The sequence below is a fragment of the Panicum virgatum genome, chromosome 5K, assembly GCF_016808335.1.
Source record: "Panicum virgatum strain AP13 chromosome 5K, P.virgatum_v5, whole genome shotgun sequence".
In the NCBI taxonomy this organism is placed as follows: Eukaryota; Viridiplantae; Streptophyta; class Magnoliopsida; order Poales; family Poaceae; genus Panicum; species Panicum virgatum.
The window spans coordinates 5,713,297-5,774,998 of record NC_053140.1 but is presented as its reverse complement, the minus strand read 5'-3'; the positions used below and the strand labels follow the sequence as shown (position 1 = coordinate 5,774,998).

At 45.8% G+C, this 61,702-nt stretch overlaps 5 protein-coding genes and 2 long non-coding RNA genes across 14 annotated transcripts in view; 1 reads left to right on the top strand and 6 right to left on the bottom strand.

The window, feature by feature from the left end:
* The first annotated feature begins 6,811 nt into the window (after positions 1–6,811).
* Positions 6,812–8,217, top strand: LOC120710453. The gene is made up of 3 exons (XR_005689900.1): positions 6,812–7,105; positions 7,198–7,416; positions 8,065–8,217. It is a non-coding gene; the product is annotated as an uncharacterized LOC120710453 (long non-coding RNA).
* A 4,365-nt stretch (positions 8,218–12,582) lies between these two features.
* Positions 12,583–17,437, bottom strand: LOC120705882. 3 transcript variants are annotated; one of them, XR_005688093.1, is made up of 6 exons: positions 17,286–17,437; positions 16,142–16,818; positions 14,993–16,050; positions 14,591–14,888; positions 13,299–14,476; positions 12,583–13,208 (listed from the first exon to the last, which is right to left on the bottom strand). XR_005688093.1 is itself a non-coding variant. In XM_039990420.1 (6 exons), exons 2-5 carry the CDS (start codon positions 16,808–16,810, stop codon positions 14,099–14,101), a joined length of 2,403 nt encoding a protein of 800 aa, XP_039846354.1. In that variant the 5' UTR covers positions 16,811–16,815; positions 17,286–17,434; the 3' UTR covers positions 12,583–13,208; positions 14,089–14,098. The 3 variants fall into 3 exon arrangements, 2 of the variants coding, with proteins under 2 accessions (XP_039846354.1, XP_039846353.1); XM_039990420.1 differs by having other exon boundaries at positions 14,089–14,476; positions 16,142–16,815; positions 17,286–17,434; XM_039990419.1 differs by having other exon boundaries at positions 14,089–14,476; positions 17,286–17,433.
* Positions 17,438–20,477: 3,040 nt separating this feature from the next.
* LOC120705881 (protein NETWORKED 4A-like) lies at positions 20,478–23,823 on the bottom strand. 2 transcript variants are annotated; one of them, XM_039990417.1, is made up of 4 exons: positions 23,805–23,823; positions 23,410–23,542; positions 22,487–22,651; positions 20,478–21,862 (listed from the first exon to the last, which is right to left on the bottom strand). In XM_039990417.1, the coding sequence occupies exons 3-4, from the start codon at positions 22,590–22,592 to the stop codon at positions 20,727–20,729; spliced, it is 1,242 nt and encodes a 413-aa protein (XP_039846351.1). In that variant the 5' UTR covers positions 22,593–22,651; positions 23,410–23,542; positions 23,805–23,823; the 3' UTR covers positions 20,478–20,726. The 2 variants fall into 2 exon arrangements, with proteins under 2 accessions (XP_039846351.1, XP_039846352.1); XM_039990418.1 differs by lacking the exon at positions 23,805–23,823 and adding an exon at positions 22,798–22,852 and having other exon boundaries at positions 23,410–23,798.
* A 4,234-nt stretch (positions 23,824–28,057) lies between these two features.
* Positions 28,058–32,868, bottom strand: LOC120705880 (protein NETWORKED 4B-like). Its single transcript, XM_039990416.1, has 3 exons — positions 32,718–32,868; positions 30,032–30,168; positions 28,058–29,866 (listed from the first exon to the last, which is right to left on the bottom strand). Exons 2-3 carry the CDS (start codon positions 30,132–30,134, stop codon positions 28,353–28,355), a joined length of 1,617 nt encoding a protein of 538 aa, XP_039846350.1. The 5' UTR covers positions 30,135–30,168; positions 32,718–32,868; the 3' UTR covers positions 28,058–28,352.
* Positions 32,869–49,784: 16,916 nt separating this feature from the next.
* LOC120705879 (thioredoxin H4-1-like) lies at positions 49,785–53,343 on the bottom strand. Of its 4 annotated transcripts, none has more exons than XM_039990412.1 (6): positions 53,167–53,343; positions 52,340–52,409; positions 52,084–52,194; positions 51,141–51,263; positions 50,582–50,755; positions 49,785–49,987 (listed from the first exon to the last, which is right to left on the bottom strand). In XM_039990412.1, the coding sequence occupies exons 2-5, from the start codon at positions 52,382–52,384 to the stop codon at positions 50,585–50,587; spliced, it is 450 nt and encodes a 149-aa protein (XP_039846346.1). In that variant the 5' UTR covers positions 52,385–52,409; positions 53,167–53,343; the 3' UTR covers positions 49,785–49,987; positions 50,582–50,584. The 4 variants fall into 4 exon arrangements, with proteins under 4 accessions (XP_039846346.1, XP_039846345.1, XP_039846347.1 ...); XM_039990411.1 differs by having other exon boundaries at positions 52,340–52,400; positions 53,167–53,341; XM_039990413.1 differs by lacking the exon at positions 53,167–53,343 and adding an exon at positions 52,473–53,112.
* Positions 53,344–55,672: 2,329 nt separating this feature from the next.
* Positions 55,673–58,302, bottom strand: LOC120705878. Of its 2 annotated transcripts, none has more exons than XR_005688091.1 (3): positions 57,584–58,302; positions 56,384–57,464; positions 55,673–55,929 (listed from the first exon to the last, which is right to left on the bottom strand). It is a non-coding gene; the product is annotated as an uncharacterized LOC120705878 (long non-coding RNA). The 2 variants fall into 2 exon arrangements; XR_005688092.1 differs by lacking the exon at positions 55,673–55,929 and having other exon boundaries at positions 55,968–56,899; positions 57,042–57,464.
* A 1,843-nt stretch (positions 58,303–60,145) lies between these two features.
* Positions 60,146–61,702, bottom strand: part of LOC120705876 — a 3,040-nt gene continuing 1,483 nt past the window's right edge. Inside the window, exons 2-3 of the mRNA XM_039990410.1 lie at positions 61,164–61,436; positions 60,146–60,714 (exon numbers count right to left, since the gene is read on the bottom strand). Coding sequence (XP_039846344.1) covers positions 60,382–60,714; positions 61,164–61,436 — 606 coding nt within the window. The 3' untranslated portion in view covers positions 60,146–60,381. The remainder of the gene's footprint in view (positions 60,715–61,163; positions 61,437–61,702) is intronic.

Below are 61,702 nucleotides of genomic sequence, written 5' to 3'. Positions count from 1 at the left end.
CTAAAAACCAGGCCCCCTCCGGTTGTTCGCGATCCCGCGCCCCTCCTCCGTCATTTCTTTTTGCACCGCGCGGTTGTCTACCCATCCCTGCGTACCCGCAAGCCGATTGGTCCTTCAGCCTGATTTTCTACCATACCGCCACGCTGCCTTCCGTGATTGCAGCGTCGAGTCCCCTCCGCGCCGCCCTCCTCGCTCCCCCTCACCCACCACGGCGCTGCCCTCTCGCTCCCCCTCCCTCACAGCGCCCCTGCAGGCCGCATCGCCTCCCCTCCTCTCCCACCGCCCTCCTCCCCGTGTGCAGGCCGCAGCGCCGCCCCTCGATTCCCTCCATCGCCTTCCCATCCGCAGGCCACAGCGCCGCCCCCATCCCCATCCATGGCGGCCGGAGGCTTGGAGAGCAGGGGTGTACGGCGGGCGGAGGCAGCTCCGGAGGGGGGGGCACACCGCGCTGCGCCGAGCCGAGGCCGTCTCGGCGGTCATTGACCTCCCGCGGGGCCGCCGGCCCGAGGAGATCCGGATGGAGGTGGACTCCATCGCCGAGGAGGCTCGTGCTTCGTCGTGCACCTCGGCGACGTCGCGGCACCCAAGATGCTCGTGGCGGCCCAGCCGTGGCAGCAGCAACAACAGGCGGCGGTGATTGGCCACTAGGGCTGATGTGGAGGCCAAAGAGAGGGCGGCCAGGGAGGCGAAGAGGGGAAGGCGGAGAAAGCCGAGTGGAAGGCAGCGGCCGGCGCAGAGAAGGCGACCAAGGTGGCGGCGTACAAGCCAGAGAGCTCGGCGGAGAAGGACAGCATGGAGGTGCTTAAGAAGGAGGGCAACATGAGACGTGAGAGCTCTGTTCTGGTGCCGTCCTCTTTTCAAATTGCTATTGCTGCCGAGTCCTAGGGCGTTTGATGCTAAATCTGAATGTGGTTACAGTAATCGCAATCTCGCATGTTCTGAATCGGAGGATCAGAGTTAGGAGTAGACACGATTTCTTATTAGAATAGTTATTGGTAATAACTATTCTGGTTAGCATTGATGCTCTGATGAGCATAAGCTGCTCATGGGATTTGTTACTTGCAACGGGGATGTTATCTAGAGTGAGCAGACGTACCTTGTTTCAATGATGAGTTGACCAATGGATTATTGTCTGAGTAACAATAAAAAAATCATGAGATCATTTGGGTACTCTCTGTAATACTATTACCCTAATTATTCCATGTTCCTCTGTTTCATCACCACTTGTCCTAAGATTCTTATAAATCGTAGGGGCACTGATGTATTAAACTCATACTGTGTTATGTTAACCTGCACCTTGACTTCATGCCTTCGTGTTGCATATGTTTTCTGATGTTTACTGTATCTTTTGCAGCTACGCAGAGAGAATAAGCTTACCAAGTCATCAGTTATGGTCACTGCTGGTGCAAATCAGGTAAAATGTTTGTTTCATCTACATTTCTATATGTTTTGCATGCCACTTATTTTGCTTTGTAAAGTTGTGAGGTTATGTTCCCCAATATGTTTCTGTTCATTAGTTCTATGGACACATTCTTTCTTTCCTGTCCAACCATGTCTTTTCTTACACCTATATTTTCAGGCTTTTGTGAACTTGGTCTTTACTCCTTGTGATGCTGGTGATTCTGTTGTCATGCTTGCACCATATTATTTCAATGCCTGCATGACATTCCAGAGGGCCGTTTTTTACTGACATATTAGCTGGGATTGTGACCCCAACACACTGTGGGGCTGCGCGCGCCCCTGCCCGGCCGCGCTGTTAATCTTGTTTTGAATCTTGTTACTGGCAGTTCGAAGGCCCGCCGGAAATGATGACACCTCGTCGGCTCCTCTGCGCACGCGCCGAGGCGGCAGTAGCTATGTGGTAACCATCCTCCCCCACGAGTTCCCTTCTCTTTTGAGCGATGGTGCCACCTTCTCCTTTGTAAGCCTTTTGCCTTCGATCCATCTCATGGTTTTCCCCTCCAATTCTGCAATCCCCCCGAATCAAAGGATTTTGCGATTGGTGTGTGCGCAGATCCTGAGCGCTTACTTCGTGGTGCTGCCACTCCGTGACGAGGGCGCCATCTCCCTAGGCCTGGACCACCCTCCCAGGCCTCTTTGCCGGCTCCCTACAGGTCACCATCCTCGCTTCCTCGCCTTTTCCCTCCCGTCCATCCCCTAGCCTGGAGCACTAAATCCATTCTGATGTGGGCTTTTCCTTAATTTAGATGTCTCCAGAAGCTGATCTCTTATATTGTTCATTGTAGTTGAAAATGTCTTGTTTCCAAGTTCAAGTGCAAGTGCATTACATATCCAATTCAGTATTTCACTCATTGTATTGCTTCTTGGTTTATTGTCCCCTGATGTCAGGCTAAAGATTGTTTGGTTTTATTGGGGCTGGTGCTACGCTTGGGCAATTTTTTGGTCCATTGTTTGCTGCAAGCATGGCTTGGCTGGGACCTTGTACGTACCATTTATCTATGAAGATTCTCTTAATAAAAAAAGGGCAGCCCGGTGCATGTAGCTCCCGCTTGCGCAGGGTCCGGGGAAGGGTCCGACCACTTGAGTCTTTTTGTAAACATAATAAATTCATGTATAGTATTTAATGAAATGCAATATCTTCTGAGCAGTTATGCTCCTATTTTCATCCTTCTTGGTGGAATTTGCTGCTGTATCATCTAAAGGAATTTGCATTGATGATATTCAGGGTTCAACTGAACTATCTCCAACTGGGTACATGATTTTTTAGGAAATTTTCAATTCTTTATAAACATTCTTGATTCTTCTTATTGCTTTGAGATGACAAATCTGCAATTCCGCATCTTCTGTAGAAAAAATTTGTAGCTCATTGCTGCCACAAAGATAATTTATTAATCCACATCTTTGTGATCAACTGTGAATTTTTAGTGTACCTTACCATTGGTTGATTATTCAACAAACCTCGGGTTTACGGTGTATTTTCCAGATAAATATTGGTTTACCACACATGTACTAACTCAAATTTTTTTTCAACACTGTAGAAATTTTGGAGCAAAATGATGCAAGCTGATGTATTCTTCCGCGTTTTTGGCGTCCACTAGGAGATGGAACATTCATCGAACTGGAGCAGGTGTGGATAGGCACACGGAGGATCTCGACACTGATGTAGGCACACTTAAGTACTTAACAGAGCATGCACAATATCTTTAGTTGGCTTATAAAGAAAACTTTATATTTCTGTCACAATGAAAAGTATAGATCATTAATTTGTCCATGGTCGAGAACAAAATAGATAATATATGTTATGACATGTTTTTTAGTGTAGAAAAACAATTGATGATTATAGTATAACATCATCCAGTATATTGCATTTCAGGTATCTGATAATTGTGTTTTGTGTCCTTAAATTTTTATTATTTTAACCAATTGTCTAACTATTTGCGTGAATGATTCAAATGAATTGATGTGTGAACTGTGAACAGGCCGTCCATTGCTTCTACACTATCTCTGAAAAAATTGTTTAAAACATGTTATACATGATCAATGTCGGTGAAAATAATTGTGATATAGGTCAAGGCTTTTGTTATTGAATATACCCTCACAGTATATGTCTTTTTGTATTCTATAAAATTATTATTTATTATTGTATTTTTAAAAACACATGCGTGCAGCACGTACAAGTAGTTCTATACCATTTAGCTCTCTGCTTCCTTTTTTAACTGCAGAATATTGTAAAAGAGAAGAAGAAAGATATCAAGAAGGATAATGGTGATCCAGCAAGGCAGCAACCACACTAAACAATTGAAGGTTTGTGTCTCTTACTTGATTATTGATGCTCATTGTAGTGAGTCATTTGGATTATTTCTGTTCTTTGAGTTTGAATTCACATAGTTTTGCCTTTTTTAGTTTCTAAATTCAGTAGAAGGATGAAATTTGGATGCTTGGTACTCGCTGCCGTGTTTTGCATGTTTCAGTGATTTGTTTAGTAGTTCGGTCAACTGATGTTTATATTGTACTTGATTATTGATGGTGTTTTGCTTTTTTATTTGTCATAGAGTCATGGCTTCATGACAGGAAGTGACCTCCTTCATTGGTTAGTTTAGTAGTTTAGAGTCCACAGAAAACTGAAACATCTAAGTTATTAAGTCTAATCACCTTTAAAGTCTAGGATCAATGAATTCCATGTCTTTATTCATGAAGGCTACTCTGTTACCTATGTTCAACAGCAGGCCACACGGTTATTTCTTATTTGAATATATGTGTTTTTTTTATGTATGGTTATGTTGCTTCTTTACAGGTTCGATGTTTCAGTGCTCCTCTCCAACCTACTGAAATTTCAGGCGTAAAGAGAGCTGTTCAGGAGAAAATGCCTGAAGGTGTAAATGACAACACACTTACTTTGACTGGGTTCCTTTTTCTGCATGCCCTATTTATTGAAAAAGGTCGTCTGGAAACTGCATGGACTGTATTGAGGAAATTTGATTATGACAATAACATCAAGCTTAGGGATGATCTCATTGCAATGCCAATTAAAAGAGCTCCTGATCAAGTAATGTTCTAAATTCTTTATGAAGCTCATAAAAATCTTTCAATGTCAATATAGCTTAATTTATCCGTGTCGTTATCCTCATGGACCGTTTGATATATCCATCATCTTGCACTTTCCTTGAACCAAAGGATTGGCAACACCGATATATTGTATATGTGTGTTAAGACTGAATTTTGATGTACTTTTGGTGCATCTTAAAGCATTCTATTTTGAGCTGATTTGCTGTAGTGCTATTATTTGTGTATTTAGTTCACATACTTTCATACTTCTGTTATGAGCATCGACTTTTATTATTGCTTCGGTTGTGTTTTGGGAACTTCCATTATTGGCTTCATGTAGGAATATTTCTTCGTTGATGGTAAAGTGAAAAACTCAGCTTTTTAAGCAGACACTGGAACTGACAAGTGAAGTGTTTGATTTCTTGAGAGGGATATTCAACATGTTTGACATCGATAATGTAAGCTGAATGCACACATTCTCTTTTTTATAATAGTTAATCTTCTCCGGATATGCAGTAGATATGCAGTTAGCATTCATGGACTCACTATACATGACAGTTGTTGCTAACGATAGGTTCAAGAAGGGAAATGGCATGAAGATCCTTGACAAGTTGGTTCTCCTTTGAATGACAACGTCATCTGAATGGTGTCACAGTTGATTATGAGTTGCAGACTCTCCTCAAGGTAATGAACAATAATTTGTTTGGTACTCAAAGATCATTGATGTCTGTAATCTTAAATCTTGAACTGGTCCTTTGTGAACACGTTGAGATCTAACAGTGGTGACATGCATCTATAAATTGCTACACCATTATATCAATTTGTACCACTTCCTTTCAGACCTTTGGTTCTACAACTGGATATAGTGTCATTGCAGTGTATAATCACTACATGCTAATGCAAAATCTTTCTGAACCCTCATGTCGATTAACTGATAAAAAGTGTTGTTTCGATTTTTTTCCCTTTTTCATTTAACACCTAAAGCTTGGTGGTAGCTATATCATTTGTTTAAATGATGTTACTTACGAAGCTGCAGGGGTGTTGCTTAATTTCATCATTGGATATTTATTCAACGAATCTTCAATTCATTTTTCTATCTAATAAATTTCGTCGTCTGACATTTCTTCAATTCATTCTTCTGTCTAATACTTACAAAGTTCTTATCTCCTTTTTGCTACTTTGTATGTTCGAAACTTGGAATGATATATCTTTTAATTAATGCTGCTGCATTGCTCGGTGCACCAGGGTGTTTTTTGTTAATAAACTACTAACATAATGGGCTTTGTGAAGGACCATCTCCGTAGTAACATTTTTTTTTGCTTGATATGCTACTGACATAATGGTCTTCATGAAGGAGCATTAGCATGTTCGATTTTTGCATATTGTCATTTACAAAATAAAATTGAATTCTGTAATTATCGCATGCAGTTTTAATCTTGAAATAATACTGTAACTCTGATAATGGTATTCTTTGAATACCTTTATGCTGGTACCAAGTTTTCTGATACAGGTAGCAAAGAGACTTGGCATCGAATATGCTGCTGCCATGGTTGGGTTTGATTGTTGATGCATTGATGCTGGTTATTACTGGTTGTTATAGCCTCTAGCCTGTATTGAATTATATTTTAGAGGAGTACATGTCCATATATACATCTATATGCTCTTAGTATTTATATATCTACATTGGTAAATTGCAGATGAAAAATGCTTAGCTCCTAACAATTTTAATGTGTCAAATTAATGCTTAGTCAAATTAGAATATGTTTCTCTTGTCTCGTGTAAGGCACTCAAGCAAAGTGCCAAGCCTACAACCTTCTATTCCATGAAAACAACATAATTTCTGTTCACTAAGAACTAATTGTTTTTTTTTGTAATAGGTCTATCGCTCTTCAGTTTTCCAGTTATTCTTTTTGAGAGCCAGTGTGATCTCCCAAGCATGAAAGCAAATGGCTAGGTATTATCTAATATTATATCTCAGAGCTAGGCAGATAAATCGTTGCCTAACATATTTATTTCTTGATTAGTATGTGCTTAGAATTTCAAATTATTGCAAATGTCTTAGTAGAATTTCTTTTTGCTCGGTACAGCTATCTGACTTCTCAATGTTGATTTGGTTTCCACTTTACTACAATGGCATCGAGTCCTTTTACCTAAAGAACATGAAAAGTCCTACCATTTCCATTTTCGTGTGGATAACATGGCGGTAGCTATATGAAGCTTTTAAGCGCAATCTACCCAAAGATGTATGTATGATTTATCATACATGCCTTTTTTTTGGCACTGCTTGGTCTGGCAGCTGTGAGGCCCGCGAGTGACATCATGACAATTGCTGTTTTCAGCCATGAGGTGGCACTTTTGTTTTGTGATACCCAAGCAATCTGGACAGATAATGCTGATTTGTACTTCTGTATACAAAACTTGGATGAATCTAAAAAAACTTCAGTTCGCAACTGTAAAGCTGACTGTGATGTTTATATTCCTGCAGTTTTCTCACCATGAACCTGGTGTTACCCACGTCATAGTAACAGGAGGAGCTGGTTATATTGGATCACATGCCTCTTTAAGGTTCTTCAAGGATAACTATCGAGTTACCATTGTGGTAATAAGTCTTTCTTTGTACTGACTGTGTGAATTTGTTTGTTCTTTTAATCTTTTCTGTTGATGCGCATTTTGGTTCATGTTACTCTCTAGAGGAAACATGGGAGCAGTAAAGGTTCTTCAGGAGTTATTTCCGCAGCCTGGGAGGCTACAATTTATCTTTGCTGTGATCTGGGAGGCTACAATCCAAAGTTTTGTTTTTCACTTAACTGGCTCCCAGGTCAACAAGATATTTGCTGAAAATGCATTTGATTCTGTGATGCACTTTGCTGCAGTTGCTTATGTGGGTGAAAGCACACTGGAACCCCTTAGGTAAGTCTGTAGTCGTTACCTTGGTGACAGTTTGACACTTATATCTCAGTATCGAAGATCAACTTATTTTATTCATCAATACCCTTTGGACAATGTCTAAAATCATCCCACCAACATTGGGAAATCGACGCCAACCATTTATTGTTCTATCAAGACCTTTTGCAGTAGAACTAATGAACAAATTGCCTACAGATTTGCTGATATTATTTTTCATATTGTTAACATATTATATATCTTCTTCAGAAGCTATTTTGATTGATGCTAAGCTATTTCTACATGGATTCTTTTTAAATTTTCTTTTCACATATCTATATGTAAAAATAATTCAGTGGAATCGAAGGCACCGTAATAATGCTAAGAATGATCATTGGTTTGTTTATTTCAATTGGTTGATGGTTTTATTAGGATGGTAATTTGGGAATTGGGGAGAGCTAGCTCTTTAAATTTGGGAATTTGGTTGATGGTTTTATCCTTCTTAGAATTAGACAAGTGTTGCATAACCTAATCATTCAAGTTTCAGTTGTTGCATAACCTAACCATTCAAGATCTTGTAGTTCTTATTTTTGTTCTATTCTTTCAAATGCTTAATTTTTTAATGCATTATTATTCTCTACATGACATATGTGCCATCCCGGTTTTGCACCCAAGCTGTTTGATATAACGAGGGGACAAGGCAGGCATGGCCAGTGACTGGTGGGAAAGCATGCGACATGTCAGACATTGCCTGTCGACGCAACTTCGACTCCTACTCGGCGAGAGCTATTTAGAGCGTTATTCGGTTCGTTTGCAGTGAATAAAATGCGATGCATTATTGGAAAAGCAACCGTGTCCGTAGAGATATCATATTTCGAAGGAATAAGTCCAATTCACCCCCCTGAACTTGTCAAGGAGTCCGGAATACCCCCCCCCCCCCCGAACTACAATACCGGGAATGGAACCCCCCTCAACTCGCAAAACCGGACAAATCATCCCCCTGGACTGTGTGGAGGCGGTTTTCCACGGTGGGCCCCACCTGTCAGCCTCTCATCTCTCTCTTTCAATCTCCCCCGAGCTCACCGCTGCCCCTGAGCTCCACGTCTGGAGCTCCGCCCCGCCGCTCGAGCTCCTTCGCCGGCCCTGCCGTTGGAGCTCCGTCCGCCAGCCGCCTCGCCCCGCGTCCGGAGCTCCGCTGTCGGCCGCCTCGCCCCGCCGCTCAAGCTTCGCCGCACTGGAGCCGGTCGCTGGCGGTGAGGCCTTGCGGGGATCCGGCCGCCGCCGCCGTGGCCGCCGTGAGGGAGGAAGAGGAGCGCTCTACGGCGAGCTCGAGGCTGGCCGAGCTTTGCCCGGGGCCATGGCCTGCTCCGCCCGCCCGCACACCGCCTGCTCCGCCGAAGAGGGCCCCACCGCGGCGCGCATGGACAGGCGCTGCAGCCCCGCCGCAGGGAGTAGGTAGGAGGGGCGCGCGCTGCACAGGCCATAGGAGGAAGAGATGGGGGTGCACGAGCTCTGCCGGCGCAGGTGCTGCCCCACGCTAGAGCCCGCCCGCCGCCTCCAGCGGGCCGCATGGCCCTATCTCACGCCCACCGGCCGCCGCGGGCCGTGCCTGCTCATCGGCTGCCCCTGCTTCGCCGAGGATGCGCGGGGGAGGAGAGCTCCGCCGCAGCCATGGCCCTGCGCGGGGAGAGCAGGGGCGAGGGGCGCCGCCGTGAGGCCTGCCACCGGCCCGAGACCGAGGAGGGAGGAGTGAGGGCGGCGGAGGATGGCGCGCCGGCATGGGGAGGGAGGGAGGGCCGCCGAGGAGTGAGGGAGGGAGGGCGCGCGGCGGCCGGCGCATGGAGCCAACCCCCGCCGTGGCCAGCGCGCTGCGGGCGGAGGGCAGGCACGCGACGATGGTGGGCAGAGGCGGAGGACGGCTGGGGCGGCAGGGCGGCGACGGCGGTGCCACTGCAGAGGAAGGCGTCGGAGAGAGAGGAAGAGAGGAAGGAGAGAGTGGGCGGCTGACATGTGGGGCCCGCAGACTGACATGTGGGGCCCACTGCCACATCAGCGAAAACCACCGTGAAAACCAGCCAGGGGGGTGATTTGTCTGGTTTTGCGAGTTGAGGGGGGTTCCATTCCCGGTATTGTAGTTCGGGGGGTATTCCGGACTCCTTGACAAGTTCAGGGGGTGAATTGGACTTATTCCTATTTCGAACATATTTTTCAACCCTGAACTATCACGATAGTCCGATTTTGGCCCTTGAACTATGAAACCGGATATCCTACACCTCCAACTAACGAAACCGTTTGAAAAACAACCCTGGCTCAGCTAAAGGCGGTTTTGCTACAGTAAAATTTCCGAATTTCTAGAATTTCACACCTCTCTCAATTAAATAATAAAGAAAGCATAGTTAATATTGTCTAAAAATCATGATATTTTTTTGGGAGGTAGATAAAAAGACAAGGAATTTATTTTGGCTAGATGTGATACATTAAACATAATGGAATTTGAATTATAAAATTTTAAACATGGGTAGAATTCAAAATTTCTTCAATTTTTGGGTCAGCTAGACCTTTGATAAAAATGAACTAAAAATATGATAATTCATAATTTTTTATTTATTTTAATAAGGTATTTTTTATTGGCCCAAGTTTTTATGAAAGTTTTTTAATTCCTTCACAACGCTCAAATTTGAATCAAATTTGATTCCTCAAATTTTAATTTATGAATTTTCTATAGAACTTGGGCTAATAAAAAGTACCTAACTAAACTAAATAAAAAATTATGAATTATCATATTTTTAATGCATTTTTATCATAGGTTTAGCTGACCTAAAAATTCAAGGAATTTTGAATTCTATCTATTTTTATAATTTTATAATTCAAATTCCATTATGTTCAATGTATCACATCTAGCCAATATAAATTCCTTGTCTTTTGATCTACCTCCCAAAAAAATATCATGATTTTTAGACAATACTAAATATGCTTTCTTTATTATTTAATTGAGAGAGGTGTGAAATTCGGAAATTTTACTGTAGCAAAACCGCCTTTGGTTGAGCCAGGGTTGTTTTTCAAACGGTTTCATTAGTTGGAGGTGTAGGATGTCCGGTTTCGTAGTTCAAGGGCCAAAATCGGACTATCGTGATAGTTCAGGGTTGAAAAACGGACTTTACCCTTTTTATAATTATATACTCATACATACCATTATGTACTCTCTTATACATACCATTTATCTATTTTTATAATTATATATTTTTTCATGTTTCGAATATTTTATCTATTTTTACCACAAAATTGAGACAATATTTTGTCTATTTCTCAAAAATATTTGTTGCAATTAAAATTTAATGTGATTATTTTTTTGTAATTTTATTTTTCAGAGACATGCGATGTCGCACATACACACTACTAGTAGACTTTAGATAAGGTATTGGTTAAGTAACTATACGAACAGCTACGATCTAGGGCTTGTGAGCCGGCGTCCTCGCTCCTTACCCAACGCCATCCTCCCCCAATCCTTCTACGAGCTTCGCCGGTTCCGGTGTTCCGGTCTGTCGCCACTGGAGCCCGACATGGGGGCTTATTCTGCCGGATCGAGGAAGAATCTCAAGCACGACGAGGAGAAGCTGCACGCCGCCGGATCGAAGACGGAGAAGAAGAGGAAGAAGGTGCTGAAGAAGCTCAAGGACGACAATAAAGAGCCGCACGCTGCCGGATCGAAGAAGAAGAAGGCGCTACTGCCGGATCGCATTCGCAGGTTCGAAGAGATACTGCAGGTGAAGGAGGAGCCTAGGTGGAAATCGAAGACGGTGAAATTGAAGCTGACCGAGGCTGATATCAAGTTCTTGGAGGAATACAACCCTCGCCCCCGCCCTTCCATCCCAGCTATTTCGATTCCACGGATCCCAGGGTGCTCGTGATTGTAGAGAGGACTACCGCTCGCCATCAGGCTCGTCTCGAAAGACGCAAGAGGGCTCTCCAGCAGTTGAAGGACGAGGGCTTCGCTGAGCTCGAAGTGGAGCTCCTCGACGACGTCCAGGAGGACGATGAGATCGAAAAGTTCCTCAACGACCAAGAGGTGTAGTACAACTGCGCCGGATCAGATCCGTTGGGTTATTTGCAGCAGCGATGCTTGGTTTGGTTGGTAGTAAGGAATCTATTTCTATATAAGGCTGTCTAAACTTTGTCTCTCGTGTGAGTACCATCTCGTGTGATCCAGCTATCTCATAATAATGCTTGTTCATACTACTGATGTCAGTTAATCTATGTGATTCAGATGTAATGGAACCAGCTACTACTGGTTATTTGTGTTGGCAATTGATAACAGAGAGCGGACCTGCTAGATTGTTGTTTTGTTGGCAAATATTTACTTTGTGGGATGATAGAGTTGTAGTGAACACATAATGTAACGGGAGGGAGCGGGTCTCCCGGTGGCCGCACGGCGGCGCAGCCGCCCAGCACCCGCGTCCGAGATGAAGCTCGATCTGAACGCGCGCGCGCGGCGATGAATGCTCTAGCCTGAAAGACATCAGACATGAGACCATCTGCAAGCACTTCTCGTTGTAAATTTTCCTGTAGCGCGGTCGCAAGACATGAACCCTGTCCAATCCACCCAAGCGGACCGGCAGCACCCGCAGCGAAAGCGAGCTCCGAAGCTGCGGCTGCGGCAAGCCGTTAACCCGACGATTCCGCTTTTCCATCTCTCTCCTACATATTGTTAGTGTTACAATCTCCATGAACCTTGCCCGGAGTTTGTGCTCAGCTCACCGGTGTCGCGTGGCCACCAGATAGTGCTTTCAGGGGCCTTGCTGCAGTTCAAGGGTTGAGCAGGCTGCTCTGTGATCATTCAGAGCGACCGCGAACTGTGTAAAGACAGGTAGGTAGGTCCTGAACCTGGTTTCGAGTGTCAGAAAGCAATTCGGGCGCCGCAACCTGGAATCAGTGCGCAGGCAACTGTAAAATTCAGTCCGAAAATCAATGATCTTGCTTTCGCAAAAAATTGCACGTACAGAGACGACCTTCGCTTGATCTATCAGGTCTCCAGTTGGAGCCTGGAATGGAGAGCTGGAACTATCACCAATAGTAGCAAAATGGAACTATCCTATAATGGAAGTTAGGGACATACTTTACTGTTGTTTAAGTAGTTGGGAACCACTCAAACTATTCAACAATTAGTGGTTAAAAGAGAGGCAAAAGAGGAATATGAAGAGGAAACCTGAACTAATTTAGTTTCTTTATGGATCCTTCTCCAAAAAATAAGAATTAAACAGGATAAAATCAGTGGAGTGCATGCATCTGGGCATAAACAATTAAAGATAAGCTCGACCTTATCCTAAACTCAAACATAACAACCAGAGATGCCGTTTCAAAACGAGACCCATCGTCATTTTATAATCTTTTGAAGCTTCGTTTGCCCCTTCCAGAGTATTATTGCCACGCATAATCATCAGGCCGATGGGCAGATTATCATCATTGTCTATCACAACCCATATTTCCTCAGGGTGCTTCCGCGGCAGACATTAGGCTAGAATAACCCTGGGGGATTGAGCCCTGCTTGGAACGTCATGGAGGCGAAATGAGACGCAAACACCATAATCCAGCAGTGCAGCTTCTCCATGAATCTCTCCTTAGTCATCTCTTCCATTGCTACTGGCTCCTCTTGTGACACATCAGACGGCGAGTCTGGAGCAGCAATGTCTACAGTCCTCAGTGGATACGGATTAGCTTGCCGCTCAAGACTACCACAGCGACAACAATTCCCTGTTTTGGATCCATCATCATGTTCCAGTGGTGAAAAGTATAGTGGCCATTCCAAGCACCAATTTCACAACCTGCATGTGAAGATGAATTTTTTCACATGACTAAATATGTTTTTTTCAGCAACTAAATGCAGTAGATGCAGCAGTATTGAGATGCTAAACCTTAATCTCACTTGCTTCAGCAACTAAATATGTTTGGGTCCGGCTCATCGGCTGCCATCAGCAGCTTCAATCTCAATTGACATATATCTTGGATTACCCAATCAGATACAGATTTTACATCCTTTTGCTAAACTCAATTGCTCACAAAAAACATGTATTTATAGTAATAAACCTAAAGTCAATTCCTTCAAGAAAAAGCAAACAGGAGGAGCAGGACTGCAGGAGAAATCATGAGGTTGGCTTATCCTGCATGTAGAAGTATACTTTCCATGCATTTTCTATGATTGAGATTGCGCTTAACATTATGATTGTAGACCTGAATCACTGATAAGCTAAACATTTGTTGCAACCTGATTTGCATGGACGTTTTTTTTTGGTATATATCTAGAATCCACATGATTTCATATAATACGATTGAGTCCATGTAACAGGCCAATTGAAACTATACATTAGTTTACACTCTGCACCTGTCCAGTATCCACATTGGTATGCGCAACGGAGAAAACTTATAGGACCACCGTATTTAGGCATAGCAGATAAATTAACCTAGACCTATTGAGGCTTGAGCTGACATAATTTTTTGGATAATATCTCATCTAAGAAAATTAATTTCATCCATCTATTCTACAGTCACTGATAATGATTTTTTCTACAACATTTTTGTCCATCCACCAGCTCATGACACAACATAAAAATGCACTATGACTATCCAACACGAGCAGCAAAATACAATTGTTTCTTTTTCTAATAATAATTAGCACAAATAAATTATAATTTATAAAGCACTTACTGAGTACTAGTTATCTTGGAACAGATCTACTCATCTTCCTCTTGCCCAATGAACTTGAGGGGGCTGTTCTTTTGGCTTGTTTGTGACCATCCTGGCTTTCAGACTGCTTCTCTAACTGGGGTCCTGCCTCGGTGTCCTGACCAAGCACCATGGAATGATTTATGTCTCTCTCCTTATCCCTCTGGTTCTCCACCTCCAGTCCATCTTCAGTTATTGCTGTTGTTGATGAACCAATCACATCAGCAATGTCACAAAGCGACGATCCACCGAGTTCCCTAATAACTTCTACACATGTTCTAGTGACCCTTTCAACAAATGCATGGCATTCACTTCTGGGGCATCCTTTTTGAGCAGCAGCATCTTTTGCCAGGATAGTGAGTTTGTCCGTCTGAGACAAAAGATGGATGCATCAGCATTATACACGAAGCTCCAGCACAATGATTTTTTTAAAGAAAAATTCATCTTGAACAATATCATATCTTACAAGTAGGGGATGTCTTACCACTGAATGGATCAAATGGGCCCTGGGAGTATACCGAAGCTGAGAAGCATGAAAAGGGTCTTCAGAATCAGCAATCACACTTCCCCCAGGTGTTGCACCCTTGTGCCCATTACTAATTCCCCTTGGTGTGCAAAGGCGGATGCGTGTAGATCGTTTATACCACCTCAAATAATCCATGTAGTTATCATGGTTGTATGGTCGGTCTTCCATGATAACATGTTTCTCCTTTGCTTCCCAAATATCCACAAAAGACTTATGCTTCTGTGCCCAATCATTATGAACTCTTCCACGACGACACCTGAACAGATAAAAAACATCAGAAACTTCTGGATCAGAAGTAACACAACCATGCAAAGAATGCAGGAGACAATATTTTTTTAACAAGATTGCCTTAGAGCATACCAATGAAGTTCCACACTAGTGTCCCGTAATGGAGGTGGGCAGCTCTGATGGAGACCAAATTGGCGCATCACTCTCTCAGGTGTGTAAACCTCCACCATATAGAAATAAATTAATGGTGCCTGTGTTAACCATAAATGAGAATCCTGGGTACATATTGGGGCAAGCTGCAGTTCCTTCACTAGTTCCTTCCTATATGGGCACCACACAACCTGATCATCTGTTAGCAAGTCAAACTCATTTGTGAAGTGCTCATAGCAACGTGCTGGAGCTGCACGACGCGTACACATACCCACAACCCATCTGAGACCAACTGTGGGCTTATCCCTTTCATCCTCTAGCTCCTCTACATTTGGGTATTTCAGCTTGACCATATCAGGCCTGCCAATTGGAAAACGCTCCCATGACCAAAGTTGCAAGAGCAGAAGACAACCAGTCAGATTACTTTGATCTGACTGCCTCCTACAAGCAGCACACATTGACCTGTAGAGGTATGCCAGAGTAGCAGAACCCCAACTGTACGAGCCGATATTATCAAGATCAGCAATCAGCGGAAATGGATAGAAGGTGTACAGATCACCAGATGCATCAGGAAACAGTACTCCACTAATCAGGCTAAGGATGTATGCCCTAGCATGCTGTTTGACAGTTTCTACATCAGCATCTTCTGGACAGTTATTAAACTCAGCCCTGACCCATGAAACCCTCAGCCCAGGGCGAGGCCTATCCAGTGGAGGTGGTGACTTCCCAAGATATCGCTCAACCAATTCATTCTTGGACTCTGTTGGGTTTACAGTGACAGCATGGCCAGCAATAGGAAGTCCAAGAATCATTGCAACATCTTGTAGTGTGATTGTGACCTCACCACAGGGCATGTGAAAGGTGTGGGTCTCAGGTCTCCACCTATCAACTAGTGCAGAGACAAGTGCACGGTCAATGGAGGGTAGCCCAGCCTTACAGATGTTCATGAGCCCCATCAACCCAGCCGGCCTAAGGTAACGTTCATACCGCTTGTCAAACCGAAGAGGCTCACGGGTACGAGGGTTGAGCTCAGTTAGATTCTGTCCCAAACAATGGAAGATTGGTATCAGTGGGTTGTTATTAGATGAAAATAATTTACAACCTAAATGCTATGAGCTCTCTTCGATATACCTTCCCAGATGCTAGAGCTCGAGCACGATGATCAGCATCAAACAACCCAATTAAAGCATAGGAAGTTGTATCAACTGTCTCTGAAGCCCCAGTCTGATCTTGACCGGACTGAACTTCTGCGCCAACCCGTCCACCATTGTTTGTACACGCCCTGGTGCTCTTTCTAGGTTTTTGCAGTCGACCATGTCGAGAATGCTGATCTGGTGGACTGGGGGTTGACATCGAAGAAATATCAAAAGAGCCCCGTCCTTGATGTTGAGGTTGGGCATTTTGGTACTGCACATCTGCTGGTTCAATAGCCATTAGTGCCGGCTCTGAGGAAATGGCCTCTGCAGGGTAATGCGTTTCTGCTTGAACATAAATCTCCAGACAATTCCACTCAGTCCCATTGAAAACAGCCTTGACATAGCTACTCCAGGACATCTCGTCGTTGATAGGAACCATGATGAAGTGCCGATGAGCACCCCCACCAACATTCATCCTTCCCTGCGCACGGATATTGTGTGTCTCATGTCGCCAACCAAGCTTCTTGTGCACAGCGTCAATCAGATCACTGAACGTGGGCGCCGTCTCGAACCATATACCCTCTTCAGGAAGGTTCCCAAAGTCCACCCCGTTTGGCCCCTTCACGAGCTCCCCACCACTGTAAACGCGCACAAATTTGTCCATTGCTCCTGCTACACATGAACGCACCCCAATTTGAGGTCAGCTCCCGCATTTAGTTTTAGCAATCATAGAGCAAGAATCACGAGGCAAGCCATGGCACACCAAAGCATATGCACTCAACCTTCGAATGGAAATCAACAGAGGATCGAGTATCAGTAAATAATTAGGCTAGAATCTGCTTTCTTGGACCTAGCTCCCTAAGCACCGCCAACATCTCGACTGTTAGAAACCCTAGACTTCCCTCAATCTAACTCACGGTATAAGTTTCTAGAGCAATGACTGACTCGAAGCTTAGCGTTCTTCTCACCCCTCACCAATGGGACACAATATCTAAGAGGAAAAGAAACTATCTTATGAAGTTCTAATCGGATTTTCCACCCGAGTCGCTGCCGCGAGCAACTCGCATGGAAGGGCGGCGGAGCCTCGGGGCGAGCGAGAACCAAAAGGGCATTCTCCACTCGGGGAAGGCGGACCTTACCGACGGCGCGCACGAGGAAATTCCGCGGCGGTAGCGGTGGCGCGGGCGACGGCGGCGGCGAGTGGCTGGGTAGAGAGGGAAAACGGACTCGTGTTTAGCGTTTCTTCTTCACAAAGGCGTAATACGCAAGGGTTGTCCAGGACATATCTGGAAGGCACGTAACGCGATGATCTTTGACCACATTGACTCCGCGCCCCGCGACATCATCCGGCGGGTTGTCCAGGACATTGATGCTTGGAGCTGCAGGTTCAACCAGCTGAAGCCTGATCTTCTCGTGTGGAAAACTTGGTTACAAAGTTGTTACTAATTTTGTTTTCTCTCTGTTCTCTCCTCTACCCCCTCTCCCTCGCTTTCTTCCGTCCTGGAGAACTCATGTACCTCTTACCCTCGGTATGTGGACACATCTTGTACTAGGCTTACAAGCCCTCGATCAATGAAAATGTAGGTGAGGATCTCGCTCCGATGTTGCTCGGCAAAAAAAAAGCATAATGCGCAAGCCCTTTCAGCGAATACTGCTATTAAACCTCAAGCAAAACGTTTTGATCGCCTTAAATTTGTATTTCTTGTTGAAACACGCAGTTGGCTACCATAGTTATGTTACTAAAAAAATTATATTACCATTTATAAAAAATAAAAACTTCCTCTATCTATAAATCTATAGTTTGCATGCAACGTGTAATGTTTAGTTAATGGAACGCAAACAATGGCCGTCAGAGTAAAAGGACAAATGCCGATACTATTATATAGCAAAAGGGAAAGTTTAGTTTACACTCTTCAACTATCACAAAAATTCAATTTTTACAAAATTGAATACCAGAGATCATCCAATTATTGAAACCAGACAAATTTAGTCCTTAGATGGTTTCGAGGGCGGTTTTTCATTTTCTAAGAATTAAAAATATTCAAATTTAAACTAAAAAATTCATAAGTAATTCATTTCAAATAAAGAAAATACGAAATGGGTATCAAAAGTTTTCTAAAAATATAAACTATCTATTGGCACAATACTTGTTAGTTATTTAAATCCAGTTTTTTATGAGAAATTTGTGTGTAGGACACCGCCAAATAGTAAATTTGTACAGAGCACACTACTGATATCGATGTTGTTACTCACACACCGCTAAAAAGTGGCTTGGTGTGCAGCACACATTATTTTTTTTAGCTTAGATAAAGGGGAAAAAGACCATATTGCCCCCAAGACAGGCAGCGGCGGCGCCAGCAGCTCGCCGGCGGCGGCCGGCACGGCGCGCAGCTGGCCCGGGGCGGCGCGCATGCACGATTGAGAGGGAGAGGGGGAGCGCGAGGCCGGGGGCAAGGAGAGGGGCAGCGGCCGGTGGCGGAACAGGAGGTAGGCAGCGGCCGGAGCTAGGGAAGAAAGGAGCCAATTTGGTCGTTTTTCGTTGCATCGATTTGAGATGAAATTGAGGGGCAGGGGAGCTTCATTGGAGTGTGCTGGTTCCATTTTGAGGGCTAGTTCGGCCAGGGAAGGCTTGGTGGTGGCCGGCGGCCGGCGGCCATGGTGGTTCCGAGGTGGCGCGCGGGGCTGGGCCAAATGGAGCACGGGAAGGCGCAATAGAGAGGTCTAGGAGAAAGAGGGAAGTATGTAGGTGCTCACCGACGTGTTTGTTGGGCTCTAGGTCGACCAATGGAGCTTGCTTGGGAACAATGGTGGTCACTGTTTTTTTGGATAGAGAAGAACAGAGAAGAAAGAAGAGAGGGTGCTGGGAAGCTCAGTGGAGAAGAGGGATGGTCGGCTCTGGTGGACGAGAAGGCGCACACAACAGCCGATCCCGTCGACGCTACGGCCACACCGCAGGACGACGGGATGCTTCCGTCCGTCTGCGCAGCCACCGCCGCTTCCCTCACCCCCGCCGCACGGAGACGCGCCCTCCCTCGGTCGCCGCCCGCGCGCCACCCCGGGCCCGCGCGCGCGACGCTCCAGCCGGCGCCCGCGAGAAGACAAACAGTGCTATTTTGCACGGGCGCGGCGGAGACGCGCCTCCACAGCACGAGAGGAAGAAGATGACTGCCTGAGCCTGCTGAGGGCAATATGGTATTTTCGCCTTTTATCTGAGCTACAAACGTTTACTCTATTCGGTGCGGTGTGCTGCACACCAAGCCACTTTTTCAGAGTGTGTGAGGAACAAAATCGATATTGGTAGTGTGCTTGGTATAAATCCACTCTTTGGCAGTGTCCAACACACAAATTTTCCATTTTTTTATATTCATAATATTTAGTTGCTTGTAGTTATGCCTATTAGTTTTGAATAACAAATATTCAAATAGAGCAATAATAGGTAGGTTACATTTTTAGGAAAATTTTGATACTAGTTTCATGTTTTTCTAATTTAAAATGAATTAGTTTTGATTTTTTTCGATCTAGTTTGATTTTTTTAATTTTTTAAAAAATAGAAAACCACAGACTTTTGCGATAGTTGAAGGGTGTAAATCAGACTTTTCTCTATAGCAAATGATTACATTCAGCACTAGTAATAGGATTCAAATTGTAGTCCTCGACCGTGGGACATATGTCGCATACCATTGTACAGTCACTAGCTAGTGGTTTATCAATGTCATTTCGGTCTCCTTCCTCGATTCTCAAAAGGGCTACGTCGCTACAGTGATGAATGTTAATCCGACGAGTGATGGTTGCTTGAATCACTCGAGCGATAGATAGATGATAAAGACAGAGAAAGAAGATGGCTGAAAGGTAGAATAGTAAAAAAAAATAGAACTCAAATATTTAGTCGAAAATAAAATAAAGTTCGAGGGGGTATTTAGGCGAGACAAATCCATATGAATTTCTAACATTTCAAGCTAAAATTCAGAACTTGGACTAAATCAGCTTTTTTCTAAGAGGATCTTAGTGATATCCAAGAGGTGAAAATAATGGCTCTATGAAGTGAAGCAGTTAGAGAAAGGGCCAGGAGCATGAACTGTAAACTGAATTGATTTATTTTTCAAAAAAATGAATTGTTTCAGAATGTTCAAAAATATTGCAGTATGAGCAAAGATATTTTGAGAGAGAGAGAGAGAGAGAGAGAGAGAGAGAGAGAGAGAGAGAGAGAGAGAGAGAGAGAGAGAGAGAGAGAGAGAGAGAGAGAGAGAGAGAGAGAGGGGAGAGAGATGCACCCAGGAGCAGTATTAGGACTGAACGTGAAGTGAGGACAATGGCAACATACATCAAATGAATTGGGACTGAACCTGCAAGTGCACTATGGGCATTTTATTACCGAGGAGTAAGTTCAGTGCAATATCTCAAGTATCACTAGTACATCACCACCATCCATCACGTCGTAGGTATAAATTCAAGCAAGGACAACGGTAGTACACTTACGTATGGTAGGGCTTCTTAATTTCACATGATGGTATATATATGGAAAAAATAAAATGTTGCTAACTTGCTAAATTCTAGCTACTGATGTTTCCGATAAAACTTGGTTACCCAACGAAAATGCTCCTTCCCCGCCCCACAACTTGCTCCAAGTCTGAGAACCATGTTGTCATCAACGATTTCTCTTGAGCAAGGCTCTCAATTCTGGACTTCAGATTTTCAATGCTATGCTGCATTGTGAGAATCTCAGCTTCATGCCTGAACTTCTCCTCTGAAAGCCTTTCAGCGTCTTCAGTCAGTTCTTGACTGTACTTTTCAGCTTGAGCATTTGCTTCCTCCAGCTCCTTAACTTGCTTCTCAACTAGTAATTTCTCTTCAGAAACTCTCTCTAGTTTGGACCTGATGTCTTCAGCCGATTTTTGCAGCTCAGATATTCGCGCACCATTAGTGCACTTCTCTTGTAGCAATTTCTCTGAAGCATCAGCAAGGTCTTGCTTTAACTTGCTAATTTCTCCATCCCTTTCAGACAATTCCTCTTCAAATTGCCTTCTTGCTGAATCCATTTCTTCCTTGAGCTCGATAATGTCAGCTTCTAGCTTCTTGTTTTGTTCCAACATATTAGAGTGCTCTCTGGACAAAATTGCTTTTTGATCAGCAACATTTCCATTCTCTTTATAATCACAATGGCACCTCAAGCTCTTCTCCTCCAAAATCTCGAGTTTTTCATTTGCATCACGCAGTTTCTGGTTTGTCATATTGAGCTCGTCCTCAAGTTCCAGAACTCTTTGATGCAAAGTGTAGGCAATGCCATCATCCTCACCATCTTCGGATTTCGCATCAGACTCTGACTGCGATGCCAGATCCTCGGGCTCCTTCCTTGATGCTGGCGAATCGTTGTTCTTGTTACTCAGGAAGAAATCAAAGCCTGCAGCTCTAGGACTCTGCTCTCTTGTCCATGACCTCTGTAGTGGCTCAGGAGATGGTGAGGGTGACCTCTGGAGCTCAGAACCACACTCTGAACTGGCTAAAGATCCCGTCGACTGCAGCCTTGTTGGGATATTCTTGCGCAATTCACCGGTGACATTGTCATAGCGCTCAGCTAGAGCGCGGTACATCCTGTAGAAATTCTCGACATGAGTGATGAGCATTGGACGCCTCTGGTAGTACATCTGTGCTTTCTTTGCAAAGGAGTCGCCGTCCTCCTCGATCAGCTGGAGCATTTCCTTCACTTGCTTATCCATTTCTGCATGTTTAAGTTCAGGGAAGATTGATAAACATGAACAACAGAGGCAACATGCAGAATAAATAGCTGGAAGCCTAGACAAAACCTGAAATACCCTAGGTGGACTCCCCTGCTCATTTACTGTACTGTGGGAAGCATAAGAGATTTTTTTGTATTCGCATAAAACTAGAACAGCAGTACCATAATTAGGAAGTATTAACAGCATCACTTTCACTTCACTGGAATATTTTGGTTAAAATAAAATTTGTGCATCCCAATTTTATCATTTCATCACGAATGTTCACAAAAGACTATTGCACTTACACTAATATGTAACTAGTAGTATACATTCACAAAGTATAGTAGTACATATGTAACTACCCATTCTTGGTCACTGGTACAGTGGAATAATCAGATGATGGTACTGTACAGAAGATACAGTATGTACGTACAAAAAATCAGAGTACTATGGAAAGTATAGATATTGGACTTCCTTTGCTTTATTATTCATTTATGCTCATCTCAGTGCATACTGCATAGACTATTAGAAAATGGTACTGTACCTATACATGCATTGAAATGTACGAATAGTACCTAAGTACTGAGAAGAGCCTATGATGAAATTTCCATGTATGGTTTACTCACCTTCAAGATTTTCTGCAAGCCATTTCGAGTTCTTGGGGCTGATGTGGCTGTCCCACCACCACGAATGGCGCTTCTTGGTAGGGTTCCTCTCCAAGGGTGGCTTCATAGTTCACAAATCTTTCAGGCAAGCTAGAAGCGGTATCGGATTGAAGCACTATCTGAAAACTGAAATTATGAAATGTGCATCATCAGGAACAATTAACCATAACAGTAAAAATATCAGAGCTGAATGTTCAATACTGCAAAAATGAATGTAGTATACAGCATCATGGTTTTCCCACAACGGAAACATTATTTAATATAAACTCAACCTGGATGACTAGAATAGTGTGGCATCAGCATGCAATTGACAACAGTGCCAGCAGCCTGTTATTCGAGGTAGTTCAAATCAAGAGATTAGTGTGTCTGCTCCTTGGGAGGTACCTAGTCCTTGTCGGTTGGATAATAGAATGTTTTCCAATTCAAACGAAAAGTACGTGCAATTAGCCTCACTCTACTCTTAACAAAACAAAGGTATCAATGGTGTGACAGAGAGAAACAGATGGCTCAATCTCAAACACCAGACATCCAGAAGGAATCAATAATACACCAGTCAGTTCATCAGGGTGATTCAGTAAACTTGAGCAGTAAAAAAAAACTCAATGACCAAACACCCTACTGTTTCTTTTTGATCATCCATTTGTTTCAGGAAAGAATAGGCATATTACGATGGTAACATCAGTATTCAGAAAGAAACGGAGGTGCAAGACCAGATCAAAGGATAAGCAATCAACCATCGCTTCAGAAATGCCGCAAGATCTAGCTATGAAGATAGACCATCTCCAAACTCAACTTAATGCATCAAGAAACCGGAACGTACAATCTGAAAAGAAACATGCCAGATTCTGCATAAGCAAGCAGCAGCGGAAACAGCCCAATCTCACCTAAGGGATAGAAGAACAGGGCGGGACGGCGGCTCCTTCAGAGCCAGACAGAGCCCAGGATCCCGCGCGCGCCCAAGATCCCCGCCGCCGCCCACGGCCACCACACGCACCCGCTCGCTCAGAACGCAAGCTCCTGCAGAGGCGGACAGGCCATGGGAGAGGAGGAGAAGGGGTCAAGAACCGGCAAGCTGGATTCGTTCCCCGGTCAATGCTCCAAGCAAACGCGTGGAGAGCTGTGAAACATGCAGGGCACCACGAGGGGCTGGCCTGCCGCGGTGCTGCCCACCAACTCCTACTGCTGCGTGCGTTTACTACTCTACCACCTGCAGCCGAATCCAAGATCTGCTAGTGTTGCCTTTACGGAGCAGAAAAGGGAAGCGAGTGGAAGCATGGACCTTTTTGTTCACACTTGAGTAGTGTAACAGCAGCCGCAGTGTTCTTGGGCCAGGAATGGGGAGGGGAGGGAGGAGGGATGGAGAGAAATGAGCAGGGAATTAATATTGTCACATGGTGTCGCCAGCCTCGTGGTGTGCGGACTTGTGGTTTGTGGTCAAAATTGCATTTTTTTTTCTTCTTCTTTTGGTTTTTTAGAAGGGAAAAGATAAGAAGATGTTTTGCAAGATGGCAGAGACTGAGGTGTGTGTGAACAGCCTGCATTGAATTGTTGCCGTGGAATTGTACGAATAAATGACTAGGTAAAACAATGGTTTTTGCTTCTAAGTTCTATGTAGATACGGTACCTTGTGAAAAACTTCCTTTTTTTCTGAAAGCTTCCGGGCATGGAGCTGACAGAAAACAGAAGCAAAGCTTGCGATCCTCCGCAATCTCTATCAGAAGTTCAGAAACTCAGCAGATCATTGAAAACCCGGAAGGCACGCGCGACCCTTATATAGGAGCAGCAGCACTCATCCAAACCGAAGGATGAACTGCAGGAAGGGACAGGAGCTTAATAAGCGAACGTTAGACAGGCATGAATGAGGGAGAGTTGGCCAAGTTAAATCTTTCCAGGGAATAGAGTTTGCTGCCAAATTGAATGGGCAGGAAACTGAAGCCTGAACCATGTAACCGAGCAAAGCTGTGCAGAGGAAGAGGACACTGCTGGGGCACACGGCCGCCTTGTGACGCCTTTCAGAGCTCCCGATCCCTACGGCATTATAAAAATCCGATCGATCATCAGATACGGCTCATGAATCCCGGTGATTATAATAATTAATTAAAATTAATAGTTTGATACTCTAGACACGGCTCGCATCTCCTTGTAATTTACTGGACGCGCTGTCTGCCTGCCTGCTTGTGCTGAACGGGCACGCCGTGCTGCCTGTGGGATGACCGGGCGAGCACTAGGCACTAGCTCGTGCTTAGCTGTGATCAGGTCCCAATCTTTTTCCTTGAGACGCAAAAAAAGAAAAAAAAACACCGACCAGGTCGGAGAGCAAATCATGGAGGAAAGCATGGGCGGGTCAGAGGCTGGGACGGCTGCTGCCTCTCCCATCAATCCTGCCGTCAGTTTTTTTTTCTTTTTTTTTGGAGAGAGAGGAGGAGGAGGCTTCTTTTTTTTGAGAGAGAGAGAGAGGCTGCTTCGATGGACTCGATTAGCTCCAACTGCGACTTGGGCCAGTTTTGTGATCCGGATTGGGATTTTTTCATTTTTATATTTAAAAAAAAATAAAATTTCAAAAATATATGGCGGTTTCGAAAAATTTCAAAACTATACCCCTGTCGCCCCCTGTCTGGGCGACAGGGGGCCTGTCGCCCCCTGGCTGGGCGACAGGACCTAAATATAAAAAAAAATTACATTTAGGTCCTGGCACCCGGGACGCATTAAACAACGAACTTATAAAATTGATATAAAATCGTAGAAAAATAGGAAAAATACAAACTCAACTGTTCTGAATTCTATGAAACAAGATCTACAACTTTTGTTATATAAAGTTTTTCATTTGATCAATGTATCTTGCTTTATTTTAAATACTAGTTTAATGCACTTTTATTTAAATCTCAAGATCCATCCTTTGGATGCAGTTCACCTTTGGCTAGAGTGTTGCATATGGTGAGCATAGGCTTGCACAAAATTGGTAGATCCAGAAAACATTTCTAGAATAAGTTTTTAAATTAAATCTTGTAATATGTCTAGTTCAAATGAGTTATTTATCCATGCTGCTATACTGAGTTTTAGAAGCCATAACTTTTACAGTACCATTATTTTATTTCCTAAGAGCTATAAAAAAATTTGGTAAATTTTAGATAAGCACAACTAGACCAAATGAATTATGACTAAGGTAAATGCACTAAATCAAGAAAAATAGTTCTTGTACCTAGAAAAATTTGAAATAATTCATTTGGTCTAGTTGTGCTTATCTGAAATTTACCAAACTTTTTTTTGTAGCTCTTAGGAAATAAAATAATGGTACTGTAAAAGTTATGGCTTCTAAAACTCAGTATAGCAGCATGGATAAATAACTCATTTAAACTAGACATATTGCAAGATTTAATTTAAAAACTTACTCTAGAAATGTTTTCTGGGCCTACCAATTTTGTACAAGCCTATGCTTACCATATGCAACACTCTGGCCAAAGATGACATGCATCCAAAGGATGGATCTTGATATTTAAATAAAAGTGCATTAAACTAGTATTTAAAATAGAACAATATACATTGATCAAATGAAAAACTTTATATAACAAAAGTTGTAGATCTTGTTTCATAGAATCCAAAACAGTTGAGTTTTTATTTTTTCAATTTTTCTATGATTTTATATCTATTTTACAAGTTCGCTGTTTAATGCGTCCCGGGCGCCAGGACCTAAATGTAAAAAAAAAATTACATTTAGGTCCTGTCGCCCAGCCAGAGGGCGACAGGCCCCAGGGGTATAGTTTTGAATTTTTTTGAAACCGCCATATATTTTTGAAATTTTAATTTTTTTTAAATACAAAAATGAAAAAAATCCTCTGCGGATTGTGACGAGACGGGCGGTTTTCATTGACGGCCCAAATCTGTTACCGGCCCAGGAAGCCGTGCGCGCGCGGCCTGGGATTATGAATCGCGAACCAACTCGGGGACTTTTTAAAATTGTTGCAATTTTTTTTTGATCGATGAGATGGCTGCTGGGTCATCGACGGCGCCGCGCTTCTCCTCCGTCCTTAGTCACCGGCGGCGCCGCTCCTCCGGATGGCCAGATCCATGCCTAAAGCTTGTCACCCTCGACGCTGTACTGCTTGCCCAGACTTCCTCCTGGAAGCCTTCAAGAAGCTCGTCTTCCTCGTCTCCAAGAAGCTTGTCACCCTCGACGCTGAAATTGATTCGTTGCGGACTCGAGCTCGAGGAGGTCGGCGCCTACATGATGGATTCCACCGGGAAAGAATGTGTCAAGGTGATCGACATTGACGACGCAGCTGAGCGTGGCCTGAAGAAGGGGGTGGTGTCTGTGTGCCTATCAGCCTATGACTGTCCTGGGGACAACCACAATTTCCACAATTTTTTACCTCAAAGAAGACACTCAGTTAGGTCGCTGGACCAAACCAGGATATTCCTGTTCTATCGCGTGAACCTTTTTGGCTGGTTCCCGTGATCACGTAAAGCTCTTTTACTAGGGCAATTGGGTCGTCAGCCAGTGAAACCCTTAAATCTGCACGCTTTGTTAGGAAAAATTGTGAATGGAAAGACACTTCAGTCTTAAAGTGCAACAATTAAGTCAGGTCAAGACAGTGGCGGATCCAAAATAATTCTTAAGAGGGACTTATTTCACCTGTAAATAACTTTAGTCTCTCCTCGCAGTGCATTAATGGCAAAAAAAATTGTATGAGAGGCTCCATGGGTCCAACGAGCGGCCGGGGTGGGCAAATTTAACCGAAACCGAAGAACCGAATCGAAAGAACCGGAACCGGAACCGAAAGAACCGGAACCGAAAAATTCGGTTCCTTGTTCGGTTCCAGATATTGAAGAACCGAAATAACCGAAAAAAATTCGGTTCCCACCCTCGGGTAACCGAATTAACCGAAAGAACCAAATTACATAAACTTTGCATTTTGTAAGAGTATATTTAATTTACATGTGATGTATCATACTTCAATTACCATGTATTTCTCTTACTATATTGTTATTGTTCTCTTCTCAATTATTATTCTCTAAAGTAGAGGAAGTATTGTCTAAATTTGCTATAGAACATGTATATTTTTCTTGTTATCTTAGCTTTCGGTAAAAAAATTCGGTTAGTTCGGTTAGAACCGAAACCGAACCGAAATAACCGAGAACCGAAATACTCGGTTCCTGAAATTTCTTGGAACCGATCGGTTCCTATTTTCTAGGAACCGAATTTCTTTGAAAACCGGAACCGAACCGAACCGAAGAACCGAATGCCCACCCCTAACGAGCGGTAGGAGGGGCTAGAGCCCCTCCAGACCCATTGTTGGCTCCGCCCCTAGGTCAAGATCACAGGTTCATTGCATACAAGAAACTGCAGTCAGTAAAAAACAACGAATTGATGCAATGGCAAACCAATATCAGATCACAAGATACTCATCAGACTGGCAAAAACCAATGGCTTGTGTCATAATTCACATCACTTCATTGGTCACCAATATCTCAAAAGGCAGGCAAGCATTCACTTTCACAAGCTCGGATAGACCATAAGAAAAAGAGCAACGGGCAGAACGAACAGAGAAGGGAATACCGTTACCATGATTATCCATAACTCATTACATTACAGAGAGAGAGAGAGGGAGAGCGGGAGAGAGAGAGGGAGAGCGGGAGGGAGGGGGAGAGGGAGGGAGAGAGAGGGGGAGAGAGAGAGTAGCTCAACTGCTCGAGTAACTGCAGAGCATAAGTTTCACTCAAATTATACAGGAAAAGGGGGGACGGGGGAAGGAGACGCTCAAATTACATGATAAGCCGCCGGGGGACCAATTTTGGACATCCAGAACGAAGGATCCCACGAGCTACTTACTCAAGTTGCCATCACCATGGGCCTCTTGTGGCCTTGAAGGAGCTGCCGGAGCTGCTCGTACCCATGGCGGTAGTGATCAAGTGAGAAGCACAGCTGCCTGATCGCCTCCCGCTTCCCTTCTGCGCTATCGGATATCATAAGTTTCTGCTTCTCAACCTCTTCCTCGAGCTCGCACACCCTTGCACGCAGGCCTGAGACAGTCTTCCGTGCGACATCTGCTTCTTCAAGCAGCTTGACATGCTCCAGGTGCAGCTGATGCAAGTGGATCTCCATCTCCTTCAGCTTTTCATCACGAGTGGTGACATCAATCAGCAGAATGGACACCTTATTGTCAACTGCAGATTTCTCTGAGGACAGCAGCTCAAGCTTCTTCTTAAGATCAGCGATGGTTTCATTCAGTTCTGATATTTGTTCCTCGCTCTTGAAGGAAGCTTCTGCGTTCTCGGCACGAAGTTGTTCAAGCTGTGCCTGTGCGGCGGTTAACTTGCCCTCAAGAGAAGCCACCGAGGCATTTAAGTCACTACTTGCCTGTTCCAGATCCTTCACACGGTCCTGAAGCAGTGCTTTCTCTTGTAGAGTTTTCCCTAAGTCATCTTTCAGGTTCTTGATTGTAGCCTGTAGCTCCCTGACCTCAGTCCTTGAATCCTCTAACTGCTTACGAACTTGCTCAAACTCCATAGCACGTTCCTCAAGTATACTTTTCTCATTTGAATCATTTTGCAATCTTGCTTGCAGATCCTTGATTATTTCTTGTAACTTCATAATCTCTGCAGAAGAATCATCTAAGCTCTGAGATGCTTGTTCAAGCTCCTTTACCTGGGCCTCGAGCTGCAATTTCTCTCCTGTAACTTTTGCTAGGTTTCCTTTTAGACCCTCAATCTCGTTCTTGTTTGCCAGAACTGCAGCTACCAAATCTTCCTTTTCACTGCTAACTTGTTTGAGACTCTCTTCAAGTTTTTCACATTGGCAGTTCATGTTCTTTTCCTCAAGTGCCTCAATTTGTTGCCTTGCTTCCTGAAGCTCCTCTTCTAGCTCATTAATCCGTCCATTCATTATATAAGAAATTCCATTGCCATTTTCTTCACTTCCTTCATCAACCTCTGAATCAGAATCTGAAGAAGACGAAGACGATGATCCTTCACTACCCTTCTTCGAAATGTCTGAGCTTCCACCAGAACCAAGGAACACATCAAAGCCAACTGCTCTTGCTTTGCGCTTCTGTTTTGGTGTCTTCTGTTCCATGTTAGGCTCTGGAGATGGGGAAATTGATTGCGTCTCGGAATCAGTTTCAGATATACCAGAGCCTTGAGACTGCAGAGATGATGGAAGATTCTTGCGCAATTCCCCAGTCACGTTGTCATAACGCTCAGCAAGTGCACGGTACATGCGATAGAAGTTCTCAACATGGGTTACAAGCAAAGGCCGTCTTTGGTAATACATCTCAGCCTTCTTTGCAAAAGAATCACCTTCATCCTCTATGAGCTTCAGCATCTCTTTAACTTGCTTATCCATCTCTGTTTGTTCAAGAAAAAAAGTCAGGAAAATTGTGTTATGTTTAATTGTATTACGGGATATACAAGATACATGAACATTGAGCAAGTTACTGCAGACTACTCTGCTTGGCCAATAACATGAGTGCTTCAGTACATACTGTGATTCAATAAAAATAGAGTTGTTACCTTGCAAATTCTCAGCTAACCATTTGGAGTTCTTGGGGCTAATGTGACTGTCCCACCACCATGAGTGGGACTTCCTCGTTGGCATTCTGTGCATGCGCTTCATTCTCACCAAAAATAAGAAATTCCGCTTAGTAGACCTGGTCATGATTGACAGAGAGCATAAAATAAGAATCTGAAACTACAAGTGGACTAGTCTTAGACACAATATATTGAGAGTAAATTTAGGAAAAAGATAATCTTTCAATGTCATGACTAGAGAACTGTTAGAATATTGGAGACAGTAAACAAGAAACAGCAGGCAATCAAATCACAATGCAGATTATTGGAGGCAGTAAATCAAATCGCAATGTCATGACTAGAGAACTGTTAGAATATTGGAGGCAGTAAACAAGAGAACTGTTAAAAGACACAGAATGCAGAAAAGCCATGCATGTTATGAAGGTTATTTGTGATGAAATCGCAATCAAATCGGTAGGAGGCAGGTCTTGACCTGCCTACCTATAAAGAGGTACCGTTGCATATCTTACAGAGTGTCATGAAAAGGACTCATTATCTCAACCTCCAAAATGCAGGGACCACAACATTGATTGGTTAGCAAAAAGATGAGAACTAACATATCCTTCATCAATTATGATTTTATCAGCTAATCAATCAGCAATGATTTTTCAGAAAACCGAGGACTAGAAAACTGATTAGCATCAGCAACCTAAGGTGGAATTGAGGAAGCAAAAAGAAAAGAAAAAATCTATGATGGTATGACAGTATCTCATTGAAGCCTTAGATGTGCGAATGAACACAAGTACATTCTTTTATGAATGATGTGACAGCTACAGACTAATGAATTTTGACTATTTGGTGCTTATTGTACTACCTCTGTTAGTCTGTTTTTAAGCTAATTAATTCATTTTTGGTGCTTATTGAGCTTGTCCTAAACGTCATATATTGAAAAAACAGAGTACACATTTAGCTGCCATGCATAAATCAGTTAGACAAACATCTAATTTGACATAGACTGCATATATCACATGTTTGGGATGGACTGATGAAGATGAAATTCATCAAACCTCTCAGGTCCGAATATTAGATGGGAAACTTCATGGAACAGGCTTACAGGCATGACTATGATTTAGTTATCACATACCACAGCGCAAGAGATGTGGCAGCTGCTGCTCCCTTGTTAAGTGAGAGCGAGAACGTAATTCAATGAATTCGAATAAACTAGAAAAGTGACAGCAAATTTGTTCTGCCCCCACAGGAATCAGAAGTTCAAGGCTCCAGCTGAAACTTGCAGTATCAGAAGCTCATCAGTTATTGTCAACCATCCATCCAATAATTGAGTGATAAACTAGACTAGTCAATTCAGTATAAAAAGTCATTGTTTGCGATCCACGTAACATGGCTCCCAGCTTATAAATAAATAGATGGACACATGCAGGTATCGTGTGAGGAGGGATCCAGGGGGGATCACAGTAGCAATAATATAGTACATTCAACATTATGATGTCAGATGTAGTTTTCAAGAAAGGCCAGGAATGATACACCTATCTGTATCTTGGTTCTCTGGAATGGTATTATTTATTCATTTCTTGAAGATAAGTTTGTCGTGCATGTGAAGATGGCAATAATTAATGAACATTGCTAGAAGAAGTCAAACTTGCAAGGAAATTATGTAATATCCAGTGACAAATGGAGCTTGCACACACACAATCGATCAAGAAGCGCAATTATCAGTACGAGTTACATATTTTTGTCAGGAAATTCTTTCACACAATCAATTTCCCGGAATTAAATGTCACAAAAGATCTAATATCACTGCATCAGATAAACATCTAAACTAAACTATTTGCGGGTCTCCTAATCCAAACAGCTGTGAATAGGCACATGCACCCGCCGCTAAGATGGTCACCATGCATGTATGCATGTTCTAGAACCAACCTGGCAACAGATACCGTGTGAAGGACTTTTAAAAAAATAAAAATAAAATTGCCCTTCATCAGCCTGGTGTCCCATGGAAAGTCCCTATCTGCCCATCGTACAACAGGCACAGGTGCAAAGGGGGGGGGGGGGGGGGGGGTGCACGGACCAGGAACGCTACACTTGAGTTTGAGTCTAGCAGCTTCAGGTAGAGGCTAGAGAGGAGTTGTAATGGTGACATCTGAGTAAGTCGAAGCAGATTTTCCTCATGAACGGATCACGAAAGCTCGGTGTAATCAATGAACCGACTACTTTTATGGTCAAGTGAAAGCGATGGGGATTTAAGAGGTCAATCTAGATTAAACTGAGGGAGCTACTTTTTTTATAAAAAAAAAAGGAATTCGGCTTCAGGCAAAATCTACAAACCACACCTGCGCACAAAAGCCTGAATCATCATGCCTTTTGTTCCCCTCCTGGCCACCATCAGAGTGGAGTGAACAACAAGCGACAGTACACATGGCACATGTGAATGTTTGAATTTATTTGAAAAACAGAACAAAATTGCCGGTGGAACGTACAATCCCAAGGACATATGCGAAACACTCAGCACCGAATTCATCTCCTTTCGGGAACCGGGGGTGCAAAAACAAGGACAGAAATCACTTTTTCCTTGCCAGGAGCGATGGAACGAGGAGACACCGCACCCTGGCCGCAGCGCGATACCGGGAGGAAGGAAGGAAGATGGACGGGGAGGACGGCCGGGAGAGCATACCGAGGAGGAGATCGATGGAGCAGGTCGCCTCTCCTCTCTTCCCCCGCCCGGAGAGGAAGCAGAGCGGAAGCCGAGCGGCACCCTGCGAGCGAGAGTGATTAGGCCTCCTCCTCAGCCTTAACCCCAGCTGTGTGAGGAGCGCTGGGCTCCCCTTTAAACTGCGGGGATGACGGGGGCCTGGCGCGGGGGGCGAAATGACGGCGCTGCCCTCGGGCGCGGGGTAGCTCGCTGCATGGCGTGGGTTGGAGCGGTGAGTGACCGGTGGGCCTTCGGTTTCCAGAAACGGGGGAGGGGATGTGGGGTGATGAGCTGGACGCGTTTAGGCTACCGTGGGGGGGTGTCTATTCATCGCTTTATGCGATTTGCCGTCGATACGTCGCAGAGGCTCCCGGCGCTGCGCCCCCGCCTTCCCCCGCCTCCCACGGCTCCGGCGCCGCCGCCGGCGCCTCCGCCGCTGCCCTCCGCCGCCGCCGACACTAATCAGCTCGGACCCGCGCTCCCCCGCCCGGTGCCTGGCCCACCGCATATCTCCCCGCCGCCCCCGGCCGGCGGCGTCCCCGCCGCCGACCGCCGCCGCCCACAACCCGCCTCCACCGCCGGGCTTCCCTACCCCCCTCCTCCTTCTAAGGCCGCCGGAGGCCACAGGACCCGGCAACCCGGAACCCCGAAGGGCCCGAACCCTGGCCGGAGCTCGCCGGGGAAGATGAACAGGGAGCTCCCCTCTTCTGCGACAGCTCCGCTGCTACCCGCGCGCGCGATGAATAGCTTTCCCCCCGTGGGGGAGCAGGTGGTTACAGGTAAACGGGGGTGGTTGATTAATCCGTGTGGAAGACACCTGGGATGGGACCCACGCGGCGCGCCCGCGAGGTTTGAATTTTGTGCCGCGTGCGTCTTGCCTTCCGGTTCCGGTAATTTTTTTTCCCGAAATGGATTGCCTTCCGGTAAATAATGCATGTTTTTTTTCGAAAGACCAATAATGCCAGGGGCGAAACTGCTTTATGCTTCTTGGTGCCGGTGCGCCATGGTAAAAAGATGTACTCCCTACACACATGTTCATATTTTTACAGTACTTGAGGGATGAAAAATACCTCATATTTATCATATCACTAGGCTCGTGCCCGTGCGTTGCTACGGGTAGAAAATAAGTTCAGCGCAATACAGAACATGAGCGATATGGTGGTGATTTAATAGACAAAAGAAGCTCGAACACGAAGCACCTAAGTGTATATCTGCTTTTTTGAACACGCCATATATGTTAGTCACATGATCCATGTTTCTATATAATAAATCACAAGTCCTTAATTTTATCTACTCAAGGAAAACCCTAAAAGAAATCCTAGTTAAATTTATTTCTTAATATATCTTGCCCACAAAATTTGATCCTATGTTATTTGCTTGCTGAAAAAAACCATGGCAACAATAGATTAATGGTGCCCAAAAAATTACGAATGAAATTTCTCAATTTCTTAGTCATTCAACATGACAAGAAACACTATACAGCTCTGCTAGTCCTCCTGGGGTACTGTACTAAAACCTGAAAGATGTGGGAAAGCATCAAACGACAAATCATCATATCTGTGTAACCATTAGTAGCTACTTCCATCCCATAGTATCCAATCATCTACAACCAAGAAGCTACTACAAGAAAATTCTAGTTACAAGGTTCAGGTGGTCAGAAAATTATTCAGCTCAGAAATCATCAACGCAGTGCTTGTGACAAGGTAAGTAGAAAATAAATTGACGTAATTTGTTTTTGAATATGGAGCAATGGTGCAAAATTATTGTATATATATATTTTGTAGTTGATGTACAGGTCAGTGGGCTCCTTACAGTAGCAGGTTCATGGTATTTTAACAAGAATAATAACATGCCAGATGCATCAAATAATTCTTCAGTTGACCTTGATGATATTTTATTAGCCCTTGAAATTTGTATGTAAAATGTAAAAGTGGCATACATGGAAGACCGACTGTAAGCATCTATGCCCTCTAGGTATGTTTCGGTGATTAATGACAATCATTATTGTGACTAATGAGTTTGTGCAGCTTAATGAATCATTATCGCTCATTTGGTCATATGTCAAAAGAGGCCCCTCATTTTCGTTATTCAAAAAGGCGATATCGGTATTCAACTCAACACTACAAGAAATATGAGTATCCGTGATGAAAATCTAAATGACGAAAAACGAAAATGTCATAGAATAGCTGCCATTCTGTGACGATTTAAGCAATATCGTCACTAATCTAAGGTAGACGAGTACCTTAATGACGAACATGAATTTTCGTCACAACAGATGCAACAATCAATGACGATATGACAAATTTGTCATCAAATATCAAATAGTTAGTGACGTTTTTGTTTCATGATAAATGTAGGTTCGTCACTAAATACCAAACATCATAAACTTATTCTTCATTTAGCCTTCTAGGGAGAGTACACCTTTGAAGTCCTAGTCTTCCCTCTCAATATGATTAAGAGCTAACATTACTTCTTCACACTAAAATATAACAAAACCTTATTTCATATGTTTGCTTACATAAAAAAAGACTATTAATAGTTTTACTCAATAATACTATTTTCAAAATGACACACTTCTTTCATATGTGTGCGAGCAACGACGAGCAATAGCGGCTACTCTAGGATGGTAGGGATGGTTACGGTGCATGCATCTTTTTTAAGGTCCCAAAAAAGTTTTAAAAATGAAACGAAAGAGGTAATCCCATTTAGTGTTAACTGACAGCGTACATTCATAGTTATCATATTGACTAGCAAGCTACATTGATACAAGTGCCCTGTTCGGAGAATGTCGGTACCCCAGAACTGGGGTACCCCCTCTTGCTGTGTCTAGGCAAGAGCCTTAGTAGTCATCCTTGACTACAGCCGGACCCCTGCGGTCCGAAGTCCTGTCCTCCCGACAATGGTCCGGACCCGTTCCACGGCCGGGGAAGGTCCGGGGAGAGACAGGCGCTCAAGCACAAGCAGCCAGGGCTCCGGACCCCCCGCAGGGTCCGGACCCCCGCGGGGTCCCGGACCCCTCATAGGGTCCCGGACCCCAGCATAGCAATCGGACCCCCCTCCAAGGGAAGGTTTCGACGTCCCGCCTCAGGGTGGTCCGGGGCCGACACGTGTATGAGACCCTTGGTCTCCATATTGAGGTCCACCTACCTTCGCAGTCATTGCGGTAGGTGGACGTCCGCATTGATATAGCAGAAGCCGAGGCGTTTGATTAGCCAGGGGACACTATTGATCGCGTATTACCAAGGTAGTGGGGGCACTGGCGCCGCCCACGCCGCGTCTGCCAGTCTGCCGTAACAGATGGATACGACGGCTCGGCTTCGCCCTTTATGATGCTGCATAATAGCCTCAGCAGGCCACGCCGCAAGCTACGCTACTCCAACGGGCACCTAGCTGACGGGACAAGAGAAGACCCCCCTGTGTCAGAGGAGCAGCAGTACGCATATCAGAGGAAAGATTCGCTACCACTGTAGCCACAGTCACGTTGGGCCCACCTGTCGGGGCATCAACGTTCTATGTATCCGCTCCCCCTTGATCTATAAAAGGAGGGGGCGCCGCTAGAAAACCTCAGGCTGCGCAAGAGCCAAGGCCAGCAGAGGATAGGTTGATACACACCACCGAGAACAATACATCTCCCAGTGGACGTAGGGTATTACGCTCCGGCGGCCCGAACCACTCTAAATCGCGTGTTCTTGAGTCCTTGTCCCAGCATAGATCCAGCCCCATCGCCTAGTACTTCCCCGAGTACTCCCTCACTGGGAATAGGCGGGTGCGTTCCGCCACCCGGCTGTGGGTACCCCTAGAACCCCCACAACATTTTGGCGCCGTCCGTGGGGACGACAGGCGTTGGCTGGATCTTCGGGCTTCTGGGCCGTGTTCATCCTCTGCAACGGCGAGCGAGAAGATGAAGGAAGGCAGGGCCACACTCTCTCCACCTGTCTTGGCACCGGCGCGACAACGCCCTCGGTGCGGTGGCGCACGACAGCGACGCCTGCTGTGCGTCGCCACCGCGACACCTCGGAGCCGGCGTAGCGGCGCACAGCGGAGGCGCCGCTGGGCGCTGCTGCCCCTACGTCGACTCAAGGTTTTCTCTCAAGCAACGGCCACACCTCCTCTGCGGTGGCATGGTGTCGGCTCAAGGCTTCCTCTCAACATGGAGCCTGGAGCCGACGGCCACCCCGGAGGATGTGGACCGTGTCGTCCTGCCGTCTCCAGCACCGGAGATCCACCTCAGCGTTGCTCGGTGCTGCTGCAGACAGGACCCCGCCTCCTCGCGCGGGGGCCCCTGGCGCTAGCACCAAGGACAAGCCGGCGAACGACCGCACTTCTCCATGCGTCGCACCGGTCCATCTGCTGCGCAAGCGCTCTGGTTTCCGTCGGCAACGGCGACGGCAGGGGGAGGGGGCCTCTTCCATTCAAAGCCAAAGAATTTGTCTCATGCCATGTAAGCATGTGACAGCTCTTAGGCAAGGAGGGGTCCCCCGAGCTCCCGAGGTGATGCTGGATGATGCGGTTCAGGCACATCCAGGGCGCCTTCACGCGCTGTATAGCATGCAGCCGTAGGTTACTCCTAAGAAAGGAATGAGAGATTTTCTCCTGTGTAAATAGCGTGGCGTCTATGTGTGTGTCCAGAGCGGTCAAGGTCCGACCTTATAAACCCGACCTCTGGCCCTATCACACAAACAGGCAAGAGCGGTCCGGAGCGGTGGAGGTCCGACCTCGTAATCCCGACCTCCGATGTATACCGTGACAACCACAATAATAAAGGAGATTTTCTTTCTCAGTTTTACCTAGGCACCACCCTGATTACATTTATTCGCCTTGGTTTAACTATTCTTTCCTCTTGACCGGAGTTTCCTTTATTGCTAACAATCCAAGTTAAGTTGCTGGCTTGTGGTCAGGTGAAGACACCCCTTCTAGCTGGAAAGCAGTCCGGACCCCTAAGGACCTGCTCTGGAGAAGTGGTATTTGTATCCTGGGGTAGAGAAGCTCCGCGTAGCTTAGCCTGGTAATGTACCCTAAGTTTACGTACTTCACTACCCTGTTACAAGTACTCTAGTATCCAGGACTGCTGTCTTTAGAGGTCCCGGGCTCTCTTCTAGTATAAGGCTTGGTTTCTTTGCACCTTACTGTGAGGTCCGGTAACATACTTCATCGGATTGTCAGCAACGGTCGCTCCAAGTCCACTCCGGTGGCCCGCTCCGGCGGAGACCGCTCGCCACGGTCGCTCCAAGTCCACTCCGGTGGCCCGCTCCGGCGGAGACCGCTCGCCACGGTCGCTCCAAGTCCACTCCGGTGGCCCGCTCCGGCGGAGACCGCTCGCCACGGTCGCTCCAAGTCCACTCCGGTGGCCCGCTCCGGCGGAGACCGCTCGCCACGGTCGACAAAAGCCGGGTCCGGGAAGTGGTGATTGCTCCCTGAGCGATCCGAAGTCTGTGTAGCCGCTTAGTTTGGTTCCGTACCCTAAGCCTACACCTTCGTCGCCCCATGGAGAGCGCTCTAGTACCTAAACCTGGCAACAGGCATACCGGCCTCAGGGGTCCGGGATGCCCGCACTCTCCAAGAGCACACCAACGCAATCAAGTTGCGTAGGAACACATCACGGTGGTGGCCCCCACCCGCGGGTTCGTACCTCTCCCGGGGTGGGCCCGGGGGCCACTGTCGGTACCCCAGAACTGGGGTACCCCCTCTTGCTGTGTCTAGGCAAGAGCCTTAGTAGTCATCCTTGACTACAACCAGACAGCCGGACCCCTGCGGTCCGAAGTCCTGTCCTCCCGACAATGGTCCGGACCCGTTCCACGGCCGGGGAAGGTCCGGGGAGAGACAGGCGCTCAAGCACAAGCAGCCAGGGCTCCGGACCCCCGCAGGGTCCGGACCCCCGCGGGGTCCCGGACCCCTCATAGGGTCCCGGACCCCAGCATAGCAATCGGACCCCCCTCCAAGGGAAGGTTTCGACGTCCCGCCTCAGGGTGGTCCGGGGCCGACACGTGTATGAGACCCTTGGTCTCCATATTGAGGTCCACCTACCTTCGCATTCATTGCGGTAGGTGGACGTCCGCATTGATATAGCAGAAGCCGAGGCGTTTGATTAGCCAGGGGACACTATTGATCGCGTATTACCAAGGTAGTGGGGGCACTGGCGCCGCCCACGCCGCGTCTGCCAGTCTGCCGTAACAGATGGATACGACGGCTCGGCTTCGCCCTTTATGACGCTGCATAATAGCCTCAGCAGGCCACGCCGCAAGCTACGCTACTCCAACGGGCACCTAGCTGACGGGACAAGAGAAGACCCCCCTGTGTCAGAGGAGCAGCAGTACGCATATCAGAGGAAAGATTTGCTACCACTGTAGCCACAGTCACGTTGGGCCCACCTGTCGGGGCATCAACGTTCTATGTATCCGCTCCCCCTTGATCTATAAAAGGAGGGGGCGCCGCTAGAAAACCTCAGGCTGCGCAAGAGGCAAGGCCAGCAGAGGATAGGTTGATACACACCACCGAGAACAATACATCTCCCAGTGGACGTAGGGTATTACGCTCCGGTGGCCCGAACCACTCTAAATCGCGTGTTCTTGAGTCCTTGTCCCAGCATAGATCCAGCCCCATCGCCTAGTACTTCCCCGAGTACTCCCTCACTGGGAATAGGCGGGTGCGTTCCGCCACCCGGCTGTGGGTACCCCTAGAACCCCCACAACAGAGAAATAGCCAATAGTTATTTTGAGGGCTAAAGTTTAACTCAAGAAAATAGCCCTTAAATGAAATAGCCCTCCTGTTTGGCTCCCTTTTGGCTATTCGGGGGTGGGTTAAAAAATAACCCATAGATCCAAACAGACCAAGGTGGGTGATTATTAGTTCAATTTTTTTATTAGTATTTTTCACTAGGTCTATTTGATAGAATCATTTAATTTGTTAGTAGTTCAATATTTTTGTGATACAAGGTGATTATTAGTTCAAATATTTTTTAATAGCAAAATTCTTAGGCAAAATATGAGTCCCATATTATTTTCAGATAAAAAGGCCAGACATACTACATTCGGCACCTAAAATTTTGACGGCCAAACTTTTATTTTGAAAGTTTTGGCGGCCAACCTTCCATCCGTCAGAACTGAAAATACCCCCGCTATCTCCTGCGCGCGCGCGGCCTTCAAAATTTGGAATCCAAGCGCTCCTGTCCACACGTTCCCTTCTTATCCCTTCGTCTCTCCCTCGTCTGTTCTCTCTCCCTCCTCAGTACCAAGAACCAAGTACCACACACCACCAGCACCAAGAACCAAGCGCCTGGCCTATTCCCCAAGTTCCATGCGTAGCGCCGCTGCGCCGGCGCACGCAGCGGGGTGATGCCCTCTGCCTGCCTCGTCGCTCTGGCCTCCATCACCGCCAGCCTCAGCCTGTTGCGCAGCACAGCATGCGAGCGGACTACGGCGAGGTGCGCACACTGCTTGCTGGGGCCGTAAGCAGCGGATCTTTCTAGTCCTAAGTGTCGTAAGTTTGAGAATGACACTTAGGTTAGTATAGATTTTATAGTTTTGTAGTGATCGCACTATTAAGAGGGGTTAAGATCAATTAACTTGAGCATGGACATGATCAATCAAAAATGGATGCACACTATAGTCACTCGGGTTCTAAAGAAGTTCAAATAAGTGGTTTTCAACTTATATCTCAAGAATATTTGGATTTCACTCAAGACTCAAATCAGGAAAGGCAAAATCAGAACAAGTCTATACACCGGTTTAACCGACGCTTCTATTTTTCTATACGTCGGTTAAACGCAGTTATCAGAGTCTGGACAGGTTCTATACACCGGTTAAACTGACGATGTTTGAATTAACGTCGGTGCATTAGTCCAGAGTTGGTTTTCCCAGGGTATTTCAAGATTCTATACACCGGTTAAACCGACGGTGTTTGAAATTAAACGTCGGTGCAATTGACCAGTGAGATGGTTTTTCCAGGGATTTCAGAAGTTATACTCACCGGTTAAACCGACGATGGATTTGGGTTAACGTCGGTGCAGTTGTCCAGAGGGTTGGTTTTTCAGTTGATCAGTGGACAACTACACTCACCGGTTAAACCGATGATACGTCGGTTAATCTGCCCAAGTTGTAACGGCTAGTTTTCCAAATGGGCAGTTTACATTCATCGGTTAAACCGACGCTGGCTATTGGAGGTTCGTCGGATTAACCGGCACTAAGCAGTTTTCTGGCAGCTTTTCTCCAACGGCTCTATTCGTGTGAGCTGCCTATATATACCCCTCCAATGGGTTATTTTGAGCTCTCTTGACACCAGGCAACATTCATACACTATACTATTGTTGAGAGCCACCTTGAGCTTCATCTTCCACACATTTGTTCATTCAATCATTCAAGAAGCAAGACTAAGGACTTGAGTAGAGAGAAGCTTGTGTGCATTCGTTCTTGGTGATCGGTTATTACTCAAGTGAAGACCCTAACTTGTTACTCTTGGTGATTGGCAGCACCTAGGCGATCTTGGTGATTGAAGGTGTTTCTTCCGGAGCTTGCCAAGGATTGTGGGAGCCCGAAAAAATTTGTACGTGGCTTGAGCTCCACCACGCCGGGATGGTGAACGGAGACTCTTAGTGAGCGCCCAAGTCTCGGTGACATGGGTGGTGACAAGATTCTTAGTGGGTGTCACAACATGGATTAGGGGTGTGTGCCAACACATCGACACTACGGGAAAAAATCTGGTTGTCTCTTGTCCACTCTTTCATTTCAAGCACTTACTTTCTTGCAATTATTTATGTGTTTGACCTTAGAAATCATAACTTAGCTCTACCTTGCTTAGTTTCATATATTTGTTAGCTTGTCTAGTTTGCTTAGTTAGCCGGTTGGTGAATTGAGCCTTACTAGCATTGCATAGATTAAGGTTATTTTAATTGTTTTGGAAATTTGAAAAAGTCTCAATTCACCCCCCTCTTGGTCCATCGATCCTTACACCGACCCACTGCTTATGGCTGGCATTGTTATTATTAAATGTAGGCAGTTTTGAGTGAGAAATATACATGATTCTATATCAAGGATCAGACCAAAGTAACCTGATATCTTGAAATGTTAACCAAACAAATTCCTTGATCTACTTAAAAGTGGTTTAGCCAACAGATAGCTACAAATTATATGGTGTCAAAAACTCAAAATACATGTATTTTTAGGTAACAAATTGATTAAAAGGACCAAATGTCATGTATAATAATGTGGCAATGTTTCAAAGGTTATTTTAGCAAAGTTAATATTTAGAGTCTTATGATTGCGAAGCCTATTGTTTGGTGTCTTATAATTTCAATTTTCTGAGATACAACTGAGATCATTTTCCTTTAAAGAATCGGAATCACCTTTGTTTGATTTGGGCCCTGTTTAGTTCCAGCGCAAAATTTTTTTGCGTTGGAATCTTACTAATTTGAAATATTAAATGAAGTCTATTTACAATTTTTTTTGCACAATGGGTTGTAAATCGCGAGACGAATCTAATGATACTAATTAATCCATGATTAATCAATAATTAACAAATGGTTACTGTAGCATCACTGTTGCAAATCATGGATTAAGTAGGCTCATTAGATTCGTCTCGCGATTTACAACCCATCTATACAAAAAATTTTGTAAATAGACTTCATTTAGTACTTCATGCATGTGTCGAAACATTCAATATGACGGTTTTTTTGGGTTTACGGGGTTTATTGGGTGTGAACTAAACAGGGCCCATATGCACATAGGACGCAGATATGTGTTGACTGCGGGAACGATTGGTGTGATGCAACGAGTGCAAGCATTGCTCTGACAAACAGCAGGGGCTGTGTTCACTTCTAAAATTTCACTCTCCAAATTTTACTATTCACCTATCATATCAAATTTTTTATCTCATCCATGAAACATTAAATATAGATAAATAAAAAAACTAATTGTGTAGTTTTGATATACACGACAAGACGAATCTTTTGAGCCTAGTTAGGTCATGGTAGGACAACAATTACCACAAACAAACGAAAAGTGCTACAATGTACCACAGTGTTCGATGTGACTTTTTTTACCACTATTTTACGGATCTAAACACAGCCCATGTGATTTCTAAACACAGCCAGGGAAAAATGAGAGAAAAAAATCACGAGGGCTGTGTTGATTCGTAAAATGGTGGTAAAAAGGGTCACATCGGATACTGCAGTATACTGTAGCACTTTTCGTTTGTTTGTGGTAATTGTTGTGCTATCATGACCTAACTAGGCTCAAAAGATTTGTCTCGTCGTGTACATCAAAACTATGCAATTAGTTTTTTATTTACTTATATTTAATACTTTATACATGAGGCAAAATATTTAATGTAATATATGAATAGTGAAGTTTGGATAGAGAAATTCTGGAACTAAGCACAGCTCTGGTGACGCCGCCCTTGATGGATCAGCGGCAGAAAAGGAGGGCATCAGCTTCCCGTCCCATCCCACGACGTCACCATGGAGATCAGATCGGCCTTGCACGGAGGTGGACAAGGAGCGGAAGCTGAACCCATCAGCGTTGTCGGCGAAGAGAGCGCTTGGCTGCGGCGGCGTTGAAGATCTACACCGCGACCTCCTGCGGACGCTGCTTCATGGTGCAAGCAGGGGAAAGGGGCAGACTCAGTGCAGCGCATCGCGGACAAGGAGCGGCGGACACGGGATCGGACGGCTGCGCTGGGACGGGCCTGGAGGGCGCGCACCCGGAAGTCTGGCGTCGGGAAGCCGACCGCACTCGTAGGGGAGCAGAGTGGGGGGAGGCGCTGCTTGACAGGCTGACACAGCGGGGGCGAGGGCGGGGGCGAGTGCGACGACTTGGGCGGGTTACGCAGAGGGCGTGGGCGACGGACGCATGGATTTGGGTCGTTTTGGATCTGACGGTCGAGCCTGTCGCATGCCAGAGCCACTACTGGAGGGGGGCAGGGTCGCACTAAGATTTTTTCTCCCAATCGTTTTTTTATAGTAGAGATAGAGAAATTCTGATTTATCTATGTACTAAGGCGTCCCTCTCAAAAAAAAATATGTACTAAGGCGTCCAATGAAGTAGGGCACCATAGTAATTCTGCCACCATCGCCCCTGCATTGAATGTTGCACAAATCAATTTTTGTGCCGCGTGCGTTGGTAGTTTTGCCACCACCTTCTTCGCCCTGAATAATGCATTGTATGTTGCACAATCATTTTTCTCACACATCCATCCTTTTCATGTTCATGTGCCCTACTCAAGCATCCACGTTCTAGCGACGGGTTGATACAGATTAAGGTCAGCTCCAGTGTGCTGGTAAATTGAACAGTGAGCTCACCAAATCGAACTTTGCGCATTGTGAAGGTCGACTGCTTGGTGTCAGAAATAGAAATCGACCTCCCAACTCTGTTCGACGCGAGGGAATAAAATATCCGTCGACCCTTCTTCCCCGCGTCGGAGGATGAGCCCCGCGCGCGTAGATGGCTACTGTGTGCTCGGGAGTCGCATTTTTTTCACTTATACTTGGGTCCCACAGAGTTATCATAAGCGCCTCATAGGCTCATTGTCAAGGGACTTGTTATTTACTTAAAGAATGATTAATATAGTGTTGGAATTGATCTCAGCCGTTAAAATATAAATAAATGGCTAAGATCTAAACCATTGAGCCTCAAATGAATTTTGACTATGATCAGTGGGCAATGGCCAACAGATTATGGTGTTGTTTCCCCTAGTGTACAGTAGTATAATAGACAGATAAACATGATAAAAGATAAGCATCTATCCTCCCTCATTCACTCCTGATCAAAATCTTCTACTGCAAGTACTAGGAAGAACTGCACAAACCATCTATACATCTAGATGGTTTTCACATCTAAAGAAAGCATGCCTATACCTATTTCTAAGTATCTACTTCCATTAGGATCTAGTTGATCCAGAGGAAATAACGTATAGATCCATCGAAAGAAAAGAATAATTAATTATAAATACAAGCACTCGTACTGAGTCTGATTAACTGAGTTAAACGGAATTCTCGATCAAGTGATATGTATCCTGATTAATGGTAGCTTAGTTCGAAGGTGCGCATCTGGCCGTGTATTTGTTTTTCATAGTCTACAGGAACGTACCTACTTCTGCTGCGTGACCAATGGTATGCAGCTCGTTTGTGCATTAAAGTAAAGCACCTACCACTACAGTTAGTTCGTCAGTTGTTGGTGAACTGTCCATACACTTATATTGAGGCTTTGTTTGTTTAGTTTCCTTCAAAATTCCAAAACTTTAGAAGATTTCTCATCACATCGAATCTTTCAACTCATGTATGAAGTATTAAATATAGTTAAACAAAATAACTAATTATACAGTTTATTTATAATTTGCGAGATGAATTTTTTGAATCTAGTTAATCTATGACGGAACAATAATTACCAAATACAAACGAAAGTGTTACAGTATTTTACACTCAAAACTTTATGCATCTAAACAAGATATGAGCTGAGTCGTTCTTTAAAAAAAAATTGAGCTGAGTCATCAATATTCAGGGGAAACATATAAACGATTACATCGAGTCATTGACCAACGACTGCACCACAAGCATAGGCACAGGGACCGACGATGGACCAACGACTCATCTCATGGAGTGATATAGTAGAGTAAATACAAGGGAGGGTACTATTAGCCCTGCCTTGCACTGAGCTTGTTTAGGTCGTGTTTAGATGTTTTGCAAAAAAAATTTGCGATGAAATCTGGCTAATTTGAAGTACTAAATGAAGTCTATTTACAAATTTTTTTGCACAGATGGGTTGTAAATCGCGAGACGAATCTAATGATGCTAATTAATCCATGATTAATTAATAATTAGCGGATGGTTACTGTAGCATCACCGTTGCAAATCATTGACTAAGTAGACTCATTAGATTTGTCTCGCGATTTACAGCCCATCCATGCAAAAAGTTTTGTAAATAGACTTCATTTAGTACTCCATGCATGTATCGAAACATTCGATGTGGTTTTTTTTTACGTTTACGGGGTTTATGAGATGTGACTAAACATGGCCTTAGAGCAAGTATTATGACTAGCTCGGCTCAATCACTGCTGGTGAAAGAGAAAAGGAAAAAGAATGCCAAGCAGGCGTCCGGTAAATGCGCTGCAGAGCTACTTTGGATTGGATGCATGTGGTGCTGCGCAGCTCCCGATGTTGCTACCAAGCCACGCTGGACTTTTATTTCGCTGGAGAGTGGGCAGAATCCTTGCCCTTGGTCTTATGGGGTGTGTTTAGACCCCTAAACTTCTCCAAATTTTTCAAATTTTCCATCACATCGAAATCACATCGAAACATTAAATATAGCAAGTGACTCATGCATGGAGTACTAAATATAGGTAAATAAAAAAACTAATTGTATAGTTTTAATGTACGTTGCGAGACGAATCTTTTGAGGCTAGTTAGGTCATGGTAGAACAATATTTACCATAAACAAACGAAAAGTGCTACAGTATGATACAGTATTTTTCAGCGCTGCAATGTTTTTCATGGGAACTAAACACAGCCATGGATGCATGGCTTCAAATTTGCAGGGTGCATTAAGTGGTGGAAAATTGATTGTAACAAGTACTTTTTGTTTTTCAGGTGGACACCCACTACTTCATACGTAGCTTCTCCCCTGGTGTAGCCTGTTGCTTCAAGATCCGCAAGTGTAAATGCACGGCCCGGAGGATCGTTTTCAAGTTTCAGAAATCTGCAAATTCAATATCAATGAGGTTGAATAATACAATCCTTGTCTCGACACACACATCTCTGTCGCTGGTATGTTTTGCATCCAAGCGCAATAAGTGACATTTGGTGATTGTTAAGCCAACCTGCCAACGACTAGAAACATTGGTTGCATATTATATTAGTCCACATAATATAATGTGGACTACCCATTAGTAACAGAGTATTGCTGGTAGTTTTTATGGGATGCATGAATCTGGATAATTGAAAATAATGCATGTAATCTGGTTATTTGAAGATGGCAAAATAGTGGGTTTGGTCCCTTAACTTTAGTGTGAGAGTTAAATTCATCCCTCAACTTTTAGATAGGCCAATATAGTCCCTCAACTTTTAGTTTTGGGCCAAATTCATCCTTGTGTTATCTTATACTTCATAATAATATGAGATTTATGCAAGAAGTCCTATTTACCTTTATCTCCTTTCCCTTCTAAATTCCTCAACAGTTTGTTATTACTAAAAAAAATTTAGCTAATGCAAGCAAATTAGTGTAGTGGCACAAGCGTCAATGCATTTAGAAGATGAACATCACAAGTGTTAAATTGGGAACATAGAATTTTATTTATCCATGCATTGTATTGCGGGCGCCTGAAGAGTGGAAATTAAGGAGGGGAAGAATAAGCAAGGGTAAAAAGGACTTTTGGCACTTATCTCATGTTATTATGGAGTATAATATCAATATAAGGACGGAAATGACTCTAATATGAAGGTTGATGAACTATATTGACCAATTTAAAAGTTGAGGGACGAATTTAACCCTTACAATAAAGTTAAAGGATCAAAATAACTATTTTCTCTTTGAAGATTAGTAGGCGACACACACGAGAGCACATGATTAGCCGCGTACGTACCGGAAAGGAGGACGTGAGCGCTACGTGACAAAAAGTAGATCTCGCAACAAGGCCTGTTGATTTCGTGAAGGTTTTATTTCAAAACAAAAATCGATCCTAAAAAAAATTGTGAAGGCTGCCGCTACGTGCCCGCCCGCCCCCTCTCCCCTCCTCGCACCCCGGAACGTTCGCAATCGCAAGGGTAGTTTCGGGAACACGGTTAGGTGGTGCAGCTTGAAGCCCCGAGCGGTGGACCGTGCGTTCTCGAGCCGGCGGCGCTGCCCGGCGGGCGCGGGAGATGGGGTGGGGCCGTGGGGCGTCGCCAGCGGGCAGGTCCCGGGGGGCCCACGACTCTCGGTGGGGCAGGCCGGCCAGCGCGCGGGATATTTGGAAATGAGTTAATTCTCTGAATGCCATCAAAATTTAAGCTAATATCTTGAATGTCATCAAAATTTAGCTCATCCCTTCATTGCCACTTAAATTTAACTCAAATCCCCTCAGTGTCATTTCCGTTAGATTCCAAGCGAAAACCGTGAAAACACTGTAGCAAACGGCTCCCTCCCCACCGCGGTGCACGCGCCGCACACGCCTCCTCGGCTCCGCCCATGCGCGTCGGCGACACGCCGCTAGGAGGGCGCTCGAAGCCAGACCAGCGCCCCCGCCACCAGGAGGCCCACATAGCTGCGCCCCTGCTCGGCGCATGGGGGCCTTGGCGGCGGCCTTGCTCGGCGCCAATGCGGCGGCGCCCCTACTCGGCGCTAGCGCCATGGCTGGGCGACGCCCCCGCCACCAGGAGGCCCATGCAGCGGCGCCCCTGCTTGGCGCATGGGGGCCTTGGCGACGCCCTTGCTCGGCGCCCTGGCGCCCTGGCTGGGTGGCGCCCCTGCTCGGCGCCCACGCGGGGGCGTCCCGGGCCCTAGGGTGGGGGGAGGGAGGGAGGGCCGGCGGCGCCCTGGCTGGCGACACCCCTGCTCGGCACCCACATGGAGGCGCCCTTGTGGTGAGGGAGGGGTTGGGGGAGGAGGCCTATGCGCCCACGCGGCGGCGTGTCGTGTGCTCAACCTGCAGCACCGCCCCCTTCATCCGTGCACGCGCCCAAGAACCGCGGGAGGGGCGTCGTGGCAGCCCGATCTGTGGCGACCTGGCCTCGGAGAAGCTCCGCCCACGACCGTGCGCAGCACCATGGGAGGTGCGCCGCCATCCATATATTACAAGGGCAATAACGTCTTTTTGTCCTCATTTAACGGTCACTCTAACAGCAAACTCACGGAATGACATTGAGGAGATTGAAGTAAAATTTTAGTGGCAATGAAGGGATGATCTAAATTTTGATGGCATTCAAAAAATTGTCTTAAATTTTGATGACATTCAAGAAATTAACTTTTTCGAGATCCCTGCCGCGCGAGCCGGGGCGCGCAGCAGTCGTCACCCCACCCGAGCCGGTTGGGATGGGACGACGCGCGCCGTTCATGTCGTGCGAACCGAGACCGGGTTCCCTGCTAGCTGCTGCTCCCGCCGCGTTTGATTCGAGAGGACGGAGAGCCCGCCGCCGTGCGCTGCAGCCTCCCCTCGCTTGCGCCGATCCCGTCGGGTACCGGCACGCCCACCCATCAACTGTAAATCAGGGCGCCGCCACACCGCTCGTCTGCCTCCGCGAGCCGCCCGGCCCCGACCCAACAGATTCCCCGTGCCCCGTCGGGGGCTCCACCTCCACGGCTACCGTGAAAACGCAGCGCCGTCGTGTCCTTGGTGTCCTATCATCCTATTCCTGTGTCTGCCATCCTATGTCTGCCCGCTTGCTAGTGCGGCTACGCGCGGTTGAGAATTGAGATTAGCGCACGTGGTCCAGCTTTTCTAGCGCGTATTCCATCCGTTCGTTTATAAAGTAGGATAGGATGTAATGTAACTCTCGATTTTTTAGAAGTCAAACAATTTTAGATTTAATTAAATTTATGATAAAAAATATTAATCTTTATATCTTCAAATAGACATAGTATAAAAAATATATTCCATATTTATATAAATTTGATTAGACTTAAAATTATTTAACTCCTTGCCTCCTTGAAAGCGAGAGTTGCATATTTTGCATTGTTTTTAGATGGAGGGAATACGCTCGTAGACATCGATAGAGCACTTGGCAGCTTGTCGGGCCCACCACGTCCATCGCTTCGTTCATTCATTCATGTCCATCAAATTTAGCACGCGCCACACAGGCGCCATTTATTACGTGTAAATGTTCTCTTTTTTTTCTGACAATCAAAGCAGGCTACGGCGCAATTTCAACCAAAAAAGGAAAAAAAAAAGCTACGACGGGTTCATGCGGATGGCCATGGGCCAAGACCTGACGGCCTCTTTCTAGTAATCCGGCCCATTACCAACCTTTACAGATGGTCAGCGGCCCACTAAATCCTGTCGCCCTTCTCCTCAGAAAGTTATCATGCCCATGCAGCTTTGGATGCTTCTTCTTTTTTTGGATAATTACTTGGATGCTTCTTTGACCACCAGTATACAAATAGCAACGCAATGAACTCATGTGTGCACTTGCAACCAGTTGCTACCACAGAAACCAATACTTACATGCTTACGTCATCAGTCATCACCAAGAAGGAGCTGTACAGTCTGCACATCGGGGAAGGTATCGCACAGATCAATGCGGCTACGCAACGGGGCGGAAAAGAAGCGACATGATATCCGCCCACACCGTCATCCTGGGGGGCGTCTATATGTCGCGCTTTGCGACTTGGGGACGACCCATCGCAGAAGCGCCTCCGTCGTCGCTCCCCCGCCGCCCCCGCCTCCCCCGGCTCCGGCGCCGCCCCCGGCGCCTCCGCCGCCGCCCTCCACCGCCGCCAACCCTAACCAAGCTCGTCGCCACCGCGCCGCCGGCTTCTTCTCGCCCCCGCCGCCGGCCGCCGCCCACCGGGGGTCCTACCCCGCCCGGCCGGCGGCGCTCCCGCGCCGCCTCGCCCTCCGCCGGCCGAACCGTCGCCGCCGCCCGTCCTCCGCCGCCCGGGGCCCCTCCTCTTCTATCGCCGGCGACCATGGAGCTCCCCTCGAACCCAGGTAACCCGAAACCCTAAACTCCGCCGCCGCCCTCCACCACCCCGGCCGCCGGCGACCTCGCCGGCGGCCGCTCCGCCCACCAACCACCCCTCTCCGGCCAACCCTCTCCCCCTCCCCACTCCTCCAGATCACCGGCAGTCGCTCCACCTCCTCTCCTAGCTCGCCGGCGGCAGCAACAGTGCCTTCTGCGACAGCTCCGCTCCCACCCGCGCGCGCGATGAATAGCTTTCCCCGTCATCCTGTCACTTGGCGTCAGGCACCGCGCCGCCGTTGCCGTCGCGGTCGCCGGCGACCGCGGCAACCTTCTTCTCCAGTTCGGGCTTGTTGGCGCCGACCAGCTTGTCCACCTGCTGCCCGTTCTTCAGGAAGAAGAACGTCGGGGTCGCCCGGATGTCCCACGACGAGCTGAACTCCTGCGAGACGAAACAAAGAAAGGAGGAATCGATTAATGATTTCGCCACTGGTATGTAGTGGCCTGACACAGTTCAGATAAGAAATGACACTAGAATTTCAAAGCCTGTCAATTGTTCCTATGTTGTAAGACTGAGTAGCCCAATTATCCATGTCAGTACGACGATGCAATCTCTGAACAGAACACCAACGGGCAGTGATGCAGAAACAATTTTGACTTTTGGTTTACTTCAGGATCATAGAATCAGCATTCTAGATGGGGAAAATGTCAGTCTAAGTCTAAGAAGACATGACTGCGTTATATCTTTTTAACAACAGGGAGCCCACAGAAGCTGACACCACTTGCATATGAAAACGAAGAATAAGGTTTGATGAAACATTGGCTACCATTAACTCGTCAACATCGACTGCCAAGAACATGAGCTGTGGGTACGTCTGCGACATCTCAGCATAAACAGTCGAGATGACCCGGCATGGCCCACACCAGGAAGCACTGAAATTTGCTACCACCTGCAAAATATCCGGAGAAAAAATAGCACCTTTATCTTATGGTAGTAATATCATAATTCAGTTTATAAGCATAAGTTCTGCTCATTGCCTAAAATATATTTTGAAACATCAAGTCAATAGGTTAATGTATTTTCCCTGACCAAGATGGTGACTGGGCTGACCACAATGTTAGTTTTTTTTTCAGAAGTTCATAGAAAATAAGTACATAATGGTTTTAGCAATAAAACCTAATAAGCAGAAAGTAACAAAGTAAAAGTGTAAAAGAATAAGTGGGCACCACTAAGCGCTAACACGAAGGGCAAAGTCTTACTCCTATTGTTTGTAGGGTAATTGATATGGGACCTGCTCATTATTGAACTATCTGGATTAAATGTGTCTAGAAAAGGACTCCATACAAAATGTCATGTTCCAATTTGCACAAGATAGCAAACCAAGGCTAAATGCAAAATGGTCTCAATGTTACCATACAACTCTATTTTCATACCAACATACTAGAGTGGAATTCAAACCTCAACATCAATGACCACAAAAAAAGAAGCTGAAGTAGTTCAGGTTTTCCATTGAGATACAGATTTATGAACAATGATACAGCCTCCACATATGCATACATTGGAGCTGCTTGTGTCATTATCATAAAAAACAAACAAAGAAAGAAATGTGGTGTCCTAGCTTCCTATTTCCATATAAAAAGAAAGTGGTTTATTGTCAAGTAAAATTAGATCTAGATGGCTGGAACCCACGTATCAGAATTATATGCACCATGAGAAACTTCAGAACATATATATGTTTTCTCTTATGACCACAAGTTCGTTTTACTTACAATTTTCCCATCCTTGTTTGCCTCTTCAATTTTTTGGTCCCAGTTTTCTTTGCTAGTAATGACATGAACATTGCTACCTCCGAAATCAATCTTGTCCTCGCCATCTGTGTGCTGCAGTCCGGGCAGAGAAACATGAGAATCAAGCAGCAAAAATAGTGAATTTGAAGCACAGACATAATATGTACTATACACGTGCAGATGCATAGTACGTAGTACTCGATTAGGTTGGGTTGAGTGTTTTTGCAGGAAAGCTGACCTTTGCACTGCAACAGCAGCATCTCCTCAGGCACTTCAGTACCATTCTCAACTGTTGGCACCTGGCAAAACTGCAAACTCCATCAGACTCTTTCAAACAGGAAACTATGACAGAAAACCAACGAGATGCTCACAATATAAGCGCTAGCCACCATCAACAAAAAAGCTTCTCAGGATCGAGGACATGTACAGCAGAATGCTCAAACCACAGTCCTACTTGGAGATACCATCCTTACACAACCATGATCCGACCTCCCAACATCTGTTGGTGTGAAGATCCAAGGACCGACTTTGTGACCAACTACTTGACATATCAACCACATAAAGTGGTTAAGTCCTAGTTGATACGGTGGTTGATGCATCGATGCCTCAACGGAAACGGATCCTCCGACGTTGAACTAGAGTGGTAGGTCCAGAATTTGTAATCGCCTCCGACGCCAACCATACAATTTAGCTCTCATCATCATCCCATAGTTGCTAAAAAAAATCATCTCATGGCAATAGTCAATATTTCCCCGTTTCTTTATGCTACAACCCACAACCCTGATAGACGCAACACTGGTTTAACCTGCCTACTATTCAGGAGTTTTTTTTAAAAAAAAACTATTGAGGATCGCCGAATCCACTCTAATAGTCCCGAACTGAAACCACCAATCCGCGGAATCGCCGAATCTAGGAACGGAGAACATCACGAATCCATGAAACTTTTGCACGAACAAGAAAGAAAGGGGGGAAAACAGGTCCCGAGAAGGCAAGAACTGGGCGTGGATTAGCAGATAGGTATGGATCTGATCGGACTGGAGTCCAGAGAGGATTGAATTCCTTTACCTGGAAGGCCCGGAATCGGGAGCGGCGGATGGATTTGGCGCCAAAAGAGCGGCGGAGACCGACGGGAAGCCTTTCGCGCCGCCGCCGGAGTTGGGGGAGAAGGGAAGCTGGCTATACTGATACTTTATCAGTGTATGGAAAAATGGATGATGTCAATAATGCAGCAGGAGCAGGTCTCCTCATGCTTGGCGTTCCACTTGATTAAGGATGGCAACGGGTCGGGTTCGGATCGGGTGGAGTCTCCGTGCACCCAAAACCGAAACTCGAAATCGAAACCCGAACCCGAACCCGAACCCGAAACCGATTCGGGTGGAAATCCATCACTAAAACCAAACCCGCGGATACCCGAAACCCGAATGGATACCCGAAATCCGAATGGATACCCGAAACCCGCAGATAAATATACACATATTCACATGAATAAACAAGATGCAACAAATAATAAATATTTTCATGACTCAACTTTCAATAAATTTAATAATCTAAGTAAACAAATTATCATTAACATATTATAAAACATGAGTTTTAATTCCAAATAATTTATTTCGGATATCCATTGGATATTCACGGGTGGAAACCAAAACCCGAAACCGAACCCGAAACCAAACTCAAACCCGAACCTGAAAACCGCGGGCGAAAAACCAACACCAAACCCGAAACCCGAAAAACCGAAACCCGCGGATACCCGCACCGAACCCGATCCGCTGCCATCTCTACACGTGATGCGCTCACGTGGAATCATTAGGGGGCAATAATCAAGTCATCAATGCGCGATGATGACGTTCTTTAAGAAGTGTGCGTTAGCTGGCGGTGAAACGGACAGCCAGTAAAGTCCCACTGCTCCACATTTGGATCGTCGTGTACCTTGCGAAATTTGTGCAGTCTTCCCGCAAATTCTTTTGATGCTTGAATTTCCTGGACTGGATCTAAAACAAACGCGTTATAAGTTGCAGTGTATTTGTATTGTCGTGTAGCACGCCACATTTTATTGTCGTGTAGCCCGCCAGCAATTTGATGAGCAGTTTTCCCTGCTTCTCAACAAGAAGCGTAGCGTCAATATTTCCTTTTCAGGCTGTGTTTAGTTGAAAAAATATGCGAAAAGTGTTTGCGAAAAGTATTGTAGCACTTTTTGTTTGTATGTGGTAAATATTGTCCTACCATAAACTAACTAGGCTCAAAAGATTCGTCTCACAACGTACATCAAAACTATGCAATTAGTTTTTTTATTTACCTATATTTAGTACTTCATGCATAAGTCATTTGTTATATTTAATGTTTCGATGTGATTTCGATGTGATGGAAAGTTTGGAGAAATTAAACACAGCCTCAGTGCTGAAAGTGAAATCCATTTTAGTTAGTAAGACTCATCGGCTGAGGTCTTCTTCGGCAAAACAGATATGGAGTGGAGTACGTACAGTGCACCCTGAAGGCTGAAGTAATGCGCTGAGGGGCAGCAAAACTACTAATTTATTGAACAAGCTGTGAATGGCGATGGTGAATCGCCTATCAGCTTTCTTCTCCTTCTTATATATGACTAGATCTTACCCGTGCGTTGCTACGGGTGATAAAATTATGTTCCGGGCGACAACAATCTAAATACACTATATCTTTAATAAAATCATGTTTTCTTCACTGGGATTCATCAAATGTCATGTTTATATATTACCATTGATTGCAAAAACATGGTATGCTCGCTCCTGCGTCACGGTACTCTTACAGTTCTCCAGAGGCGAAACAGGGGCGTCGCTGCTTTCCGACGTCGATCCGGCCGATTCCCCGCCTCCGGCGGCTGGAATCGAGCGGATCGACGTCCGGCGTAGGTGTAGCTACTAGTATAGGTTAGGGTTGTGCTAGGTGGCTAGGTTTTGCCGGTGGATTTGATGTCGAGGTTGGGTCGTCTTCAGTGGCGGCGACGGCGGTGAATTCATATCCATGGCGGCTTCTTTTGCTCCTGATGGTTCTTCCGTCGGTGAGAAGTGTATATACGTGGTGCTTTGTCTTTGGCGGTTGTTGGCGTGGATGCTTCGTCTTCTCCGGCTTCTCCGACGGCGGTAGCTCCAGATCTGTCTTCCATCTTCCTTGCAGAAGGGTGGATCCCTCTCGCATCCCTGGGGATGTGCTCTTTGTCTGCGTTGTTACTTCGTGCGGTGACGTTGGACTGGGGTTCCTGTCTTCGGCGGCGATGGCGACGGCAGCGGACTCTTCTTCCCTCCGTGAGTGGGTGGCTGATGCTCGTTCAGAGACTACGATGCGCGCTGGAGGTGGTTCCGGGCGTTGGTTCTTGCAGCATATCCAAGGTTTGGGCTTGCTCAGGGAGGGGGAAGGTGGATCGACCTCTGGTCCGGCGACCCTCGCCGGCGGCCAGTGGAGCAGAGGCGAGCCTCGATATAGGGGGACTCCATCTTTAAATTTCAGTTGCTCCAGGGTGCTTGTTGTAAGTTTCCAGGAATATAATGTGCTACTTTATTAATATATCCCCCTTTCACAACAAAAAAAAAACATGGTATGCATGATTCATGTATATATTCATGTCTAAACTCATATACAAACTTACTTTTTAAAATATTTAGTTGTACATACAAATGTTTGAGGATGGTCACAGGGCCAGGACACAGATCTTGGCTGGTGGTTAGATAGTCAACTTGTTGAATGGGGTGGAATACTTGGATCATTTTGGAGATGCTATCTGCAAGTCGGACAGACATACCTCGTGAGCTCAGTGGCTGCAACGAGCTCCCCTATCTCCTTGCTAACTTTTCTCTTCTATATTCCAAATTTATGCAGGAAAAAAATGGGTAGTAATGAGCAAATAACTAAAAACTCATGTAAACACATGATAGATTCAATTGGTGGACTGGCAGAGAACAATGAACATCTCGTTCAATTAGAATTCAGAAATGAAATATATAGATAATGAGATGGTTTGGTGCTGTATGTGAGCCCATGACCATCCAATCATCTATCCTCGTAAACCTTGTGAGTCTAATTTATACTATTTGCGAGCCTATTGTATATCATTGGTTTATTGTTTCATAGTATGACATATTTGAGTTCTTCCTGGACATTTACTTGAATATGTGGGCTACAACTTTATTGCATCTATATTTTGCAATAAAAAGTAAAAATTCATTTAGGAAAAAGAAAAGCATTACAAAAGGCAAGGATATCAAATGGGAGAGAAGACAAATGATCCAACTTATGGAAAGACTCATCTAACCTCCTAGTGCATCGAGTCAGGAGCAGGGGAGCAGAGAGCAGCATCACTTCTCCGACCAAATCAAGAGGCCAACATGCATGACAGAAAAACATGAATAGGATGTCAAATACTGCTAGAGCATAGAACACTTTGATTTAGCTTCTGAATTCTTATACCTGTATCTAGTTGACCTATGGAACGAATAGGATGATCAACGTAATCTCATATGTTCAGAAACCGTTTTGCTGTTTGCAATGCAAGTTGCATGATCATTTCTTAAAAATTAGTCAATTTTATGACAGTTTAGATTAACTTTGAGATACATATATTCAAAAATGTGCTTAAGCTTATGGACTGAAATGAAGCAAATGCAAATACTGTAACCTGCAATCTAGTGTAGTTCGATTATGTTCATCATCGAAATAAAACCAAATTGGCGTTTGGTCAGTCACTACTCACTACTGAAGTCTGAAAATGGAGGCCCAGTGAGCACATTTGAAGCAATCCCATTAAGCAGAGTCTCATCACTTGCCAAGCCTGGATAACATGCTATGCTAAGAAAATGGAACCCATGTTTCCAAAGAGAATCGTAACAAAGAAGCAGAATGCACATAACCGGTACAGCTCATAGTCAGTCACGAAGCCAAGCTTAATCAGTGATGAAACTCTCCTGCCGTACCTCGATAGATATGACGGAACTTCCAGTCAGTGCCGTGCAGATCCTTGGAGACGAGCTCCTGAGGCCTCGATCTGCAGACTGTTAGTCCTGCGATCGCCAAACCCAACACAGTCAGTAATCCAAGCGAACACTAAATCACCATGACAATGGAGAGCTTCAGTGCTAGCATATGGTCGGCGAGAAGCCGTCCTCGGCGGCGCGGCGCGGCACGGAGAAGCCGCCGTGCGTGCTGGTGTCCGAGGCCGTGACCGTGAGCGTCTTGCCGAACATGTGGGGCGTCCGCGCGAGCGGCTTCATGGCGCCCCCGCCCTCGCCGTCGCGAGCCGCGTCCTCATCCTCCCGCGCCCGCGCCCGCCTCTCCGCCTCTTCATCCTCGAGCAGAAATGACACCCGCGTGTACACCTCGTTCATCGCGCCGTCCGCCTGCACAAAAACAAATCTCTCTATCAGTCAATACCTCGAGCTGCGCTTGCGGGCACCGTACTACGCAACCGAAGCCGTGCCGCGCACGCGCACGCGCACGCGCGCACACTAACACTCACGTGGAGGTTGACCTCGACGACACGGCAGAAGACGTGCGGCGGTGCCGCAGACGCCGCGTCGCCGCCGATGTGCTCGAGGTGGCCCTGCGGCAGGTACACGACGGCACTGCCCTTCCGCGGCAGCGGCACGACGGCCCCGCTAATGCGTGCCACAGGTCCAGGGACACCGCGGCCCCCGCCCTCTCCACCGGTGGCGCCTCCGCCTCCTTCTCATCCTCCCCCCTCGACGGTGTTGAGGTCGATTCGGCCGCCCGCCCGCGCGCAGCTAGCAGCGCCCCGTCGCCGCCCGAGAGGCCTGCACGAGCCGAGCGCACGGCCGCTGGCCCCCGTGCGCCGATTCGCTGTGTTCGACGTCGGCCGCACCTAATCGCCACCGCATCGGCCTTTCCCACAACATCACGGCCCCATTTCATCGATCCCGTCGCAAACCGTCTACCGGAGCCTCGTCGTCGCCGGAGCAGAGCAAGCCGAGTGCCACACACCACAGTTCGCCGAGTCGATTCACCTTGGTCCCCGGCAGTTGGACCAACCCGAGGCAGCCACGATCTTCCCCTCACAGATACGCACCTCCTCCGCCTCCTTACATCGCCGCCAACCGGACGTTGCTGCCCATTGAGCAGACCGAGCCGCCGCCGCCATCTTCTCCGTCCGGCCGAATTTCGTACCCTAAATGCTCCAACAAAATCGCGAAACCGGCGTCGTCGGGAACTCATGGCGACGGCTGCCCTAATCGAACGGGCGCGATAAAAGGAGGGGACCGTGATTATCGTATTGTTTCTGTCAGCGGCGGACTGGGGGTAACCGTTGATTGATGCGAATGCGATTTCGAACGGGCAAATCAAGACCGTCGGAGGCTTAACTAAGGGATGGCACCAGAGATGTAGACAAAAAAAAACATCATCCTTATCCTCTTTTTAGTAGCAGAGATGCCGCAGCGCTCCTGGCTTTAATTTTTTTTTTAATTTACGGTCGTCCGTAACTTGGCCCTGAAGCGGTCGATCTCCGACCAGCGCCGTCCCACGTTGTCTGACATCCCATTTTTACTGTGCTCGCCCATTATTTTTGGGTCCCACGCAGCTCGCACGCTCTCCCGTTCTTCATTTTACGGCGTGACAGGTCCCCCGCCCCACCCTGCACAAAACCAACCGCTCCTCAATCCACCATCATCAAAGATGGCAAAAAAACATATGCGCAAAACTTATATAATATTTTTTTATAAACAGAAATAAATAACAAATTTATGTAACAAAATTATACAAAAATAAATTCCTAGAAACAAAAAATATAAGAAAAGTTATACAATGCACGTTTATAGAAGCAAAAAAAATCGATCAAAGAGAATTTAGGGGAAAATTCAAATTAAAAACTGAAACAAAATTTGGATAAAAAAATATAACATAACATACACACTTTTTTGAAAAAAAAATTCAATTTTATGAGAAGATAACTTTATATAATATTTTTATGAAAATATAACTTTTTTAGAAATAAATATGAAACAAAAAACTTAAAAAACAAAAAAAGTTAGACCAAAAAACTTTACAGACAAAAAAGAAAAAGAGAGAAAAAAAATTGAGTGTCACCGTGGCTCCTGCTTGCCTGCCACTCCAAATGCGGACAAGCAGCTTGCTGTAGCTAGCCACCGCTCGCCCAGCCGGGGGCAAGCACCGTTGGGGCTTTTGCCCTCGCGTCCGCACACCCAAACTCCTGGCCAGGACGCCATTGGCCGCTGCAGCAGCGTGGAGCCTCGCTGCTCCTGGCCGAGACGCCGAAATTGCATGCGTAGCCGCGCTCCGCCGCCGGGACCGCGAGCTTCTTGGGGCGTCGCGATCTGACAAAAGAAAATAGGATGCACTAGCCAGCAGGACATGTGGTAAAAGAGAGGATAACGATGAACTGAGGGGACGGAGAAATGAGAAGAGGGAGAATCTGATAGTGGGACCTAGCACGTGTGAAGATGCGACAGCTGGTTGTGCGCGTGTCGCGGATTCGACCGCTGGGTCGAGAACATCCGGTCGATCGCAAATTCAGCTTCGCGGCAGAAAACAACGCTGATTGCTGAACTGTAGAGTGAAGGGAACGGAAGCAGAAAACAACGCACAAGGTGGACAGTTGGTGAGTGACTCTTATCCCAGACAAACCCCGACCCGGACCCCCTGCGGCACCTCGAGCACGTCGAGCGTGAGCGCGTCCTGCCTGCGGTTCGCAACGCACCCCCTCCAACAGAGAAGCCACTGGGACGGGCAGCCAAGGAACGGGGGCGGAGTGGCCTACCTCACGGCGGGCTCGGCGATGCAGACGGCGGAGGGCGTCGAAGAGGGCGCACGGTGGCGTTGCTCCAGGTTTCAGTCTGAGCACTTCCAGGCATTGCAACGAGAGCGACATCAATATTTCGCTCATGAAAACAACGCATTTTTTAAAGGTAACCATCCTGTCGTAGGCATTCAACAACGACCTTGAAGCTTAATAACCGCTACCGCTTAAGTAGAACAAGCGACATGCCTACAAGCAGGTAAACTGGCTCAGGGCCTAAGGTCATCCCAATCCCCATGGCACCGGATGTGCAGCAAAAAGGCAACCATTAATCATCCACTAAATTACGGTGCTGCCCAAGTAATCCATTGCAGAGCAGCCAAAATTATTACTTTCTCGAACATGCTGTGAGTGGTGACGTCCTGTCAACCGAAAACTGAAAACTCTGATGCAATCTTCTCTTTGCTGTGGGAAGGCCGATTGCTACATTGTGGGGTAAAGGGAAAGAAAACAATGCACAAGGTGAAAATTTGATACAGGCGATGTCAAGAAGCTTTCTCCAGATGCTCCGCCTCCCGCCGCCTCCGCTCTGCAGCTTCCTCCTGCAGTCTCTCCTCCTCACGCCTCAATGCTTCCTCCTCCTCTTCTCGTTGCCATTTCTCTGCCTCCTCACGCTCCCTGCGTTCATCCTCCACGTCCTCTCTTTCGTCGAGATAATCAAACTCCTTCTCTGCAGCCATAGCTTTTAAGATGGGGTCTCGCAGCTCAGATATCAAGCCTCCACCCACCTTGTACTCTTGTTCGTCACCGACAAGGAATAGCCGTTGGTCAGGCCCTGATTCCATTGGTATATCAACAGCTAGTAGCTTCATGTCATACTGCAAAGGGATTAAGACAAGGTAAGAAAAGGAGCCGTCATTGAGCAATCCACATCTGCTCACTGTCTGAAGCAAGTTGGGATCATACATAAGATTTCTTCAAATAATACTAGAAGTAGAGTTTTAGATCACTAACTCCATGTGCAAAATTTGCCTGTCACTCTACTGTCATTCATTTCAAGTTTTCAACAAAAGAGTTGCCCACAATTCTCCGCAGGCATAAAATATTGCCAGTGAATTTGAAGAAAAAGCAGTTTTGCTTGACTTCTATCATTAAGGAAGAAGCACAAAAGGGTCATTTAATTCTGCTTCTGTACAGGACCATTTTTCCAAACTTCTATTTGTTCCATAAAGGCCTCAGGTCTCGTCATAATTTGTATATATAAGCATCAGAAATTCTCTAGCACACTTAAGTAGTTGCTATAAGTTGTCAGATATAATTCAAATACCTGTCCCTTTTTCTTCTTGACCTCAACACTTACAAGACCCCTTCTTTCTGATCCTTTGATGGGGAATATGAGGAAACACCGTTTGCCACCCAGCTTAAACTTGAAGTTCTTCAATTTAGGGCCTCCTCCAGACATAACATATGCTCTGACATCAGTGCCAGTTAAGGGTGCACCCATGACTTCAAGGATTGCAGCAGATGTATTGAGCTTTGTCATAGCGATCCGATAAACCTTGTCAGGGTTTATCGTCAACCTTGCACGTGCATACATACCCTATAAGACAAAGACAGATAATTAATATAATTTGCTCCACCAAAAAATGAGGCATCATCTGTCAAGTAAAGTTGCACTCAGATCCTTAAATTGCCAATGACATCATTTCATGAGTGTTCAACATGATAAAAACAGCTGAGAGTGAGCCCAAACATTAGTCATAAAAAAACTAGCAACAGGCTATATTGTTAGGAAACCAAAACAATAATTCCAATTAACATGAACTCTACACTCTGCAGTAACGTTCACACTTCTCAGACATTTCA

Bases quoted from the DNA above. Each gene is read 5' to 3' on its own strand.
- LOC120705882 (XM_039990420.1), bottom strand. From the start codon at position 16,810: ATGGACAAATTTGTGCGCGTTTACAGTGGTGGGGAGCTCGTGAAGGGG. The intron at 16,051-16,141 runs GTATATCGAAGA...TGTTTGGGACAG, and splicing joins GAGCTCTAGCATCTGGGAAG to AATCTAACTGAGCTCAACCC. The intron at 14,889-14,992 runs GTATGCTCTAAG...TTATCTGTTCAG, and splicing joins ACTAGTGTGGAACTTCATTG to GTGTCGTCGTGGAAGAGTTC.
- LOC120705881 (XM_039990417.1), bottom strand. From the start codon at position 22,592: ATGAAGCCACCCTTGGAGAGGAACCCTACCAAGAAGCGCCATTCGTGG. The intron at 21,863-22,486 runs GTGAGTAAACCA...TTAAACATGCAG, and splicing joins GCTTGCAGAAAATCTTGAAG to AAATGGATAAGCAAGTGAAG.
- LOC120705880 (XM_039990416.1), bottom strand. From the start codon at position 30,134: ATGAAGCGCATGCACAGAATGCCAACGAGGAAGTCCCACTCATGGTGG. The intron at 29,867-30,031 runs GTAACAACTCTA...TTGAACAAACAG, and splicing joins GTTAGCTGAGAATTTGCAAG to AGATGGATAAGCAAGTTAAA.
- LOC120705879 (XM_039990412.1), bottom strand. From the start codon at position 52,384: ATGGTACTGAAGTGCCTGAGGAGATGCTGCTGTTGCAGTGCAAAG. The intron at 51,264-52,083 runs GTAAGTAAAACG...GATATTTTGCAG, and splicing joins CAAACAAGGATGGGAAAATT to GTGGTAGCAAATTTCAGTGC. The intron at 50,756-51,140 runs GTAGCCAATGTT...TTCGTCTCGCAG, and splicing joins TCGATGTTGACGAGTTAATG to GAGTTCAGCTCGTCGTGGGA.